Below are 72,089 nucleotides of genomic sequence, written 5' to 3'. Positions count from 1 at the left end.
CCCTGAGTCTCACTGATGTTTTAATCCTTTTAACCTTTGGTCACTCTCATGCTATAGGCATGACAGCGTCCAAAAACCCAGAGTCGCTCTCACACACCTATGTGCCAGCATCCCTAGATTCTTTTCAGTAAACCTGTGCCATTGTCCTTGAGATTTCAGCCACTTTTCTAGCCCAGAATCCCAGCCTCTACCTAGAACTTGTTACAACCTCTAGAATCCATCAAATCTATGATGACAATATAAACAAATCAAAATTCAACCTTAGGACTAGGCCTGAGCATCCCCAACCAAGATTGACATTCTTTCAAACACTTGACATCAATGCAACCTACAGGTCTAGGATACAAGACAAAGCATAAATGACTGAAATAACTTATGAAACATAGCCAGAAGGATCACCACCTTCTCCCTTGAATTTTTATAACATCAATTAGGCCTTACATCCATCCATTTAGAAATAACGAGTAAATAAATGAAATAACCATGACCTGAGCCAGTAATCTAACCATGCTTAGAACCATCATTAAACCATATAAATATCAAAGATATGACATCCATTAAATAGACATATAAACAAGTGCAAAAGTAAGAGAACTAAGCTTTTATTAATCATAGGAAAATCCGACTAGGTTTGAGACTTCCACATACCACCCAACCATAGACATGGCTGAACAAAATATCTCTTTCAGCCAGTCACCCCCATGCCATATTCCAAGCATGAGTGTGGGATCTCATAGAACAACCAATACAAGAACAACCAAGGGAATCTAGAGGTTAAACCACCGCCACCCTCATCAAATCGTGATCACACCAAACCGAGTGCTCTAATCACAACCAAACCGAACTTGGAATGCCTTATAGTATCCATCACTATCCTTGAGGAATTTTTTGTCTCCTTGTCACTTAGGCTTTACTTCAATCTAAACTCAGGTCACTAGGCCCTAAATCGAGACTGGTCTCTCAGGCTTCACCAAAATCCAAACCCAGATCACTAGGCCCTAAATCGATGCTAGTCTCTCAGGCTTTAACGCAATCCAAACTCGGATCACTAGGCCCTAAACTAAGACTTCTACCCCAGGCTTTACCATGTATCCTACCAAAATCATTCAAGGAATTCCTAAGCCTTTGGGAATGAAACTTAAGACCACCTCCACCCTAGATTCTGAAATCCATCTGGAAAACCAAAGCTCAAAAACCAAAGTAAATTTCCCAACACCATAACATCCAGAAAAATTGAAGGCTAGGTTGAAAATCATTGTCATACCCTGGCAAAACCATGCCACCGAAAACAAGAGAACCATACACAAACATGCAAATCCATGCATTTCCAAACCAGCTAGGAAATCACACATGAAAAAACTTACCTACAAGTATTCCTGCTAAAGTTGCTTGATCTTGCTTTTCCATCCTTGATCCTTGCTTTCCTTTCCTTTCCTTTCCTTCCTTGATCCAAAGCTAGCGTGCTCCAAGAAAAATCTAAGTGAGCAAGAGTGAGAGAGAGAGAGAGAGAATAATGAGAGAGCTCCAAACTTGAATGAACAAAAGGTTACCAACCAATCCTCAAAAGCCTTTTTATTAAGGAGGCCTCTATTTTCTTCATTTTCCATTATTTTCCTTCAATTTCCTCCTCACATGCAACCTGTGACATTTCACCTTACTTTTCTCTTAATTTCCTTTATTTTCATAAATAAATTTGCCAAAAATGTCTTTTTTCCTTTTATTGTCTTTGCCTTAGCCGACTTTGCCAATTTTACTTAGCCAAAACACACATCCAGTGATGCCCACTAGGATATATTTTCCCAACATTTAGCCTGGAATAAGTGTCCCTTAACCATGGTCTTATTTTTCCTTTATTAACTTTGTTTACATGAAATTTTCAACAACGTTGTTATAGCAACCCATCCCCATACACTTCATCCACATCTACCACCCTCTCAGACACCATACCCTCCAGGACACTGTTGAGCATGGAGACAGGCATGGAATTTGATTAAGTTATCTAGTCTATCATGACAGTCTCCAGCGAAGGAGTTGCCACTGCTTCCATGATGTTGTTATTATAGAGTCGGGTACACTACTGAATATAGGACCCATCATTACACAATCGCTCACCACCACTTTCGAGCCCATCCCACTACTAATTTGTCTATTTGCTCCTGTTGCATCACTCCCCATTCCCATCCATACGAATCCTCCATTTGTTGAACCATCACATCAAGCTACTTCGCCTCACGGACACTCAGACAAATATTTCACCAGTAGGCAGCCCTTGTAGATTTAGTTCCCCGATCCATCAACCATGCAATAGAATTATCTTTAGGGCTGGTACTTAACCCCACTATTCAATTTTCTTTAACAAGAAGCACAGAGGTCTGCAAAGTTTCATAATGACCTAATTGCTGACCGTGAACAACAACGACAACAAATTGTTGCACTCACAGTTGAACCTGATCAGCTCCGCTAGGAGAAGTAATAATTCTAGGAGCAACTCTAGTAGATCACCTCATGATTCTAAGTACTGTGGTGATCCATTTCTGATGTTACAGTTGATGCTCCATAAGATTTTTTAGCTTACACACTGGTCAAATGTTGCGACCATATCCAGACTACTACAATTATTTGATCACGACAAATCAAGAGCTCAGACAAACCCTTTCCGCTACAAGGAGTGCATTGCCAGACCTTGCCACAAAATATGCCAATGAGATTGAGCAAAAGATAACCACTGCAGCTACTCTCAAGGACTACATTATGTAGGCCATGAATGATGCCTACACCCTACTGTAGCAGGTTCATGACTGGATAGGAAGCCTGGAAAAGAAGAATGAGCAAGTCTACCCACTTTGAGACTGAGTTAACCAGCTCCTCATTGCTATCAAGAACATGAAAGAGAAAGAGCAAAGGAAGAAGTTTTGGATAGAAGTCACCAATGTGGAAGGCTGCATCAAACAGATCAAAGATGAGTTGCCTAGGAAAAAATAAATACTTCAAGATCTCCGATCAATAGTCCCCGATTCAAATACATGTTGAGACATTGCAGGAGCTAAGTGAGGACATCGAAGCACAGTGGACTTCCTTACTAACGACACGACCAACCCAACCAACGTCCAGCACAATGATTGGATTCCTCATGCAAGAAGACATGATCATAGAGAACTAGCAAGCAACACTCAATAACTATAATCATTTCTGCTAGGAGACTATTGTGGTTGTGCCTGAATTGAAGCCTTCATTTAAAGAAATTGGCCAAGAAGAAGCAGTGATAACACTAAAGGAAGCACTAGCACCAACACCAACAGAAGTGTCAACAGAACCGACGGTGCCAAAGAAAGATTGACTCGGGGATAGGTCAATGAACTGTGGTCGGGGCTTGTTGGGGCCTTCATTTTTGTGATGTTTTGAGGAGAAAGAAGCTAGTGACAAGTGGTGGAAACAACCGCTGGAAAGTTGCGGAACTAACAAATGAGGAAAGACAAGAGACTGGCGGAAGATTGGCAGTTGCAGAGGAGTGGCCGGAAGAAGCAGATTCAATCAAATGGAAAAAGAGGAGGATAAACCGAGGAATGAAGAGAGCCAAGGAGGGGAGAATGTACTGGTAGTTCAGGTTGGTGTGCAGGAAAAGAAATAAGAAGATAAAAAGCAGAAGGGAGAATCGAGAAGGTTTTGCTTATGGTTGATCTTGGTAATATTATTCTTTTTGTGTTGTAGAGCTATGAGAATAGCTTTGTGATTATCTGATCCAGGTGGATATTGGTGGCCACCCGCCTATTCCACATGGGCCCCCACCATTGTTTCTTTCATTTTTTCAGTTTCCTTAATTGTAGCATAGTTTACTATTTTTGGCAATTTTTAGGGTCCTGAACTTCCGGAGCCGTTTTGAGGCCCTAAACGATGTTTTTTTGGCAATATTCCTCTAGGTGATCTCATTGTAGTCTCATTTTCAGTTTTATTCCTCAAAGATACCTTTCTAATGAAGTATCATGCGCGTTAAACGGAGATAATATGACCAAGCTATGACCCTGGGAAGTTGGCTGCCCAACTAACCCCAACGGGGTCCATAAACTCTTGGTGTTACATCTCCTCGGGTTAGGGTTTTCGTTATTTAGGGTTTTATCTTATTGTTCAATAATAAAAGTTCCCTTGAGCCTCATTGTAACATAGTTCAAAGGCATGTAGCCACCACATCTCTTCTCAGAGATAAGCTACCATTGCCCGAGCTAGTCTCATTTCCATTTTGTTTGTAAGCATATTTCATTATTTGATATTAATGAGAGATAGTGTTATTTCTACTGCATCTTTGTATTTATGGTTATATATGTAATTTGTTGCATTCCTGTTTAAATTTGGATCAGTGGTATCAGAGCGATCTCTTGTTTCTATGTTTTTCTTTGCATGTCCCCAACGAGGTTAGGATATAATGAGTTAGGGCTCAAATTGGACGAACCTTTGCAAGACCAGCCTCAAAAATCTCGACGGCTCCCCATGGGGGAAGAAAAGAAAGATGAGGGATTAGGAAATCCTATCAAAATATTTCTTAAAGAGGCCCTCAAGAAGCAAAGGAATGCAATGATGGATAACTTTGCTCAGATCCTTCAACGGTTGCCCACTGGTGGCGCATCCACATCCAACAGTCACTTTGGAGGCTCCACACCTTTTAAGCTGCAAGTAAACTTTGACATTCCCATATTTGAGGGCCAAATAGATGCAAATGCGGTAAATAAATTGTTGAATCTACTAGAAGGATATTTTTCTGTTCATGATTTTTCCAGCCGAGAAAATATTACTTTTTCTCTTCTCAAAGGCGCCCCCCATATCAAGGACTAGTGGGAAACCTATTGTGAGAAGAAGGATGAAAGTATGACCTCACTATTTTCAGTCGATCCCACTTGGAATTCATTCTGGTGCACGATTAAGGAGCAGTACTACCCTATCAGGAGCTACGAGGAAAAATACATAAAGTGGACCACGCTGCGACAGGGAAGGGACCAAGATGTGCCAGATTTTACCAATGTTTTTCATACCCTTTGCACGAAGTTGGGTATCAAGGATTCTGAGAAACATTTTGTACTCAAGTACCGCGGCTGCCTACATAGATACATCCAGGATGAGATGGAGTTCCTGGACATCTCCTCGCTCAGCACGACATACCGATATGTCGTCAAGATCGAGCAGAACTTTAAATAGAAGAAGCGAGACTTTGGATCTATGAATCCAAAGCAAGGGAAAGGTGCCCCCAAACTGCAGAACAAAGGACAAAGCCAAGGCAAGACAACCAAGGACAAATCGCCAAGGCCAAAATCAAAGGACAACACTACGAAGCCAAAGAAGGACATGGGAAAGTGGTGTGAGTTCCATAAGAGCTCCACCCACAACACAAGTGAGTGTCGAGCCAAGCAGCCATTGGTGGCTGAACTAAAGGCTTTAGAATCATATCCATGTTCCAACTATGAGTCAGAACCTGGAAAGGGGAATGACAAAGGGAAGCAAATTATTGATGCAGAGCCCAACACCACCATCGCCACCACAAAGATCCCGAAGGAGGAACCCAAAGGTACAGAGGAGGAGTAGCGTCTCTTCCACTCCTAGATGTGGGTAAAGGGTTCCACGCTACAATTCATTGTTGAAAACGGGAGCCAAAAGAACCTCATTGCAGCAGAGGTCATGAAGCGACTAGACTTACTTACCACATCACACCCATAGTCGTACACCATTGGGTGGCTTCTCCAAGGATGAGATCTGCGTGTGAACCAACAATATCGCCTTCCATACAGCATCAAGCCCTTCACGAATGAGGTATTAGTGACATTTCTCCCCTTGATGTTTGTGATGTATTATTTGGCCAATCATACTTGTGGAAGCGACACGTTGTGTATGAGTAAAGTCCTCGCATTGTTATTGTTAAGTTGGAAAATAAGTTGTACAAGATACCGGAGGTGGCACTGCCTATTGCCATCTCTCTGGTTACTGCAAAACAATGGAGTAAGTTCATTTCAAAAACTGGGAAATTTATTTTCCTAATGATACACCCTCAAGGAAAGAAGAAGACAGTGACCAAAACCTCCAGACAGGGTCCCTCCACATGACAACAACAGATGGACAAGGTCATGGAGGAGTACGAGGACATCTTCACCTCCCTCACAGGGGTGCCTTTGCACTGTCAGGTCAAGCACTCCATCGATCTGACCCTAGGTGCGTCATTACCCAATGGACTAATCTATCGGTGCTCTTTTCTGGAGAATGATGAAATCAAGAGACAAATTCAGGAGTTGCTGCAGAAAGGTCACATTCGGCTGAGTTCATCGCCCTGTGGGAGCCCGATCGTGTTGGTACAGAAGAAGGATGGGACTTGGAGACTCTAAATTGACTATCGGGCGCTGAACAAGATCATTGTCTAGAATAGGTACTCGATCCCATGGATTGATGACCTTCTGGACCAACTCAAGGGGGAAAAGTATTTCAGTAAGATCGACTTGAAGTCCAGATATCACCAGGTACCAATTGAACCCTCTGACGTGTGGAAGATTTCCTTCAAAGCCAAGAAGGGCCTTTTCGAATGGTTGGATATGCCTTTCGGGTTGACGAATGCTCACGAAACCTTCATTAGGCTTATGGATGACATCCTGCTACCATTCACCAACTCATTTGTAGTGGTATACTTGGATGACATCCTAATATTCAACTAGAATTGGTAGGATCACCTCCACTACATCCGATAAGTTCTCCAAACACTGCGGCAACACAAGTTGTGTGCCGATTTGGAGAAATGCACTTTTGACATGACCCGGGTTTAGTATCTGGGATACATTATTGATGAATAGGGGGTGCATGTGGATCCAGCCAAGATCCAAGTCATTTGGGATTGGTCAGTCCCAACCACTCTAATGGAGCTTCGCAGCTTTCTCGGTCTTTCCAATTTCTACCACAGGTTCATGTTGGGGTTCTCTCATATCACTTGGCCCTTGAGTCAAGTCACCAAAGGAGGAGTGAAAGAAAAAATATTTTGGTCTGAATATTAACAGAAGGCATTCGCAGAGTTGAAACATCGTCTATTGTTCTACACCAGTGCTCACATTACCAGACTTACAACAACCATTTGAGATCGAGACATATTCCTCTGACTATCCTATTGGGGCAGTCCTTACTCAACAAGGACATCCAATGGCATATCACAGTGAGACACTTTCAAACACAATATGGAAGTATCCCACTTATGACAAAGAGATGTATTCCATTGTGCAGGCCTGCCGACAATGAAATTATTACATTTTAGGGAAGGAAACGGTCATCCACACAGACCACCAACCCTTGCAGTTCATACAGACACAAGGGAAGTTGTAGAATTATTGCCATCAGAAATGGTCCACATACCTGCAACAATTCCATTTGAATATCAAGTACAAGAAAGGCAACACGAATAATGTTGCAAACTGCCTTAGTCGACCACTGATCATGGTGTTAACCACTGTGCTCAACTCTTATGGGCACAAGACTTCTGATTGGCCACTTCTCTACAAAAATGACCAAGAATTCGGGCACACATACCATATGCTATTGGAGGGTCAGCAAGTTCCATATTTTCACCTCCAGGATGCTCTATTATGCCACCTGGGACACCTTTGTGCTCCTTTAAGCGAGCGTGCGAAGATGATTTGGGAAGCACAATACAGTCGGGCTGCTGGGCATTTTGGGGTCAAGAAAATGGTGGCAATACTACAAAAGTATTTCTATTGGCTGAATCTTCAACAAGATGTCAGTAAGTACATCAGATCCTGCACTGCCTGTGCCATTTCCAAATTGACCATCAAGAATCAAGGTCTCTATACTCCATTGCCTACCCCTATTCAACCTTGGGAGTCCATCTCCATGGATTACATGTCAGGCCTTTCTTCTATTAAGCATGGAAATGATTGTGTTTTTGTGGTCGTCGACAGATTCTCGAAGATGGCCATTATGGCGGCCTGCAAGAAGAGTATCACAACAGAAGCCAATACTAAACTCTTCTTTGAATGAGTGTGGGTACACTTTGGTATCCCAAAGTCTATCATCTCAAATCGGGATAGTAGGTTCCTCAGTACATTTTGTGTAGAAATTTTGAATAATATAACACTTATTCATAGAGATTATCCCAATTATACACTATTTGCAGAATGCATGCATAATACATAACCTCCTCTACGTTGATCATCAATTTTGCGGAATTAAAAACAATGAAACATAAATCGCATGCGCACATTAACATAGTATGTAACCGGGGAAAGCATACAGCTGAAAACCCCAACTATCTATATATTATAATGATAGAGAACATGTAACAATACATAGTACAATACTCCTCACAAGTACTCAGTACTATCTCCAAAACTAGCTCAGATCTGAATCAAGTCATAGGTTCAAATCTCCTCCACTGTTTTCCTGCCTCTACTGCGCAATCCTCATTGGCAATCTCAATCACTGATTGTGCAAATCTCATGCACAGCTATAGTCACAACTGATAGCAGTCTCACTCTTTCACCCACCTCTAACACTTGTCTCCACTGAACTGTCCATGCACTGAGTTAACTGATGTATTATTTAGTTAATTTATGAGTTAATAATTAGTGAATTAATTAATAATCAATTCAAATCACTCATCACTAGTGTATTTGGCAGTTAGACTAAATACAACTAGTTCAACTAAGTCAAACTGAACACAACTCCATCAACTCCCCAATCAACTCCACCAAACTCAATACTTGAGTTCTAACTGAAGTCCATCATGCAATAGCTCAACTAACCCATAAGAAAAACGTATTTCCTTCTGGCAATTGCATGTGCCGCATCCATAGCTCGAACTGAGGTGCTGCAATAGGATAAGATAATGTTTATAGTCCAAATATTATTAAGAGCTAATAATATTTGACTGTTCTATTTTTAGACTGGTAGTCTAAAAATAGACTCCGCCCATATGTCTAAAAATAGATGTCCATCTATTTTTACCAACATGACCAGTCATCCATAAATAGCATCTTGCAACTCATAGACCATGATCCATATGTCTAAAAATAGACATAGTCTAAAAATAGACTTTGCGCCAAAAATAGTCTGCAGGCTCACTTAGTGAAGGCGACTTCTTTTCACTAAGCTCCATCATCTTGTTGCATTTTCAACACTCCCTCTCAACAAGATATGGATTATCTGCAACCCCTATCCTGCAACTCTGGAATGTTCTGCATGCAACAGATTTGCCTGGTCCACTTTCTCCAACAACACTTGGAACAAAAACACTCCCAACTAACCACTCTGTTGGGCTAGGAACATACTCTGATGTTGAAGCTCTACCTGCTGCTAACAAGTGCTCCCTCTCTGACATCTGCGCTACTGCAACATCTCCATGCATCTCACACCATTACACACTTCTCTGTGCCATGTAGCACTGTGCAAAACACTTGTGCCTCTCACATTGCTGCAGCCTGCTAGCTATGCGTTGTCCTGGGATTCCCTACACTGTCACTCTCTTTGCAGCTCCACCCGCATCTATCTCTACCCAATCATTCAGTTCTTTCTACTCCACATCGGGGCTCCCATAGCAAGGTCCCATCCAAGAGGTTGGGTACCTCAATGATCCTACCCCTCCTCCTTGGGACGATCACTCTATATCGCCCCACCTCCTACCTGGAGGTATGGCTGCATGTGATCCCTCAGCCCACCTAGCTCGAAGTTCCCCCCTACTGGAGGTATTTACATGAGTAGATGTCTCTACTCGATCTCCTCTCAGCTTCCCTTGTTGTGGCTGCTCCACAACCTCCTGAAGCTGCTGCATCAATCGTGGCTCCTCCACAATTGTCTGAGACTTGTTTTGGCTCTGCATGTTGAGAGGTAATATATGATCCCTCTCAACCACCAAGTCTCCATCAGTTGCCTCATTTCTCAAGGCTTTGCATGCATCTTGAACCTCAAGAGCATACAGGTTCTTGACCCGTGAACCAATCTGCTTCACCTGTCTAGTGATGATGTGTCCAAGGAAAACCTTTCCCTTACTGAAGACTACATCATACCCTTTGTCTTCCAGCATCGTGATCGACACCAAGTTTCTCTTCATTCCTATTACATACTTGACATCGGTCAAGGTAAGGCGAGCTCCATGCTCCCTCTGAAAAATAACTGTGCCTACACTTGAGACACTATACTTCTCATCATTACCCATCGCTATGAGTATTTGGAGATCATTCTCCTCCAAAGTACTGAACAAACTCTTGTCACCGGTCATGTGGAAAGAAGCTCCACTGTCAAGAAACCAACCACTTCCCACCATGGATGAAACCATGCATGAAAAGAGTGTGAAATCCAACTCAAACTGTGAAGCAAGTGCCTCACCTTCAGATCCTTCCCCGGATCCCTTCTTGGATTTCCTCCGTGGACAATTTGAAGCATAATGGCCCACCTCATGACAAAGAAAGCATCGCACTTTCGATTTGTCAACTTTCTTCCCATCATTGGAAGAACTAGATTCAGAAAGAGAACCATTCTCCTTCCCCTTCTTTGCTTTGGCAGCCAAAGCGCAATTTTCTTCATCAAATGCCTTTGATGAAGGTCCATCCCTGGTATTCCGCCTAATATCCTCTTGCACAAGATCAGACCAGAGTGTCTCCCATCCTGGAAATTTCTCCTAACCATTGACAGAGTCCTGATAGGAATGTCAACTCTTCGGAAGACCAAGGAGAGCCAAGCTCACCAAGTCCTCATCATCGACAGTCACCCCCACACTTCCCAGCTCATCTCGGCATTGGGTGAACTTCGTGAGATACTTGGGCATACTGTCTCCATTCTCACACTTAATGTTTCTGAGTTTATCCTTGAGCGCCAACTTCCTCTGGTTGCTCTTGCTTTGGAATAAATCTGTCAACACTTTCCACATCAAGTATGGAGAAGCCTTTCCATGCAGGCTGGATACAATGTGATCGTTCACACCCTCCAATAGAATCCTTCGACACTTTGCTATCTTCTTTTGCCAAGCCTCAACGTGAGAAGCATCAATAGGCTTTGGGACCTCAGCCTCTATGAACTCCTTCAGCCCATTATCATCTAACACTGCCTCCATCCTGTCTTTCCATGCAATATAGTTCGAGTTGCCTTCAAGAGCATACTCCAATCATAATCCGTAGAAAGACATTTCAACTTTGACACCAAGAAAACACTGCTACAAATTCGAATTCCACCAGCTCAAAACTCAACCGCTTCTGATCTAAAATTCATGAGAACAAAGAATTTCTAGTACAGAGATTGACTGTATGGGGTTTTACCGGATATCTCACCTTCCAAAAGAAGGATGAATCTAGAGGCTACCTAGCCCGATTACAGACTCTGCCTAAAGAAATAAAATGTAATCACTTTATGAATAATAGATCTGATGATTAACTCTGCTCTGATACCATGTAGAAATTTTGAATAATATAACACTTATTCATAGGGATTATCCCAATTATACACTATTTGCGGAATGCATGCATAATACATAACCTCCTCTACATTGATCATCAATTTTGCAGAATTAAAAACAATGAAACATCAATCGCATGTGCACATTAATACAGTATGTAATCGGGGAAAGCATACAGCTGAAAACCCCCAACTATCTGTATATTATAATGATAGAGAACATGTAACAATACATAGTACAATACTCCTCACAAGTACTCAGTACTATCTCCACCTGCTACACACAAACTAGCTCAGGTCTGAATCAAGTCACAGGTTCAAATCTCCTCCACTGTTTGTCTGCCTCTACTGCGCAATCCAAGATGAGAATAGATCTTATCCAAGCTCGTTTTCCCCTTGGCTTGTATTGTGCAATCCTCATTGGCAATCTCATGCACAACTATAGTCACAATTGATAGCAGTCTCACTCTTTCACCCACCTCTAACACTTGTCTCCACTGAACTGTCCATGCACTGAGTTAATTGATGTATTCTTTAGTTGATTTATGAGTTAATAATTAGTGAATTAATTAATAATCAATTCACATCACTCATCACTAGTGTATTTGGCAGTTAGACTAAATACAACTAGTTCAACTAAGTCAAACTGAACACAACTCCATCAACTCCTCAATCAACTCCACCAAACTCAATCACTTGAGTTTTAACTGAAGTCCATCATGCAAGAGCTCAACTAACCCATAAGAAAAGCGTATTTCCTTCTGGCAATTGCATGTGCCACATCCGTAGCTTGAACTGAGGTGCTGCAAGAGGATAAGATAATGTTTATAGTCCAAATATTATTAAGAGCTAATAATATTCGACTGTTCTATTTTTAGACTGGCAGTCTAAAAATAGACTCTGCCCATATGTCTAAAAATAGATGTCCATCTATTTTTACCAACATGACCAATCATCCATAAATAACATCCTGCAACTCATAGACCATGATCCATATGTCTAAAAATAGACTTTGCGCAAAAAATAGCCTGCGGTCTCACTTAGTGAAGGCGACTTCTTTCACTAAGCTCCATCATCTTGTTGCATTTTCAACATTTTGGTCCAGTCTCTGGTCGATGTTAGACAATAAACTCACTAATTCCACAAATTTCCATCCCCAAACTGACGGTCAGATAGAGGTCGTCAATAGGATGATCGTACACATTGTGCACATGTATAACTCAAAGCATCCACACACATGGGATGAGAGCCTCCCCTATGTCCGGCACAGCTACAACCAGGATCTCCACAGCTCGACTGGACACAACCCTTTTCAGGTGGGCTTGGGATTCCAGCCACTATGCCCCATTGATGTGGCGATACTATTTGCAGCGACTCAGGAAAATTCGACTCATGTCAAATCTGAAGCCAACAAGGCAAATAGCTTCATTAAGCACATTCAACACATCTTCCAACACGTCCTTAACATATTGGACAAGTCCAATTCTAAGTACAAGTAGCCACATGATCAACGTCGAGTGCCACAAAAGTTCTAGGTGGGCGACAAAGTTTGGCTACATCTGCAGAAGGAGTGCCTTGTTGGGCCCCACCACAAGATTCATGCGCTTCGATATGGGCCATACACCATCACCAAGGTTGTGGGAGATAATTATTTTGATCTCAGCATTCCCCCATTCCTTGGCCTGCACCCAGTGTTCAATGTGGATCGCCTTCGGCCATACTTTCCACCATAACTGGACACATCTGACATTGCAGAACATCTCACACCAACAGTGTTAAATCTAGACTGCATGGAACAAGCTGCAACTGATCAGATCATGGACACACATATAAATAACACTCACAAGCAGAAGATCCAACTATATTGAGTTTTCAAAGCCGACTAACTCCTGCACCAAGAAAAATGGCTCACTAGGGACAAAGTTCAGCAGAAGTTTCCCCATCTCATGGAGGAACTCAATGCAATGGAGGCCATTGCTTCTTTCAGTTTTCTAGTTTCCTTAATTGTAGCACACTTTACTATTTTTGGCAGTTTTTTGGGTCCTTAACTTTCGAAGCCGTTTTGTGGCCCTAAACAACGTTTTTTTGGAAATATCACTTTGATTGATTTAATTGACATTGCATTTTCAGTTGTATTCCTCAAAGAGATATTTCTAACGAGGTATCATGTGCATCAAACAGAGATAATATGACCAAGCTACGACCCTGGAAAGTTCGCTGCCCAACTAACCCCAACGGGGTCCATAAACTCTTGGTGTTACATCTCCTCGAGTTAGGGTTTTGGTTGTTTATGGTTTTCTCCTATTTTTCAAAAATAAAAAGTCCCTTGAGCCTCATTGTAACACAGTTCAGAGGCATGTAGCTGCCACATCTCTTCTCAGAGATAAGCTACCATTGCCTAAGCTAGTCTCATTTCCATTTTGTTTGTAAGCATATTTCATTATTTGATATTAATGAGAGATAGTGTTATTTCTCTATATTTATGGTTATATCTGTAATTTTTTGCATTCTTGTTTAAATTCGGATCACTTTATTTATATGATTTTGTATCCCATTTTTAAGAATTTGGATGTTGAGGAACACGTAGTGAGCCTGATGTAATGTACCCACTTTGATAGTAATGAAGAATATTTTTATGGGATCAAAGTTTATTCGCTGTGTATTATTTTGGTTATTCAAAATTTTTAAGTATTCACATGTTTAGGTAGTATTTCTGTTACAGCATGTATAGATTATTGCGATTTGGTTGCTTTGAAGATTAATTTAATGTTCATTGCTATCTATCCTTTGATATGGTTTCCCTGATATCAGATTCCATCCCTCATCTAAATAAGGTTGCGGCGCGCCTTAGGTGAGACTCCTTACCCTTCCCGAGTAAGGTGAAAATGTCGACATTGTGCTAGACTACAACGGAGCCTTGTTGGCCCCTGTGCCCGAACCCAGTGTCTTAACCCTATTGCTATTTCTGTGCCAGCATATCCTTATCAGTAATAAACAAGGAAAATTTTGAAAAAAAAAACTAGTAGAGTATAAATTTTTGGCTACCTTCTTTGTTGAATTTATCTCCTCAATACTTAGGTATGTGGTTCTTCTTTTGATTCTTGTTCTTCTATAAAGTTTGATGCATCATCCTTCAATTCAAATTATATCATCTTCAACTCATTCTCCCTTGGTAGGACTTCCTCTTTGACAACATATTTGATTTCCCTAAATACCACATCTTGACTATACAAAAAATTCTTAGTTTCTAGGTTCTAAAGCTTATAACTTTTCAAACCATCTTTATATCCAATAAAGATACACTTTTCAACTTCATTATAGATTACTCTTATTCTCCTTTGGGACATGAACATAAGCATCACATCCAAACACCCTATCATGTTTAAAAGAGGGTTTATAAACAATAAATATGATCCAGGTGGATGTTGGTGGCCACCCAGCTATCTCATTTGGACACCCACAACTGTCTCTTTCAGTTTTTCAGTTTCTGTAATTGTAGCACAATTTACTATTTTTAGCAATTTTTCGGGTCCTGAACTTTCGGAGCCGTTTTGAGGCCCTAAACGACGTTTTTTTGGGAAATCTAGGAGGAACATGGGTCCATGGACTAATGTTTCTCTTCACAAAGTTGTATTTCTCGAATAGATCTTTCTAACAAGCTATTGTACACATCAAACGAAGATCGGGTGCCAAAGTTACGACCTCGGGAAGTTGATGTACCAACTTACCCAAAATAGGGCCCACAATTTGGTATTTCATCTTCTAGAGTTAGGTTTTGGGATGTTAAGGGTTTTCCATTGTTTCTAAAAAATAAATAGGCCTTCGAGCCTCATTGTAACACAGTTCAGAGGCATGTAGTTGCCACATCTCTTCTCAGAGATAAGCTACCATCGCCCTAGCTAGTTTATTTCCATTTGCTATTTGTAAGCATATTTCAGTATTTTACATTAATAAATGAAGTATTATTTCTGCTGCATCTCTATGTTTATGGTTATCTCTGTAATTTTTTGCGTTCCTATTTAAATCCGGATCAGTGGTATCAGAGTGGTCTACTTTTTCTCTGTTTTTCTTTGCATGTCCCCAATTAGGTTGAGATATAAGGAGTTAGGGCTTGAATTGTTCGAACCTTTGCAAGACCAGCCTCGCAAATCCCGATGGCCTCCCATGGCGGATGGAAAGAAAGATGAGGGGGCAAGAGATCCTATCAAAATCTTGCTCGAAGAAGCCCTCGAGCAGCAAAGGAACACGATGATGGACAACTTTGCGTAGATCCTTCAGCGGCTACCCAGAGGCGACACATCAGCTTCCAACAGCTACTCTGAAAATTCCACATCATTTAAGGAACAAGTTAATTTTGAAATCCGCATCTTTGAGGGTCAAATAGACGTAGATTCCGTACATAAATGGTTAAATATGCTAGATGGGTATTTTTCTGTTCATGAATTTTCGAGTCAGGAAAAGATTGTTTTCGCTCTTCTCAAAGCAGCCCCCCACATCAAGGACTAGTGGGAAACCTACCGCGAGCAGAAGAATGAAAGTATAGGCTCACTATTTCCGCACCCACGTGGGATTCATTCCGGGATGCTGTCAAGGAGCAGTACTACCCTGTCAAAAGCAATGAGGAAAAATACATCAAATGGACCACACTACGGCAGGGAAGGGACCAAGATGTGCCGAAGTTCACAAAAAAATTTTATACCCTTCACACACAATTGGGTATCAAGGACTTCAGTTGCATTTGGTACTTAAATACCACGGTTGCCTACACAGATACATCCAAGAAGAGATGGAGTTCCTGAACATCTCCTCGCTCGGCATGGCATACCGATACATTGGCAAAATTGAGAAAAAGTTCAAATAGAAGAAACGATACTTTGGATCTGCAAATCCAAAGACCAAAGGACAAAGCCAAGGCGGGGTGACCCAAGGCAACCCATCGAAGTCACAAGAAAAGAACAACACCAAGAAGTCGAGGAAGGACACAGGAAAGTGGTGTGAGTTCCACAAGAGTTCCACTCATAACACAAGTGAGTGTTGGAACAAGCAGTCGCTGGTGGCCGAGTTGAAGGCTTCAGAATCAGATGCATGTTCCTACCCTAAGTTAGAACCCAAAAAGGGGAATGGAAAAGAGAAGCAAATCATTGATGCGGAGCCCAATGTCACTGTTTCCACCGCCAAGATCCAGAAGAATGATCGAAGACCTAGAGGAGGGGAAGCGTCTTTTCCACTCACAGATGTGGGTGAAGGGTTCGCCATTGCAATTCATTGTCGACAGTGGCAGCCAAAAGAACCTCATTTCAGCAGAAGTCGTGAAGCATTTGGGCCTACTGACTACACCACACCCACAACCGTACAGTATTGGGTGGCTTCATGAAGGACGAGATCTCAAAGTTCGTCAGTAGTGTCGCCTTTCATACAGCATCAAGCCCTTCACAGTTGAGGTATTGTGTGATGTTACACCTTTGGATGTTTGTGATGTACTATTAAGCCAACCATATTTGTGGAGGCGACATGCTATGTATGAGTCAAGGCCTCGCGCTGTCATTATTTCTTTGAATAATTCATTATACAGGATACCGGAGGTAGCCCCACCTACTGCCACCTCGTTGATCACTATCAAGAAAGGTAGAAAGCTCATCTCCTAGACTAGGAAATTCATTTTCTGTTTGGTTCGCTCCAAAAGTAAGGGGAAGATCATCACCACATCCATGACCCCCGTGAAGGGTTCCCCCATGCAGCAGTAGCAATAAAGGGATATAGTCATGAAAGAACACAGGAACAACTTCTCCTCATTCACAGGGGTACCACACAAGCTTCATCTGGGCAACAAAGTTTGGTTGCATCTGCAGAAAAAACGCCTTACAAGAGCCCATCAAAATCTCTTACCACGCCGACATGGTCCTTACACCATTACCAAGGTTGTGGGAAACAATGCTTTGGAGCACAACATTCCTCTATTCCTTTTCTTGCACCAAGTGTTCAATGTGTACTGCCCTCGACCATGCTTTCCACCATTACTGGACACATCTGAGATTGCAGAACAGCTCACCCGTGAACAAGTTTAGCAAATGGAGGAACTCAACGCAATGGGGACCATTGCTTCCTAAGGGGGGAGGAATGATCCAGGTGGATGTTGGTGGCCACCCACCTATCCCATTTGGACCCCCACAACTCTCTCTTTCAGTTTTTCAGTTTCTGTAATTGTAGCACAATTTACTATTTTTAGCAGTTTTTCAGGTCTTGAACTTCCGGAGCCGTTTTGAGGCCTTAAACGATGTTTTTTGGGAAATATGGTAGCAACATGGGTCTGTGGACCAATGTTGCTCTTCCAAAAGTTGTATTGCTCGGATAGATCTTTCTAACAAGCTATTGTATGCGTCAAACGAAGATCGGGTGCCAAAGTTACAACCCCGGGAATTGATGTACCAACTTACCCAAAACGGGGCCCACAATGTGGCGTTTCATCTTCTAGGGTTAGGTTTTGGGATGTTAAGGGTTTTCCATTGTTTCTCAACAATAAATAGGCCTTCGAGCCTCATTGTGACACAATTCAAAGGCATGTAGCCGCCACATCTCTTCTCATAGATAAGTTACCATCGCCTTAGCTGGTTTATTTCCATTTGCTGTTTGTAAGCATATTTCAGTATTTTACATTAATGAAATGAAGTATTATTTTCACTGCATCTCTGCGTTTATGGTTATCTTTGTAATTTGTTGTGTTCCTGTTTAAATCCTAATTTGGAGTCTTATAATCCTATTCTAATTAGAATGATCTATTTACCAGGTAACATGAAGTATCCACTTCATCTGCCCAGAATTCCTATCCTAACATGGCACCACTAAGAATGCTCCTTACATTCTCCATTAGCATCCTATTCATCCATTTTTCAAATCCATTCGATTGAGGTGTGTATGGAGTATTCTTTTGCCTCACTATCCCACACTCCTTATAGAATTGTTTGAATTCATTCCTACATAATTTTTCACCATTAGCCATCCTCGACACCTTAATTTTCTTCTTTGTTTGATTTTCCACAAGAGCCTTAAACTGTTTGAATTTGTCAAATACTTTATATTTCTCCCTAGGGAAATAAATCAATGTATTCCTCGAGAATTCATCTGTATATGATACATAGTACATAGATTTACCCAATGATGGTTTTGACACAGGTCCAAACACATTGTTGTGCACCAAATGTAATATTCCCTCTATTATCATAACACCAAAGGAGAATCTTACTCAAGTATGCTTTCCATATAAACAATGTACATACCATATGATGTAGTACTCAAAGTCCCTTCTCTCTAATATGCCCCAACCTTTGATGACACAACATAGAATTTTCTCCAAATACTATAAGATTTTTTCCTTCTTCAACTCCATTCTCAGGAACAATGGAATGGTTGCACCCATCACTAAAAGTACTTCCCAGTAGCTTATAAAAACCTCTAATATGAACTCCCCTTGGAAATAACATTTCCCCTTGAACCATCCTATATGTATCCTATTCAAACATTGTTTTTCACCTTCATCACTCATCTTTCTTATAGAAACCAAATGTTTGGCCAATCCCAGGATGTGAAGAACACTAGGGAGTGTCCTAATCCTTCGAGCCATGAGCTTAAACTAGAATTTCCTCATCCTATGATTCTAGTTGTTGATAAATATCCTAAGAAAACATCACTACCATCATATATTTCACACTCTCAAAGCCACTCCCTACAAGGAGTCATATGAAAGCTTGCCCCTGAGTTGACTAACCATGCCTCATGATCTACTTGTGTACTTGAAGAAGCTAAGTACACATTCCCTCCTTGATAATAGGATTTTTTTTTTCTTTAGAAGGAGCATAATCATATCCCTTTCCTTTCTCAGCTATTTTGAATCTACATTATTTCTTGTAATGCCCTTCTTTTCCACATCTCAATAATATATTTATGAATTTTCCTAGAGATTTATATCTTCCTCTAGATTTAGATCTCCCACTTGAGGAATTATTTTTATTTCTATTCTGGGAGCATCCTTTTATAGATAAGGCATATGTGTTCTGACTTTCCATGCTTTTCCATTTCATATCCTCCGATAACAAGGATGAGACTATTTCATCAAAACTTAAAGTAGTTGCCTTCCCTCCTTAATATGAGTGTTTTTTTTGTTTCTTTAGAAGGAGCATCATTATATCCATTCCCTTTCTCAACAATTTTGAATCTACATTATTTCCTGTAATGCCCTTCTTTTCCACATTTCAATAATATATTTATGAGTTTTCCTGGAGATTTAGATCTTCTGCTAGATTTAGATCTCCCACTTGAGGAATTATTTATATTTATATTTTGGGAGCATCCTTTTGTAGATAAGGCATATGTGTTCTAACATTCCATGCTTTTCCATTTCATATCCTCTGATAACAAGGATGATACTATTTCATCGAAACTTAAAGTAGTTGCATTATTATCTACGTTAACAACCAGACTATCCCAAGAGTTAGGTAAAGATCACAACAAACAAATACAATTACGTTTTTCTAAAATCTTAATATCAAAATATAAAAACTGACTAAACACAATATTGAAGCAATTCATATGATTTTTCACTGAGTCTCCATCCTTCATCCTTATGTTATATATATTTTTCCATAAGAACAATTTCTTCACCAGGGACTTAGAATAATATATAGTCCCTAACTTATTCAACAATTCCTTCATTGTTGCCTTTTTTAAAACATTCAATAATGTTGAATTTGAGAGAAGCAATTGGATTGTGCCCTTTGCCTTTCGATCCAACTTGTTCTATTTTTTTTTCAATATCCTTGCTAGTGTAGTACCTAAATCCATAATGATCCATTGACCTTCCATTGACCTTTCATTTTGAGCTCCCATAGGTCGAAAATCTTCCCATTGAGTTTTTTTATCTCTATATTTGAACTACTTTCCATTTCCTTTCACTACAAGAACCGATTCTATAGATTTCCCATTCTAACGGGGTCTAACACGAGCCCGAGCCAAACCTCTAGGCCACAAAAACATCCCCTTGAAGCGATAACTGCTTTGATACTAAATCCAGGTTTTAAATCTATACAATTAATCACTGCAACAATATACTTAATAAAATAGAAAAGATGTAATGAAAAACACACACATTAACACATATATTTTACATTGGAAACCCAAACTGGGAAACCAAAAATAATTTTCAATATATTCTTCTTTACATATATATATATATATATATATATATATATATATATATATATATATATATATATATATATATATATCCCATGTCATCCATAAACCACCAATCCATTTACCTTATATTAGAATACAACCATATTTCCTTAACTGAAATTAAAAACCATGGGATAAACCACCATGCACCACAAAACCATTAAAATTGAAAATTGTGCAAAAAAACCACCAAAAATGGATGCAAAAAATTGCCGATAATTTTTTTTAGGGTGCTTCCCCTAACCCCTCTGTGAACCACCTTCCTCCTCTAAGGCTACAATCGATGCACATAAAATATATGGGAGTAGTTTTGTAAGTAATATAACACATATCCAAGAAAAAACATTTATGGGTGGTATTCTAAGAGCATAAAAAAGGAGGAGGATTTCATAATAGTCGTTTAGGCCACAGTTTCAAGAGGTAGCTCCGTCACGAGTACCCCTTTCTTTGTATGTGTATTTTCATAATTGAAGCAAGAGAAAAGCATAGGCTTCACCTTCTAGATAGGTCTTCTCCCATATTGGGTTTCCCAAGATAAATCTTGTGTTTATTAGCATGGATGGTGTGTATTTTATGCCTATTATTTCATTTTCATATTTTAGTTATTTCCTGAATTCAAGCCATAAGCTAGAGATAATTAATCTGAGATCTACAGAAATAAATTTACATAATCTAAGGCTTCAAAATATTATAATATATGTTATCACAAACTATTTCAATGAAATATCCATTGAAATTTATAGATCATAATGGTATCAAAGCATGTTTCTTTGGAGTATCTATGGTGAATTGTAAGATCAAGGAATTTGCTTAAGAAAAAAGTTGTAGAACCATAGCCTTCATAGATGAATATATTTGTAAAAACCCTCATAATCTAGCAAAATAAAGATTTATAAGGTTGGAAGAGAAATTAATTGATATCTATTGCAACATGTCACTCCTCAGGTGGCCTTAGCAAGGGAGCTAGAATTGTTCAAGGAACCTCCAGTCTCTAATTCAAATATTGGATCAAAGGAGAACCTAGGAGAAAATGAAGATCCGGAAAAGGAGTCAAGCAAAGAGCTCAAGAAAAAACAACCAAGTTTTGATGCCACTACCCCTTCATAGTTATTATTTTAAATAGAAGCAAAAGTAGATATCATGCCATACCAAGGTGAAATTAATGTGATAAAATATAATCATTGGTTGCAACGATTACATGTCTATTTTAGTGTCCATCATATAGAAGAAGAAAAAAATATTTCATTTTTATAAAGTGAAATTAAAAGGACATGCATTAAGCTGGTGGGAATTTTACATGGAGACACTTAGGTTGCAAGGCAATCCACTAGTAACTAATTGGAAAGACATCAAAACCCTTATTAAGTCATAGTTCTACCCGATTGGGTACATAGAGGACCAATGTATCCATTGGTGTTACTTTAGGCAAAGGTAGGGGAAACGTGTGTCATAGTACACCACTGAATTCAAGAAGATGCCTATCATGATGGGTATCTCTCCTGAGAACCCATATGTACTTATCAAGTATTTAGGGGCTATAAATATTCATTTGCAAAAAAAATGTGATGCTCTTCAAGCCCAAGACAATTTATGAGGAATGTGTGCAAGCATCGTATCTAGAACTTATAGGCCACAAAAAAAACAACGAAGTGGATCCAAATAGAAAAGCACTAAGACACTTCCAAGGAGGGAAAGAATAAGTGGAAATAAAAATAAAATATGATGAAAACCACTGCATATCAATACAAGCATTAAAGTAATCATTGCAACCACTGAAATATTGATGGTCAACATTGAGGAAAAGTGTTTGTAACTACATCTAAAGTTGAAATCTAATAATCGTAAGAAGGATGCCAAGATGAAAAACCTTCTAGTCATAGATTCAAGGAATTGGGTAAAGAGTAGTTCATATGTGGATAAGAATATTTCATGCACTTCAGTTCAAAAGGAGTTGAATCTAAGTAAGGCTTGATCTATAAAATTCTATACATATTCCATTAGATAGTTCATCGAAATATATCTAATAAAGATTTACTAAAATCCAAAAATCTTTACTATGACGGTTAATTTTCCTTCGAATTTCTAGATTTTTTAGATTATTGTTTCCTCTTATGCTTGTAATATATAAAATGCATAGAATAGAGAATAAATATAACAATCACCCAGAATACCACAAGAATCACTATATATGACATGGGAAACCCTTTTAGGAAAAAACCTAACCAGAAGGTGAGGTTTCTCTACTCTCTCTTTCTCTAAATAGAAATGGTACCAATACAAATAAATTATGTTATGAAACCAACTCACAAAAAGATAGAAAAGATAGATCAACGCCTTAGAATTTAGCCTCTTCGAGGGGGAATCCTCCTTTACATTACACATATGAATGATTCTTTGATGATTCAAATGACAAAACCTCCTTTCTATATATAGGAGTCTAAGGAGTCACAATATAACCAATTCGACCTAACAATAATAATATAAAGGCACAAAAATAACAATAGAGGGATTCTATGGGGCACAATAATAATAATATGGGGACAATAGGGCACAACAATATTAATAAGGGATATAACTACAATAGTAATGGGGTAATCACTAGTATTATAGGGACCTAACATGCCCATATCCTTCAAAAAAGTGTTGTCCTCAACACTTGAGTAGTTCTGGATGCTTTTGTATAAAATTCTCATCCTCCCATGTGGAATATTCAGCGGATAAGTTCTTCCATTTGATGAGATACTCCGAAATTGATCGATTTCGTAGCTATCGAGTTCTTATTTCTGTGACTGCTTCCGGTTCCAATATAATTTTTCCTTCCTCGTCAAGTTTTGGCAATATTGTTTTAACTGGGAGCTTTTTGCCTATAACCTTCTTTAAGCATGAAACATGGAAAACTAGGTGCATTCGAGAAGCTGTAGGAAGCTCCAATATTTTGCAACACCTTGTACGGACCGTAATACTTTGGTGATAATTTATTATCCTTCTTAGCTTGCTTGAGGGACAGTTGTTTATATGGTTGTAGCCATAGGAATACCCAATCACCTACATCAAAACTTCTTTCGCTGCGATGTTGATCTGCTTGTTGTTTCATTCTATTCTGGGCCAACACGAGTCTTTTGCAACACCTTGTACGGACCGTAATACTTTGGTGATAATTTATTATCCTTCTTAGCTTGCTTGAGGGATAGTTGTTTATATGGTTGTAGCTGTAGGAATACCCAATCACCTACATCAAAACTTCTTTCGCTGCGATGTTGATCTGCATGTTGTTTCATTCTATTCTGCGCCAACACGAGGTTATCCTTTAAGAGTTGGAGGACTTGTTGTTGATGCTCAATGTGATGTTCCACTGCTTGAACCTTAGAATTTTCTCTTAAATATGATGTGATGGATGGTGGCTGATATCCATAAAGTGCCATAAATGGGGTCATTTTTGTTGCTGTATGGAAGGAAGTGTTATACCACCATTCAGCCAGAGGCAACCATTTGACCCATCATGTTTGTCTATCAGATACAAAGCAACGAAGATATCCTTCCAAACATTTGTTTACTATCTCAATTTTCCCATCAGATTGAGGATGATAAGATGAGTTATGAGCTAACTGAGTACCGAGACAGGAAAATAATTCTATCCAAAAATTTCCAGTGAAAATGGGATCTCTGTCACTTACAATAATCTTTGGGTTTCCATGTAGCTTTTGAATTGTTTCCATAAATGCAGTAGAAACTGTACTGGCTTTAAATGGATGTGATAATGCACAAAAGTGTGCATACTTGGTAAGTCTGTCAACTACCACCATGATGACACTCTTTCCCTCAGACTTGGGTAAACCTGTGATAAAATCCATTGAAACCTCCTCCCAATGTTGGCTTGGAATGGATAAAGATTGTAATAGACCCGGGGTCTTAATTGTTTCAACTTTATTTTATTGGCAAACCAAACATTCTGCCACAAACTTTTGAATATCTGATTTAAGGCCATCCCAAAAAAATTCCTGCTTAACCCTATGGTAATTTTTTAAAAATCCTGAGTGCCCTTGTAAGGGAGAAGTGTGCAATTCCATAAGAATCTTTTGTTTGAGTTGGGAATTCTTACAGAGGTATAAGCAATCGTTGTACCATAATGAATCATTTTGCTAGCTAAATGTATCAGATGTACTGGAATCTTGTTGTAACTTTTGAATAAGCGCCCACAATTCTTCATCATTCTTCCATTCCTCCCTTGCTTCGTTTATCCAATCTGGTTGGATAATAGAAATGGCGCACAACAATGCTTCCACATCCTCATCCTTTCTTGAGAGTGCATCTACCACCACATTTTTCTTCCATTTTTTGTAGATGATTTCAAAGTCATAACCCAACATCTTTGTGACCCACTTTTGTTGCTCTTCAGAGGATAATCTTTGTTCTAAAAAGTATTTAAGGCTATCATGATCCGTTTTTACCTTGAAGTGTCTTCCCATTAGGTAGGGTCATCATTTCTTAAGTGCATGTAGTATTGCCAACTTTTCCTTCTCATAAATGGCATTGTGTAAAAACTTTCCCTTGATTGGACGATTTTCAAAAGAAATGGGTCTTTCATCTTTCATTAAAACAACAACAATTCCATTTCCGGAAGCATCACATTCAACATTAAAGGTTTTTGTGAAGTCCGGTGTAGCTAAGACTTGTGCTTGGCACATTGCCTCTTTAAGATGTTCGAAGGCCTTTGCTGCTTTGGGAGTCCATGAAAATGCATCTTTATTCAATAATGTTGCTAGAGGTGCTGCTATTCTCCCATAATTTTTAACAAACTTGTGATAATACCCTGTCAACCCGAGAAATCCTCACATATGCTTTATGGATGTGGGGATTTTCCATTCCTTAATGGATTTAATTTTGCTAGGGTCTACCTTAATTCCTTCATGAGATACAATATGACCCTGATATTCCACCTCTTGTACTCCAAAGAAACATTTGGATCTTTTTGTATATAATTGTTTCTCCTCCAATAGTTGTAGCACCCTGTCAACATGTTCAACATGATCCTTCCAAAACTTGCTGTAGATTAGTATATCATCAAAAAATACTAACACAAATTTTCTAAGGAAGGGTTTGAAAATGGAATTCATCAAACCTTGAAATGTAGAAGGTGCATTGGTAAGGCCAAAAGGCATGACCAAAATTCATAATGACCCTCATGAGTTCTAAATGTTGTTTTCGGAATGTCTTCAGTCTTCATTTTGATTTGATGATATCCTGAACGAAGATCCAACTTGGTGAAGTAAATTGATCCATTCAATTCATCCAATAATTCATCAATGACAAGAATGGGAAAATTATCTTTAATAGTGAGCTTGTTGAGCTCCCTATAATCCATACACATGCACCATGATCCATCCTTCTTATGCACCAATACTACTGGAGCAGAGAAAGAACTTTGACTAGGTTGAATTATACCAGCCTTGAGAATTTCTGCAACCATACGTTCAATTTCACTCATTTGGGCATAGCGATATCTGTACAGCTTGATGTTTGGAGCAACATTTCCTGGAATCAGATGAATAGTATGATCATGATCACGAATAGGTGGGAGACCTTTGGGAGTCTCAAATACCTTGGAATGATTATCCAAGACTTTTTGGAGATATGGAGAAATAGATGATTTCAATGTGGAAACATATAGAGAACATAATTGTGCAATTACACCTCTTTGTTCCATTTATAGAAGCTTTGTCATACCATTAGAGCTGATTATCTTTCCCGGTTTCCCTGAAATACCCCTTAATTCAACTTCCTTTTCTTCCGCAAAAAATTTCATGAAAAGTTCTTGAAAACTAAAAGCTATTGTGCTCGAGGATTGTAGCCATTGGACTCCTAGTACAACATCAGCACCTCCCATTGGAATGGAAAGCATTGGGATAGTCAATACATATTCTCCCATGGATAGCTTGATATTATGGCACTTTCCAGAGAAATTTATTGTTCCTCCATTTGCAACCATCACTTGAAACTATGGTGCTGGATATAGGAAGCAATTCAATTCTTTTGCTACCTTACAATGAATAAAATTGTGGGTACTTCCTGAATCAATCAACACTATTACCTTTGTCCTTCTATCTTGATGGTTTGAGGAGTGGTAATTCCCACCAATGCATTACAAGATATGGTCGGATTCATTTCTTCTTTATCTAGGCTTTGTTCCGGGAGTATATCCTCTTCTGTTGACCTTTCTTGCTCCTTTTCTTCTTCCTCTTCACAATCTATATAGAATAATTTCTTCTCAGCACACTTATGACCTTTAGTGTATTTGCTAGCACAACTGTAACAAAGCCATTTTGCTCTTTTTTCTTCCAATTGTTGTGGTGTCAACCTTATAGGTTGTGGAAGACTAGGGGCAACAACACTTCCATCTTTATAGTTGTGAGTGGTATGCTTCCTGGTTGCCATAATTTTTCTTTCCATTTTCTTGCTAACCTAAATGCCTTCTCTAATGAATCAGGTTCCCAAAGGCGAACATCATGTTGGATATTATCCTTTAAAGTCCCTATGAACACATCAATCCTATGATCCTCTGGAATATTTTTTACCCTTATGTTCAATTTTTGGAACTCTTCAATGTGCTCCATTATTGAACCCTTTTGTTTGGGACTTATCAATTGGCTAAAAAAAGTGTTGCTTTTTGTATCCTCATAATGTGCTGTCAATTCTTTCGTAAAAATTGCCCAAGTGATAATTTGTTTATGAGAGCAAATCCATTGATACCATACAAACTGATTTGGTTCCAAATATAAAGTTGCAATACGTACTTTTTGTGTGTTTTGCACAATATTGAGATCAAAAAATTAATCCATCTGTAATATCCATGTTGCGGGATCCTTGCCATCAAACTTCCTCATATCGATTTTTGGAATATGGTGGGTCTTCGATCCAACATTAGAGTCTATGAAATCATGATTAACATTTCTTTTGTTCGCATCATGAGTTTCCTTTACTACCCTTTCACCATTTGTAAGTATTTCTTGTAGAAAATTTGTCAAATCTGTCTTCAAATTTGCCATGTCTATCTTCAATTTTGTCTTCAAATCTACCATGTCTCTCTTCAAATCTATCTTCAAATTGTCCATATTAGATTCCACGCCCTTTATCTTAGCTTCTGTTAGCTTTTGTGAGAGTGACATTTGTTGCACTTGGTCTTGTAGTTTTGATATATCATGCAACATTTCTTCCTCTTATTCATGAGTCATGCTAGAGCTTTTAGGTTGCTTACTAGATGTTTGAATTTTCTTTCCTCTGGGCATAAATTACCGATAATAATGCTCTACTATTCCCTTTGAATTCCTTAAAAATAATTTTTCAAACCAAGTTTAAGCAAAAGTTTTAAGAGAAACTACAGACCTTTTTTCACTTTGTAGGAGCTCGATATTGCCTCTGATGTATCTCTGTAATTTCGGATCATCCAGTTCTAAAATTGCGATCTACAGTAGCCCTTTGTGTCCTCTTTCCAATGCCATCAGTTTTATCCAAATTGGATTCTCCAAGGAAGAGTTATGCTAAATCACCCACAGTGACCTAATTATAGACTAGTTCAATAGAGCGAACTTGTATGACATGCCATGTGTCCCTATTTTGACCTTTGGCTCTGAAAAATATATACAAGAAACTACAGCCCATTCTCTTTTTGTACCTTCTTACAAAACTTCAATCTGATGCTCAGAGAGAAAGTTATGATGATTTTCCCCAGGTCACCTGTTTGGAATGTAATTCAGGAGTCTGCAAAAAGACCAACTTCCTCAGATCATATCTCTGCAAATATGGTGCGAAAAGCTCTGAAATTCGGACCCAAGGTTCAGTGTGATTTCGTCTCAAATGGGGTTTTTTTTGCTTCTGAAACATCGCAAAAAAAACGTTATAGTCAAAATTCCACGATGACCTATTTGGAGTAGCGAAACCCTAGAATCCAAAGCTCTGATACCAAATGTTATGAAACCAGCTCACAAAAAGATAGAAAAGATAGATCAATACCTTAGATTTTAGCCTCTTCGAGGGGGAAACCTCCTTTACATTAGACAAATGAATGATTCTTTGATGATTCAAATGACAAAACCTCCTTTCTATATATAGGAGTCTAAGGAGTCACAATATAACTCAGCCGACCTAACAATAATAATATAAAGGCACAAAAATAACAATAGAGGGATTCTATGGGGCACAGTAATAATAATATGGGGACAATAGGGGCACAACAATATTAATAAGGGATATAACTACAATCGTAATGGGGTAATCACTAGTATTATAGGGACCTAACAAATTATACCTATGGATCATGGGATACTACAAAACACAAACCCTCTCTATTCCTCCCTCTATCTATCCACTCTCAGCTAGTCTTCTCAATTATGGAAAAAAATACACTAGAATAGAATTATTTTTCCTCCCAATGGCTTGGTTATAACATAACCCCACAACCATTTTGAACGATTCAAAAGTAAATATAAGTTACAAGTTGACTCTCCTATAGTCATATTCATTGTGTTCAAATGGCTAGCCATTTTCCATGAGTAATGGGGTTGACGTGGCATCCTCTCTAATCATGGTGGACAAAATAGGAAGGTCAACTTCTAGGTGGCATAAATTTCACATATAAACTTTGTTTGAGGTTTTTCTTGCATCGTTACAAAGGTATATGAGTGTCCATAGATCCAGGGGGTCTTGCATAAGAAATAACTTTTGGACTATAAAAAGAAATCATTAAATGACTTAAATTGTCTCCAAAAGGTTTTAAACCCCAATTCACCAAACTGAAACTGACTCGTAAAAATGGTCCTGTGAATCGATTCCTTCAATATTTCCACTCTAAAATCATTAATATGTATGAAAAATAATATAATTATCCAATACAAATCATACCTCCCCATTTGGCGGGGATTTTGGTCCCCGAAAGCTTTTATTGATTGAGGTGAGGAATTTAGCCTTTCTTGAAAGTTGTCCTTTCAATCCAATCTATAAAAGGTCATGATGCCCTTATATTTTACTTATGGAACTCTTCTACAAAATTGTATCATCTATCAACTCTACCTAAGCATTTGGTGCCAAATGCTATATAAAAGGTAGGACTTGTTCCTCTTCCTGATCTAGCATGGAAATCTCATAGAGTTTCAGATTTTTCACATTCATTTTTGAGTAAATGTGCATTTATGGTGGTATACTATGTCTATAGGTGTCATCTCCCACCTTTTTTAGTAACTCAAAGAGACCATATAGTAGATCCTTGATTTTCTTTCCAAGACCTCATAGCCTCTCCTTACTCAACTATAAACATACTTTGTCTCCCACTTTGAATGACTTATCTATTCTGTGTTAATCATGTCTAGCCTTGTGCTTTTCTTGTGACTTATGCAATGTCTCCTTTACCTATAGATGAATCTACCTCATATTCTCAACAATTATTTCTACCTTTAAAGCATCCCCTATATTATCCTTCCTCATTGTTCCTTGCTAGCCATATGCAATATCTAAAAGGTGAAGGAGGAAAATATCCAAAATAATTTTCAAGTGGGGACTTACCAATATAGATCCATCTTAACCATGGATCTAGGAAGAGTTGAGACAGATCAAATCTCTTGAGGCTCAAACCGTTTTTATACTGTAAAACTTTAAAAAAATTGTGCCTCCAAAGATTGCATCCCTTTGGGGGGATGATGGTTACAATGAATCTCTCTCTCTCTCTCTCTCACTATATATATATATATCTATATATATATATATATATATATATATATATATATATATATATATATATATATATATATATATATATATATATATATATATATATATATATATATTCATTTTTTAATGCATAAATGGATTCATCCCTTTGAAAATCTCTTAAATATATGGAATAAAATAGCTTAAACATGCAATTCCAACAAATATTTGTTCCATTTGGAATTACTCCTTAATAAAAGGAGCATAATGTAAAATAATGATCCTTGAAATGCTATAACAATAATAATTTAATTTTTCAATTAATTTATAGGATATATAGACATTTTATTATTATTATCATCATTATTATTATTATTATTTTAAACCATATATAATGTAAATGGTTTATATTCAAATAATTTAGTTAACATGAACATTGACATATTTTTTTTTTTATAGATTACATTGTCCACATTAAAGTTTTTTTTATTAATATATTTTTAAATATTTCAATTTTATTTAATTTTACATATTGAAATATTTTATTTATAAGTGAGAGTGAAATATTTTTTGCCACATCTCCTTTGTATTGAGTTGTGATATCAACAACTAATAGCCCGACCACACTTAGGGTGGGACTACGTTTTATAATTTAATTAAAACTAATGAAATGTGTATATTTGTTTTTCATTTTGATGAAGTATCTCTTACTAATATTTTTTGCACTACATTTCCTAAGAATACAACAATAATTTCATCTTTGACTTCCTTATGAGAGCATAACAAGGCTCATGTACAGAAAGTACCTATTTTCATTCGTCAAAGATCGCATAATATATTATAACCTTTGGCTTTTGCTCCCTTAGACTTACAATTCCAATTCTCACTGATCATATAAACCATTTCCAATACTTCCAATCTTGTAATGGAAGTTAGTTTTTTGGAATTTTTTATGAAATGAACGATCTATTAAAAAAACACTTTATCATTGATTACAAACTTTTCAATTCTCGATTGGAGACATATATATTTATTTTTCCCTCAAGAACACACAGTTATAATCCATAAATTAGATTATGATGAAATTAATTCATTGTCAATATTTGTGTGGCTTCTTGAATATATTTATCTAATAATGCATTGTATTAACTATTCAAAGGCCTTTGATCGTTCCTGTCATGGAAATGAACATTTCCTTTTTGATTTTTTTTACATTAACTAATGAAATTTTTTATGTTTGATGTTCATGCTCAAAGGGCATAAATATATGTGGGATGCAAACACCTCCAGCTGAGAACAATCGTTTCTAGGCACTCCACAAAAATAGTTCTCATATCTACCCTTGGAATATGTTCATGACAACAGTGAATTCTATTTCACGATAAATCTTGGTTTGTAGGAATTTGATACAACAACCCCAACAAAACTCTTGACCTCAAAAAATTTGTATGAATTAGCCATTTCATGATGGCATCATCTTGGCAGGCTCTATATTCAACTCTCAACTAATCACATATCCTAAATACACCAAATACTATTGTGCATATTCGCATTTCTTCATATTTTCTAGTATTTGATGCTTCTTTAATGTCTCTAGCACCCACATCAAATATGGGATGTGCTCCTCTTAGGTAGAATTGTATACTAGTATATTACCCAAATAAATAGTAACAAATGAATCTAGTACAATATGTCATCCATTAACCTCATGAATGTAGCTAGTGCATTGCATAAATCAAACAACATGACCAAACACTCATACAACCTTTTCTATTTTTTAAGGCGATTTTAAAGGTATCTCCTTCACTGGTTCAAACTTGGTGATACCCTAATTTTAAGTCTAAATTAGTGAATTGTTTTTCTTACTACATCTAGCCCAACAGATCATCTATCCTTGGCAAGTGGTACATGTTCTTGAGTGTTATTTTTCCAACGCCCTATAATTAATGCACATTCACCAAGTCTCATTGTTTTTGGGCATAATTATGATGGGTGACCCAGATGGTAATGTACTTAGTTGAATGACACCATGCTCAAGAAATTGTTGTAACTACTTCTTTACCTTGTTTGCTTCTATTAAAAATTGCATGTACAACCCAATTTTTGGCATTAGAGAGTCAAGAAATAATTGGATATCACACTCCACTTCCCTCTTAGGTGGTAGTCCTCTGTGCTCCTAGTACAGTCCCTTGTATGCCTATACAAACTCTTCCAATTGTTTTCTTTGTTCCATAGTACACCCCTCCATGGATGACTTTTCTCTCACTAACTCTTTTACAAATTAATTTTCTCTTAAAAATAACAAAACATACTTCTTGCTATAAATGATCAATTTCTTAACTTGGTTGGTACTTACGAGTGAAATTTTAGACTTTCCCTTGTGCACATTAATGGTGAATAATTTTTTGTCCTTGATGAGGTGATACTAGTTAAATCTCCACATGAATATTACATTCTGCATGTACATATAGGGACTCCCATACACAACTCCACGTATCTCAAGTGGAACCATATCCAACTCTGCTTCATCAATAAAATCAACACTAATAGCAAATTTTCTTTTACACTATTTTGTTTTCCCTTTATTTTACATCATTACTTACTCATCCTAATGGATACATGGGCTAGGATGACCTTGAACCTCCAATCCTAATTTGTTGACCAGCTTTGCTGCAATGATATTTAGTTTTGATCCTAAGTAAAACAAAGCATCAATTTGAACTTCTTTATTTGTATCTTTATAAGGAAGAGTTTAGTTATCTACTTCTTTTCTTGTGGTTGAAGGCTACTCAAATTCACCCCCTTTTCATTGATATACAAATGATTTTCTCATCCTACACGTTTGAGCTTCTTTCCACCTGATTTCTCGAATCTATGACTGATATATTTTCTTCTTCACATTTCTTTAGGTTCTTTAGGTTGAGTTTTGGATGTAATTTCCAACACCTCTCCTCTGTATGAACATCTATATTACAATGGTTGTTGGGATATTTACACTGGTTTGTTGTGGTTGTTGTCATTTTGTCCTTCCCCACTTTCCATTTCTTCTTCCCTTTTTTGGAAGCTTCCTGGTGTTCCTTCTACTTTGAACCACTTGCATATGATTTATAAGTACTATTCATGTACACAAGCCTTGCCCATCATTTTGGGTTTGAGAAGCATCACTTTCTTTCACATATGGTTGTCTAGTCGCCCTAAATTCTTGAGAAATATGTCTCGATTATTGGGATAGATATACAACATCATTGTGATCTTCCTTAATGTTGTGGTGTAATATTGTACACTTTGTCTTTATCTTTGCTTCAAGTAATTCCATTGGATCCACTAGTCCTCTACATACCTAATAGGGTAGAATTGGGGCTTTATGGGAGTTTTGAAATCCTACAAGTTAATTACTAGAGGATCTCCCTCCATCCTTGTAGAAAATCCTTGAAACCTTGCACCTACTAATTGTTGGAAACACTGAGAGGGGGGTGAATCAGTATTTCTTTTCAATTATTACTTTTACTAGTTAAATCAATTATATTTAGAACACAAAATGATCAATACAAATAAATTATTTTATTAATGTAATCTTTATAATGAATCAAGTGCAATATATATAGGCCTCCAACCCTTGATGAAGACACCGATCTTCAATATCCCAGGCTCCAACCTATTGCCAAGCACCAACTTGGTCTCTTGTGAGGATCCAACCTTTAGGGCACCAACCATATCTTGTCAAGGCACCAACCTTGTGTTTAGAGCCTCCAACCCCTAGGGATCCAACGCTTATTTGGTACAAGCTTCGACCTAGTTTCTTGAGGACACTGATCCTCTAGGGCTCCAACCCTATCCTTCAAGGCACCTACCTTATTTGTTTGAGGCTCCAACCTTCAGGGCACCTACCCTTTGAGCTCCAACCCATTGTTATACTTTGTTTAAATATGTTTGGTAGTAACTCACGGCTCCCTATGTCTTCTTCAACGACCCTTGTCAATCTTCAACAATGTCTTCACTTAGTCTCCACATTAATTTATCAATAACAACCTTGTATTACCATGAAAGTGTCACCATTTTTCTTCATATTTACCCAACCACTTTCTCCAAGGTCACTTCATGATGACTAATGCATCATGGTCTACAATATTAACTCTAACGATAGCTAGGCTTCTCAACAATTTGTCTTCAATAAGCTGCACTAAGCCTCAAAAATCTGCACCAAAGAATTCTCTGTTTCGAGCCTCTATTCTCACTATTGATGTAACTACTTGAGAGGAATGATTTTCGTGGCTTTATATTGTGCGTTCAATTAAAAAAACCATGTTCATACTCAGATAATCTTTTGAAATGTCATCTGAATCATTGTTAAACACATGTTTGGGATGTATGAATGATCCTATGCACAATCAGTCTCGGCTTTCTTCATTTTTCAACTCTTTAATGCTCATGTATATTTCTCCTTCGATTGACCTTTAGCTTCCTTTTTTCCTTCAATTTCACAAGTTGTGAATGTTTTATTATTCTCTAAGATCCTTCTTCGAAGTGAAGCGTTTTAACTCATTTTTATATGAGTTTCACCAATGACTGAAAGACACGTTCATTGGGAGGAGAGGCTAACTTAAGAGGTGGCACACAACAAAATATATTAGAGGGGCATTTTGTTAATATTCATTCAATAGACTTGTTATTTACAGATATCACATAGGAGAGGCTATGCCAACATGGAGGTCCCACATGCCATGTCGTCACCTTTAATCCCGCAATCGCAACTTCAATATAATTGGAGGTCCACTCATAATATTGTCGATTCCCCTACTTCTGATGGAGTGGATGCCATATTCAATAAAATTGTTTTTTATAAGCCAATCAGGTCCACAATATTATCATCCGTAGTCTGTGGTACACTATTCCATCGCAATCGATGGTCCACAATACCATCGCAATCAACATTTTACCGTTACATCTCGTTAAGACTTGTGATATGAAAGTTTCGATACGCGGATGCGATATTACATTAGGGTGTTTTATAATGAAGCAATCGGGTCTACACCTTATATCGCAATTGCAGTTTTTAATGTGACATCCCTTTATGACTTGCGATATGAAATTTCATACAACGGATGTGATATTTTATTAAGGTGTATTGTAATGGAACCATCGGGTCTGCAATACATATCGCAATCAAAGGATTTGAATGTAACAAGACTTCAAGACTTGCAACACAGCAGATGTGATATTGCATTGTGAACGTTGGTTACAAGATGTTTTCCATGGTTTATTACTCTGATTGGGTTCTTTTGCTGGATATTTTTTCGATATTACTATTGTGTTCTTAGCTCCTTCGATATCACCATTTTCTTCCTTCCAACCCTTACTGTTCGGTTCTCACTCCTGTGGCTTCTCTTCACTCGTATGAATTCCGATAGCACTATTGGGTTCTTAGCTCCTGTGACTTATCTTCACTCTTCCGCTCTTCCGATAGCTCTTCTTCCGACAATGTGTTCCTCTTTGACCACTCCTATTCTTGACTTACAATGTCTTTCCATTGGCTTCCATGATGGCTTTCCTCCTTGGGTCTACTACTTCTATTATGTCTGTAAATCCATATATTGTATTCAATTCGTGGGTCCTCCATGGGAAACATTATGATCAATGGGAAACATCACGTATCACAAGAATTTTCCATCACAAACAGTGCCATATTGACATCAATGACAACATAGATTAACATTAATGAGAGAAAATTGATCACAGAAGAACACAATATTTCTCTAACCAAACTATGTGGAAAGAAAACAATGAATAGAAATACAATCAAACATAGAACACACAATATATTTTGGGAACCCAACTAGGAAAAAACCCTACTTGCTTTTATTGAATCAACTAAGTAATATGATCTATTACATAGAATCTGATTCAAGCTTGAAAATCTCTACAATATTGATAAACTCTCTACAAGACTTGCCCACACTTAGTCCAATAAGGTTTTCTAGGAAGCTCCTATTTCCTAGTGCAAATTTGCCCTTAAAAAATAGGAATTTCTCCTATTTCCTTGTGCAATTCCCAAGAGAATTAGATCTTATCAATCCTCAATTCTCACACACAAAAACTGTGTATAATAAATAAATATATGTGTGCCTTAATTCAATCTCAATAGGCAATTCAAATTGCATGACCTACTAGGGCTAAATTTAATAGTTGTTGTAGTTAACTGAGAGTAATTTGAGTTAACAGAAAGTCAACTACTCAACTAAACTCATGTCTATTTCTATTATAGAACTAGATACCAGTTATTTGATAGAAACTATATTTAACTCCACTAGATAGCTAATTTTAGCCATCAACTAGTCCACAACTCATTGTGTGTCATCTAACTCGAATTAACCAACAATAACTTACACATGTCAACTAACAACTAACTCAAGTAACTATGAGACTGAATTGGAATTATCATTTTGACTAATGCACAAGTTAAAGAAGCCATTCCTTGCTACATTTTCAACACTCCCTCTTAGAAAGGAAGATATTCTTGGAAAACCTTGTCCACCTAAAACTGTCTTCAACTCTACTAAGTTCTTTGCTGCTACAACTGCTCCCTCTGAACTAGAAGACTTCTCTGCTTCCTTTTTTGGAACCTACTTTGAAGACCCATTATTTCTCACCATGCTCGGTGAGTTCACCACTTTAGTCATAAGTGCCATGTACCCTGTGTACCTAGGTGTCTACTTCTTGATGCTGGGAGACTCAAATCTCTTTTGAGCTCCCTTAACCAAATCCTATGCCAACTTGACTCAAACTCTCCCTATATTGGAAGTTTGTGACTGAGTGGTTTCCTCCACCTTGACTGGGGTATGCTCCTCATCATCCTTTTAGTCAGCCCAATTTCCAACTAGATTAGACTGAAACTAAGATATTAGTTGAGGCTCGATCTTGAGAACTCTATCTTGCTCTCGCTAAACCACCACATATCTACTCTGAGAACTCTGCCTTGCTGCTCAAGTCTACACATGCATCAAACTCCAATTTGTAGAGGTTCTTGATCCTAATGCCAATCTTCTTGACTTTTTCTAAAGCGGAATGATTTGGGTAGGCCTTCCCTTTGTTGAATACTACATCATACCCTTTGTCTTCAAGGATTGTTACTAAGACAAGGTTCTACAATCCTAGGACATACATCACATTATCGAGATGGATAAGGGGACTAGACTCCCTCTTAAAGCTCATTGTACCAACTCCTTTGGCCATTCATCTTCCATCATCTCCAAGCTCGATATGGAATTTCATGTCTTTCTCCTCCAAAAATACTGAAGAAATATTTATTTCCTATCATGTGGAATGAAGCCCCTAAATAAATTTACCACACACTACCTCGAACTGAGCTTGTCATGCAAGCGATCAAAGATAAATCTAATTTTAACTGTGAAGAGAGTGCTTCTCCTCCTACTATTGTTGCATCATGCTTATTGGATTTCTTGTTTGGACATTTTGTAGCATAATGTCCAAAATCATGACAATGAAAACAATTGATATTTCTAAGATCCTTCTTTTCCTTACCTCCATTATGACTAGACTCACTTTTATCTTGGGCCTTTCTTTCCCTTGGATATCTTCCCTTTGTTAGCTAAAGAAAAGTTCTCCTCATCTTCTATCACAGATGAGACTCCATCCCTTGTGTTCCTCATTAATGCTTCCTGTACAAGATTTGGCCACAGTCTCTCCCAATCAGGGAGCTTATATTTGCCATTCACTGCATCATGAAAACTATGCCAAGATTTGTGAATCCCAAAAAGAGCAAGGCTCACAATATCTGCTAGTGGAACTGTCTCTCCAACACCTCTAATTTCATCCCTCACTTGAGAAAACTTGGACATATATGTAACAATGGGCTCATTCTTTCCCATTCAAATGTTCCTCAATTTGTCCTTCAAGGAAAATTTCAAGCATCACTACAGGTTTCAAATATATCAGTAAGGGCCTTCCACATTTGGAATTATGTCTCCTTCCCATGAAAATTTGGAAAAATATGGTATCTAACTCCTTCTAGAATCATTTTCCTAGATTTGGCAATGTCCTTCCTCCATTGAGTCAATTGTTGTGCATCTGATGTAGGAGGTTTAAGAATATCAATCTTGATGCATTCCAAAACCCCATTATCATCTAACACAACCTCCATTTTTTCCTTTCATTCACAAACGTTTGAAGTCCCTTCTAGGGCATGCTCTATCTTCAAACCATAGGGTGACATGATTTCTACACTTGTATAATTGTTGCAGTAACTGATCTTCTCTCCAATGTCCTTTGAATCCGAACAAGGAACTCGGTATATATCTTGTTTTAAGCTCTGATACCATGCATAAAATCCTTAAGACCTCGCAATTGCTAATGAGAGAAAATTGATCACAAAAGACACAAGATTAATCCACCAAAATTTTGCGGAAAGGAAATAATGAATAGAAACGCAATCACACATAGAACACACAATATATCTGGGGAACCCAACTGGAAAAAACCCTTATTTCTTGTATTGATCCAACTAATAAATTTGATCTATTAGATAGAATCTTCTTCAATCCTAAATCTCCCTAAAATACTTATCAACTCTCTACAAGACTTGCCCAAAACTTAGGAAAATAAGACCTACTAGGAAGCTCCTATTTCCTAGAGAAAATATGTCCCTAAAAATATGAATTTATTTGATCTCCTTATGCACTTCCTAAGAGAATTAGCTCTACTCAAGCCTTGCACACAAAAACCTGTGTATAATAAATAAATACGTATGTTCCTTTATTCAATATCAATAGGTAATTTGAATTGCATGACCTACTAGGGCTAAATTTAGCAGGTGTTGCAGTTTACCGAGAGTAAGTTGAGTTAACAAAAATTCAACTACTCAACTAAACTCATGTCTATCTCTATTCTAGAACTATAGATATGTTAATTGAAAGGGATTAGAGTTAACTCCACTAGATAGTTAATTTTAGTCATCAACTAGTCCACAACTCATTGTATGCCATTTAACTCGAATTAACTGACAATAACTCAAGATAGGCCCCATCACACATGTTAACTAACAACTAACTCAAGTGACTATGAGACTGGATTTGAATTAGCATCTTTAACTAAGGTACAAGTCAAAGAAGCCATTTCTTACTACAATTTCAATAATCCTTAGGGTTTCTATGTGGCTTTCCCACTATGTTAGGGCATGGCCCTCTAGTTTCAAATAGGAAAATGATTTATGTTTCTCCTCTATGTGATGTACATTGCAATCAATCTTTAATTGTTGCAACTAGTGATTTAATTCAAAGCATCAATCTCACCTTGATACATCTTGATGTCCACCTTCGCTTCCATCTTAAACAAGGATTGTGAATGGTTCATGGAATTCAAACTAGGTTTTCCTTTTTCAAGTTCTCTCTTACAATCCTTCTCTGGTTATTCTCAATCCCTTGATTTTCCCTCTAATCTAACTTCTGAGTTGGAACCTATATCTTCTCTGATTCCAATCTTATTTGCTATACCCACCATCATAAGGTTTATATTGTGACAAATATCTATGACCTGCACTTCTAGCCTTGTGAATCTCTCCTCTTCCATATCTTGAGATATAGGGTTTTTATGAGTTTTTCCTTACCAATTTGGATCCCTTATAATTCCCCATAATATACCCAAAGAAACTTTATCTAATACCAATATGATTTGTAAATGACTATGGATATTCCACTAGATGTTGCATCACAACAAATATGATAAAGATTACTGAAATCCGAAAATCTATATTATGAGGGTTAATTTTATTTATACTTTTTGGATTTTTAAAATTACAATTTCTTCTTATGCATGCAACATATAAAAAGTGAAAAATAGAGGAACAAGTATAAAAATCACCACAACAACACAAGATATTACCTTGGAAATATTTTCAAGAGAAAACTAGCTCGGAGGTGAGGTTGCTTTGCCCTCTCTTTATCTAGATAAAAATGGAACAAATATAAAGGAGTGAGACTTGTGGCATGTGGGATGCTACCAAACATGAAAACTATATGTTATTCCCTTTCCATATCCACTCTCAGATACTCTACTTAACTATGGAACAAAAATGCACTAGAATAGAATCCCTTTTCCTCCTATTGGCTCGATTATAACACAACTTTATAGCTAATTGGGGGTTTAAATTTGAAACATTCAACACTAAATATGAGTTACAATTCAAACCTTCTAGATTCGTATTCATCATGGTCACATGGATAGCCATTTTGCATGAGTGATGGGATTGACGCAACATCCTCTCAGATCATGATGGGAAAAATAGGAAGGTCAACTTTTGGGTGGAATATTTTTTGCATACAAACTCCTTTTAGTATTTTTCTTGCGTTTTTGGAAAGGTATATGGTTGTATAATAGTGTCATGGATTATAGTACAAGTGAGATAATTTGGATCCCAAAGAACTTCCTTAAATGCCTCAAACCATCTATGGAAAACCCTAATTCACCAAACTAGGAGCTACTGGTAAAAATGGTCCTTTGAGTTGATTCCTCCAAATTTTCCCCTTTAAAAGAATCAATATGGATAAGAAATAATATAATTATCTAATCCAAATCAATCATTCATCTTTGAGAAGAGATGGAAATGACAAAAGTGTCCAAGTTAAGAAGACCAAAGTAGATGCCCTTTTCATTTCTAGTTTGTAGGAGAATCTCATATTAATTAATGGGTTAGGGGTTCATGATAATCCAAGCCACTACCTATTAGGATTGGTCAACAAGGATGGAAAAATCAAGTTCAAAACATGGTGTAAGATTAAATTTGTTATAAGTGTAGAGTTTATTCATGACACAGAGTTAGACATACTACCCTTTGATGTGTGTAACATAGTCTTTGGAAGGACCCACATGTATATGAGGTATGCAATATTCATGCAAAGAGCTAAAAAAATACTACTTGATAAATAATGGGGAGTCCAACATTGTGACTCCCCTGGTATGCTTCTCCCCTATCTCTTATAATAGAATGACACTTTGAATTATAAATGAATATATTATTATGTAATTGCCTAAAGAGTGGGACCACAAATCCATGATCTAAGAGGGAAGAGGATAGATAAACACAGGTAGGGTTAGTTCACACCTGTTGTAGTGGCTGTAACCACCCTCCAAAATTTTGGCCTACACCTAATTTCGGAGCCTCCCTTGGGAGTTTCTCTAGATGACTGCACACCCTTAGGTTCACTCCGTGAGGCCGTGGGAGTCTTTGCATCTGCATTGCTTGTTCATTCCACCCAAGTTTCTACATGTTGGTGTCTAAGTCATTCTTGCAACCATGTTCTGGTTATCCTCAAGGTCTTCGTTGTGTGTACTTGTTGTGTTCATTATGAAAGTATCTGTCTCACTCACACACTAAGTCACATTCACTATCGTACAAGCGTCATCACGTTTGATCAACGATCAATCACGAGTGTCGTGCTTGTCGCTTGCATCGTTGGTCATTCATGTTGAACATGTGTGTCTGGATGTTTTGATTCGTTTCGTCATCAAGTCATGTGATTGTGTGTTGCATGATCACCTATGCATCTTTCAATTGTTCACATACTTAGTCATTTTGTTGAATTTCTGACGACTGGACTCCCCTCTAACAGCCAGACCATCACCCCACCATAGACTTGATCGAATGTCACCCAGAACAACACAAAAGCACCAAGAAATTCTTTCCAAGCTGCGTTGATCGCAAGAAATCCAATCAGCTTTCATGTTGACCACCCAGACAGTCAAACCCGACAGCCACCCCAGGACTAACTCCCCTCAAAGAATTGCATAGAGGCTACTGACCTTGCCTGCTCTACTGACTAAGGAAATTGTGAAGACAGGTCGGACAGACACCAAGTGCCTGTCCCTGTCTCCCTCAAAAAATTGCACAGTTTTCCCAGTCAGTCCTCTTAACAGTCGACCGGCTGCTCATCCAAGAAATTGTGCATTTTTCATGAGCAGGACTTCTGTTGGACAACAGTCCACTCAACTTGGAAAATGCACTAATATGATTAGCAAGCTAGTCTGTCAGCCTTAGTGCAATTTTCCTCGCCAGCAACTCCTAACAGTAAACTTCCAGTTCCCTCCAGGAATTGTACAGTTTGTGTTTCCAAGCTCCTAGTAGTTGACTACCTGTTCCCCTTGGGAATTGTGTAGTTTTCTACTGCCAGTGACCCAGTAGCCAACTGCTAATTCCATCTGGGAATTGTGCAGTTTTGACTGCCAGGCTCCCGGTTAGTTCCTCCTAAAAACTATGCAATTTATGCTTGTTGATCCTCCTTGTACCTCGGCCTGTTACTCCAGAAAATTGCACAAATTTTTCTTTCTTACCCCTACTTCCCGCTCATTCTAGAAACTGCGCAGGTTCTGCCTACCTTTCCTTCTTGCAGCCCAGACCGTCCCTCCCAAAATTTGTGCAAATTTTCCTTCTAGACCTCGCAGACAGTAACTATCAACTTGGATTGCCCATCTTCATCACTCAGTGACTCTTGCGCATTTTTCATCAGCAGTGCCCAGAGCCATCATCCCGCTTCACAACCTTGCTGCCTCTCCCTGTCACCTACATCTAAAATGATCATGTGTCATGGTAGACTAGGAGGTTTTTGGATTTGATGTCGTTTCATCATGAGTGATTGCAGGCGCAGGTAAACTAACAAACATGACATGACAATGAAAGGGATGAATGAAGGGAGCACATGTAGAAGGACAGGTTCTCCAATGGACAAAGGAACGATGCATGTGAAGAGATGTGCTCATGAATGGATAATCATGGAATGATGTGTTCGTGGATGGACATACAAGCAAACATACAATATGTGCTCATGGATGGACGAACGGACGAACATGCACCTTTCACAAACAAATGAGACTATCAAGTCTTCCAACATGTAAGAAAGTAACAACGTGCCAAAGCATCATCGAGTGAACCAAAGACCATCGAAGACTCCACACACTTTTCCATGTAGAGGTGAAGCTATGCTACTCCATGAAGACATCCATCACCTAGTAGCATTATAGCTCTACAAGTACTCCAACAGCAACACAAATGTACCAGCACTATCATGTCGAGTGATGTCATGAGTCATGTCGCCCACATCTCTACTATGGGCTATGTTTTCAATCAATGTAATGTAACATGGAAGTCCAAGAGACCCATTTGTTGTACAAAGAGTCATGCAAAGTCGAAAAGTCATGGAAGTCAAACAATCATGAGGGTAGTCGAACAACCACAAGGGTCAGTTTCACCCTTGGCTATAAATACCCCTCTCATTTGTACATGAAAGGACTTTTCACCTCAACTCCTCCCACATAGCCAAGAGAGTCTGTAATATTTTCTTTGAGGAGTAAGTAGTGGCTCCAACGCCTCGCTCACAGGGTTAGTGATGTATGGTGTAACGATGTGTCTTAGAACTTTCTCTTAATTCAGAAGCTTGCTAACAGGCCAGCACATTTTCACACATGTATTATAATTGTTGTGAGACTAATCTTGAACACTTGTAATGCATGTTGCTTTAACTTGCGTTGAACACTTGAACTATTTCACTTGTTGTAATACATAATCTATTAATGGAAATGTGTCGTATATGATGTTAACGTTGTCTTGCCATGGTGGCTATCTCCCCGGACATCAGATAGACCTTTCACATAAAGCTTGTTGTAACAATCATTGCACTCATTCAGACTCATCTGTTGAGTGTTGTACATGTTATCTTACCTTGTGTGTTGTGACTTCTACAACTGTGTGGACTACTCCTCCGGAAGTTGTGCACGTCCTGTTGTGTTGTGTGTTCCTAGTCGAGTTGGGACTTCATCCCAACCAACTTGGGACTCCATCCCAACCAACTTGGGACTCACTCTCACCCTCTCCCCTTACAGTGAAAGAACCATTGACACAAGTACACTAGCATTCACCAAGCACATGAACCTCACTTATCGAAGGCAAAGTAGACCACTCTACTATACTGACAAGTAAGAGTTGAGGCAAATCCTTAAGATAATGGCAACCGGGCCATCATATCGAATGGGACTCCCACACCAAATAGTGTGAGGTCTAGTTGGGACTTCATACTAGGGTGATCCCCTGAATGTTGGCGGGTCCAGCACCATCAACGACACCTTTAATTAATTTTATGGAGAAAATAATAAGAAAAAGAATGGGAAGATCCCAAGGGGAACATGAAGAGGCACCCTTAATAAATTATAAAAGGGCATATTCATGTCAATTTTGGGGTTGGATTTTCTTCTTGATAAATCCTATCAAAGCGCTAGAAATACATGCAAAGTGGATGGAATGAAATTCCCTGGGAAGCTAAATTTTGGCCTAGAGGAGCTCAATAAATTATGAGGAAAATAGGGATTAAGTTCTTTCCACGAGTTGGATGAGAAATCACTCAGGGTGCTTACTGAAGAGCTGACAAACCAGCTAATTTTATAAGTGATTCTTGTTGTCTTTGAGTTGAGCATGACTCGAGCATGACTCCTGCTGACTATTGAAGAAATTTCCCATTAGATCATGGATCTGGCTTAGGGGTGACTACTGCAAGTGATATTAGCTGCAATGATTCTAAGGTTGGGTGGAAAATTGAAGTCTCACCTTCAGTTTGGCCATTTTTTTTATTTTAAATGAATGCATTAGTTGAGAGTTGTAAAATTAAATATTTCCCTTGCGGTTTTCAATGTGTAGCTCTGTCAAAGGTTACTTGGTCATAGGATGTTGGTGCATGAGGTTTATTGACTAAAATTCTTGAATTTTTAGTAGTTTTTATTATAAATTTTGTCATGCATTTGTAAATTAAATCCTTGAAGTTTCTTTATAATGCATGTGGATATACTGTATGTCTTTAATGTACTAATATTTTTTTAATATTTATAGCAAGGGATGTCATTCTCTTGTGTGAAAATAAGAGGTTGATTCTTTGATTATTTTTCTTAGGAATGGGGTCATTCTTGTGTTTTCTTTGAGCCTACAAATTTGTATAAATACCTATGTATAAAAAGAAATATATTCTTTGTTAAAAAGGATATTGAATGCCTACATTAAAACAAGTTGGCCATCAGGCCTTATTTTATGAATCTGCGATCTCAGGAAAGATAGCTTTGTCCTTTCTTGTTTATGTAATTTTGTAAATATATTTTTGCAGGCTGCAAGACGAGATGGAACGAGGTAGTGTAAAATGTCAAGAGGGATAGTGTAGGGCCAATATATGTGTGTGTGTGTGAAAATGCTCAGGTGTAAGCCCTTTTTCATAACGAATTAAGTTTAGGTTGAGTCCATCTAAAGCTCAAAAGGGATAGCTGATAAAGCCACAAACATATTCACATATATTGTGACTTTAGAGGCCAAGTGAGGGATTTGCTGTATATGATTTTAAAGGCTTTGATTTTGTTTAACGTGTGGAGTTTGAAAAACCTAAGCCTCGAAGGAAATTGGCCTTGATCCTTGTACACCCATGTGGTCGAGCGCCATGACTAAAGTTGAGAGTGATTTTTTATCAAGGCCATTGATTTTAACATGTTCCTTACCATTGAATAGACCCACAACCCATTATAACATGAATTTTTAACTTTACCATGCAGTGGAGAGCTTGGTGGGTCCCATGGTGGGCAACCATTAGGGGAATTTTGAGGTCTAAAATGAGCCTCCAAAGGAAAATGTACAACCAAAATAAAATTTATAAGAACCAATAGGATTAAATATGATGATGTCAACCATGGGGGATGATTCACCATGTTGACACCTAATCCTTGTGATTGGGTGAATTTATGTAAATAAATAAATTAGAAATATGAACAATCATCGGGAGATGAACTAAACATTCTCTCCCTCATGTGTATAATAAAGACCTACCTGATGGAATAATATAGTCGAATCATTTTTGCCTTATGGAGTTACTGCCTGGCCTGACATGGTATCAGAGCCAGCTCCCAAAATAGTTGTAACTCCCACTGCCCAGTGCTCTCTGTCCACTGCCAACTACTCTCTGTCCCCTCACAGTTCTTTGTTGTACGCTGCTGCCAAAATTCTTTTGAACCATACGCTGCCTGTTTATAAATGTTGGTAGCCTGCACCTGACATTCACCTGAACGATGCATGATGAATTGTTGCTCCACGTATTCTATGTTGAAACGTTCCTCTGCCATATTCTCTGCTGAAACATTCCCAGCCATATCAACATTTGGACAGACCCTGTATTGAATGAGTTGTTACGCTGGCTACTCTCTGGTGTCAAAGCGCTGCATATTGCGCTGCTCCTCCATCCTCAAATTAGGTATAGCATGACATTCTGCAAGTACAACCCATCCTGGTTTTCTCACATGTCCTTAGCCAGCTTGATGCCTTCCACATTAATTACATTTCCAGCATATTCCACTATCTCTACCAGCGGCCGAGCATGTCAATCACTTAGTTGTCAAATATAAAAGAGATGAGCATATGAATAAGGAAAAAAATGTGAGAACCACCATGAATTTTTTGCAGAACTGTGTAAAGACTAGCAATGATGATAATAACATAAAGGTCCAATCTGCGACCATACTCTTTACCTAACTTACTTTCTCTTTTTGGGGCGTGAAATTTCAGGTGATAACGCTTACAATTTCGTGGCAACAACATTAGCATGGTAGTACATCACAACAGTTGAACTAAAGTAGCACAGGTTGCTTATTTCTTGGGCTCGTTTGCGCCTCCCGGGGCGTTTGTTTGGCTGGAGTATGTGTTGTTAGGAGTCGTTTGTGTAGCTGGCCTATTGTTAAAGATTACAATCATGCTTAACATTAAGTCTTCATCTTACTGGTAGTTTCATCTCAATGGCAGATGCGCTGATACATTTTGAATGATTGAGTTGTGACACAATATCTGATAATTGCAAATTGGCATCCTTGGTTTTATATGAAAGAGAACAGTATTATGAATGGAATTGAGAGTGAAAATATGACTGTTCTACGTTCTTTGGCCTTTTTTTAGTGGACGCAGTGCTTTATGCTATTGAGGATATTTTTTTTGGACTTAATAGATGAATATGAATTGACATTTGAGTTTGCTGTCCAGTCACATCAAAAGTATATTTTTTTTCCATTGAGAGTAAAAGTTTTGCAGCAGAAGTTTTTTTTTTTTTTTTTGCTACAGTATGCATTCAATCATATCCATGGTGGGAATAGTTCTCACTAGCAAGTAGAACTATCCTGAATGGCCCCGAATGATAAAACACACCCTCATTTTCAATGAGTTGTGGAAAGGAGTGTGTGTCGGAGACAAAGAAAATGAACCAGCACAGCCTACCTCAGACAAAGAGCTCGTCATTTGGGAAAAAAAGAACAGCAAAGCCTATGCATTAATCGCAACATCTATAAATGAAGAGGTGAGTCACCATATTTCGTCATATTCAACTACCTTTGAAGCCTTACAAAAGCTAAAATAACTCTATGACTCACATTCTACACTTGAAGTTGTTCAACTCATGATTAAACTCTTCACTCTTGAACTACAAAATAATGATCCTCTTGCTCTTGCATCTGAAGTAAAGTCTATAATGCATGATATCAAATCCACTAAGGTTGAATTGGATATTCCTCTTATCACTTTTCTCAAGGCAATTTATCCTACTTACTCCAATTATCTTGAGTCATTGCAAGCAAATGGAAATCTCAAAGATATAACCTTTGACTCTCTTGTGAAAAAGTTTGCTGAAAGAGGGAAAGCTTTTGGAAAGAAGACAGCCCCTGAATCTTCTGAAGAGATTGTGTGCCTTGCTCATAAAGAAAAGCATCCTACTCAAGATTCTATAAGAGGAAGAGGTGGACGAAGAGGAAGAGGAAGATAATTTAGAGGCAGGGGGGGTAGACATTCTCAAGAAGAAAAGGCATATTTGCACTGTATTCGCTGCAAAAGAAATGGATCACATGTGTTGGAAATAATACTGAGAGGGGGGGTGAATCAGTATTATTAGATCAATAAAACCTTTTCAAATTTCATGCTCAGAAACATATACGCTACTTCAGTTAAGTGAACCAGCGTGTACACGCTTCTGTGTCTAAAGCAACTAGCGTATATCCAGAAATCTTATGATTCAGTTAGCTTATCTTCAGTAAATGCATCAGAACATTATTAACCACATTGACAGTAAACAAGTGCAGTATAACAAAACAGATCATCACATAAAAGCCACACACATGAACACCATGATATAAGGTGGAAACCCAATGTGGGTGAAAACCACCTGCTGCAAGTCGTCTCTTTCTTTCTTTAATAAGAAACTTCAGTTTACAATCTTTTGTACTGGTGCAGCCTTATACCAGTACGCAGGCTACAACCTGCAGAGGGCTACAACCCTCTCTCGTTTTCCAACTACTTCTGGAAGGGAGCTACAACCCCCTCAGCTCTTGTACTAGCTGATCCATTTACCAGTACGTAGGTGCTGATCCTACAGAAGGCTACAACCTTCTTTCCTACAGGGACCATTTTTCAGACTGGATCCATGAGTATAAAACAAACACTGCTGCAATACAATCATCAACTTATACTTGCATCACAATTCTCTAGATCACCTAATACTGAATCACTGAAACCCTGTCATCAAGAACACAGAACACAAACCAGAGCCCAGAACTCTGCAAAAACCACCAGAATCAACAGCAACCTGAAATATAAAATCTTATTATGCATACGCTACTTTGATATACCAAAACCGCGTGTATACACACTTTCTCCAAAGGCAACCCGCGTGCAGATCTAGAAATAATTACTTATACCTTCGTTGTCAGATCCGACCCTTGCCAAGCATCCCGAACAGATAACCAGCAATACTAGATCTTCTCACTTCATCAGACACACATTGCTTACATTCTTTGCCTAATGATCTTCTCCTTATATAGCCTTAGGCACTTCACAATACCATGGACCAAAACCATAGTAACACAATACCATCAACTTCAAAACTAGGGATCGACACGCCCGTCGAGACACCATGGTCCAAAACCATAGGCACAACTTCCAAGGACTAACCGCCACGGACCAAAGGTACTTTTCACATGTACGCGCTTTTCCTGAAGCCAACCTGCGTGTACACGCTGGTTTTCCTTAATGAACCTGCGTATATCTCTTTCTTGTCCTGTTGTACTGAGATCTGTCCTCTGATCAAGTTGCCATCACTTGTACCTGTCTCTGAGTGAGTTGCCATCAAGGACAACACTTGTATCATAATGCCAACAACATGATGCCTCTACATGCAAGCTACCATGGGACAAAATTGAGCAGAAAAGAAACCAACAGAAAGGTAAAACTGATGATATAGACAAAGGTAAAGCACCTGAATCCGCTCACTATGTTGTGGCACAATGTAACATTGGAGTAAATGAAGATTTATTTAATGCTTCACTTGCTTCTTGGAAAAATGATTGGTTGCTTGATTCAGGAGCAACCTGCCACATGACTCATAGAAAATATTTTTTTGAAGATTTCACTGACAATGTTGATGGAGCAGTATACTTTGCAGATCAATCAAAAATCAAGCCATCAAGGCTTGGCACAATCAGGCTTAAACTGCCTGGTCTTCCAGACTTTCTTCTGCATCATGTTCTATATCTCCCACAACTCAAAAGAAACTTGCTGTCCTTGGTCACTCCATTCATATGTTTGATGGCAAGCTTGAGGTAAGAAAAGCATTTGACCACTCACTTGTCATGAGGGGAATAGAAGAAGAAAGGCTTATCAAGCTGCAAGGAACCTCTACTCATGCAAAACATTTCTCATACAATTCTCATCATGAAGAAGGCACACTTCCATCAAGTTTATTATGGCATGCTAGATTTGGACATTTGAACTATGACAGTCTCCGCTTGTTGAAAAAAAATGGTGTTGTTGGTTTGCCTACAATTCCTAGGAAACTTAAGCAATGTGATGCTTGCATTCTAGGAAAGCATAGCAAACAGTCTTTTCATGATTCACATTCAAGAGCACATAGAAAACTTGAACTCATTCATTCAAATTTATGTGGTCCAATGCCTGTTCCTTTTGCAAATGGAAATAAATATATCATGACATTTATTGATGACTACACCAGAATGTGTTGGGTTTATTTATTGAATAACAAATCCAATGCTTTTCAAACATTCAAGAATTTTTATAAATGGATTGAAAATGATGAACAATCTCATATTGGGTCTATTCGCATTGATAATGGAAAAGAATGCACATCAAATGAATTTGAAAACTATCATCACCAAAATGGGATCAAACATCAAACAACTGTGCCTTATAATCCCCAACAGAAGGGTGTAGCTGAAAGAATGAATAGGACAATCTTAAATATGATACGATCTATGCTCTTCTTCAAGAATGTAAAGATAATGTTTTGGGCTGATGTTTTTCTATGTGTTGCATATATAAAGAATAGATGTCCATCTAATGCTATTAGAAACAAGACTCCTTATGAAATGTGGTATGGACATGTTCCTTCGGTAAAGCATCTCAGGGTCTTTAGTTCCATATGTTATGCCTTGATACCAAAGGTACATAGAAACAAACTTGGTGCTAGAAGTCATAAGTGTATATTTCTAGGATATTCAAACACCTCCAAAGCATACCGCCTCTATGATGAAGTAAATAAGAAGTTTGTTGTATCTAGAGATGTAATTTTTCTTGAATCATCCAAAATTGACAATGTTGTTGATCAGCAACTTGATCGCTTGGATAGATTCGCAAAAGCAAAATCATTTCAAGAATTTGATAATCAAATTCCACATCTTGAAGGGGGGATTCCTATATTAGATCAACATGTGGAATCTTCTTCTATAGAACACTCTCCCCCGCATGAAACTCCAACAACAGATGATGCTTTAAGTGATGTAATTGATAGAATTGGGAGACTCAATCTTGATTCAGTACCAACTCAATCAACGGAGCAGCCTGGACCATCTAAAAAATGTCCCCCAAAGTGGGTGACAAAGACACTTGAAAGTGTTCATCCTGATGAAGTTGGAAAGAAAGGAACCAGAAATTCAAACCGGCAAAATGGAGGTGATGTAGATGACTCTAATTCACCTGTTGATATGGATGTTTCTTATGATTGTGAATTGAACTTGTCTACAGATTTTGAACCAACTTCCTTCAAGGAAGCTGCTTCTCATGATGAATGGAAAGAAGCGATGCAAAAGGAGTATGATGCCCTCATAAAGAAAGACACTTGGAAGCTGGTTGATCCTCCATTAGGAACCAAACCAATTGGCTGCAAGTGGGTCTACAAGAACAAGTATAAAGCTGATGGCTCACTTGACAAGCACAAATCTAGGCTTGTGGCAAAAGGTTTTGCATAGAAGGAAGGGGTCGATTATGAGGAGACTTTTTTCCCCCACAACAAAATGGGCTACCATCTGGACACTCTTTGCACTAGCAGCTCAGAACAGTTGGCAAGTCCATCAAATGGATGTAAAAACTACTTTCTTGAATGGAGATCTAAAAGAGAATGTTTTTATGTCCCACCCTGAAGGATTTGCTGTGAAAGGACATGAACATAAAGTATGCAAACTTGTGAAGTCCTTGTATGGCCTCAAACAAGCACTGCGAGCCTGGTATGAAAAACCAACGGAGCATCTTCTCAAACTCAATTTCAAACATTTTGATCTTGATGATGAAACTTTATTTGTCAAGAAAGTTGGCAAAACAGTTGTATCAACTTCATGATATTCTATGAGTCTTGGATCAGGAGCTGTCTCCTGGAGATCACACAAATAATCAGTTCTAGTAGATTCCACAACAGAAGCAGAATACGTGGCAGCGACTGAAGCAACAAAAGAAATTGTGTGGCTTAGGAAAATTCTTGAAGATTTGCAGGTAAAACAAGTACAATCAACTCCACTCATGATTGACAATACCTTTGCAATAAAGTTGGCCAAAAACCCAAAGTTCCATGATCGAACGAAGCACATCAATACTAAATATCATTTGATTTGACATCATGTTGAGGCCAAAACAATCCATCTCCGTCATTGTTCCACAAATGAGAAAATTGCAGACATCTTCACCAAAGCACTTGGAAGAGAAAAGCTTGAACGATTCAGAATGATGCTTGGACTCACTAAAATCCCTTCAGATTAAGGGGGGGAATGTTGACACCTAATCCTTGTGATTGGGTGAATTTATGTAAATAAATAAATTAGAAATATGAACAGTCATCGGGAGATGAACTGAATAGTCTCTCCCTCATGTATATAATAAAGACCTACCTGATGGAAAAATACAGTCGAATCATTTTTGCCTTATGGAGTTACTACCTGGCCTGACACACCATTTTTGGAGTAAAAAAGTAGAAAGATTAAAAAATAATAAAATAATAAAATAACTTTTTCAACTCTTTTTTTCAACTTATATCCCTAAGGTTTTTACTCAAATTTCAAGCATGAATACTCATTGGATGAAAAATGTAATTCTTCATCCAAGGAGTACCCATGTTGCATACTTTCAATGGACCTTGCTACATGAAAAATGAGAAATACATGAAAAACATGATTGCAATCACGTTTTTCATGTATTTCTCATTTTTCTTGTAGCAGGGTCCATCGAAAGTATGCAACATGGGTACTCCTTGGATTAGGAATCAAATTCTGCATCCAACGAGTGTTTCCGATCGAAATTTTAGTAAACCCATAGGGAGATAAGTTGAAAATACGAGTTGAAAAAATAGTTTTTTTTCTTTTTTCCCTCTAAAATTTGATGGTGTAATCTAATCTTATTTTATTATTTCCACTATTATTTTATAATTTCCTTAGGAGGTCCATTTTACACCACAAAATTCTCTTAATTGTGGCCTTTGAATGATGTGGTGACCAACGAGACAGGACACGTATTAGATGGATTTGGGGTTTTTATGGGGCTGAGTGGCTTGAAAATGAGAAACCCCGCAGGAGATCCACTTGGAGGGTGTGACATCACCCTAACGATAAAATTCATTGACGTCGCCCTGGTGCCTTGACCCTATAAATTTCCTGTGGTGTTGGGTACAATCTTGCTAAGATTTTGTTCCCCATGTGAGGTGGAAATGGCGGAGCCCACGTGGATAGAGGTAAAGGGGACCTGACCCCAAGCAATTGGTTGAGACACAACTGAAATATTGAGGTTGCAGAATAGTCAGGTGGAGTTCCACATCACCTCGGTGGATTTGAAAAATGGGCACATAGAATGGTTGGGTCAATGTGGCAAGGGTGCATGTAGTTGCAAAGAATTACATTAGGACGCATGAAGGATGGGTCCACCAGGGGTCCACTTAACCCCAAAAGTTTCATCCCAACAATATCAACAAGGCATTATAAAGGAACCCACCGAGATTTTATCCCTAGGGTGAGGTGGCATAAGGGAGCATGCATGTTGTTTTGATGGCATTGAAGGGGGTTTTCACCCTTAATCTGTATATATATATATATATATATATATATATATATATATATATATATATATGCACACACCATGGGAAAAAGATATAATAAGTGACACCATCATGAACGAGTTGACAACTTTCATGTGGGAAATGACTTGGATGCCCACGAGAGTGCCACGTAGGTGCCACATGTAAAGTCAATATGACTTGGCATGATTTAAAAGGCCAAATATTTAAATGGATATATTTTTTTATCCAGGAGTCAAATCGAGACAAATTCTATATTGTTGGAAAGGTCTCAATAAGATGAACACAACGATGCTATAAATTTCAAGTTTTGAGGAAGTTTGAAAGAATAAAAAATTTATACACAATTTCCATAACTGGAACCTTGGAGGTTAGTTCAGCTTAGTAACTACCTTCTTTCAACCTTAGTAGGACAATGGGTGGTAAGGGGGTGTGTTACAATGTGGTATTAGATCTTAAAGGTTCAACATTTGGACTAGATGGGCTCTTTCGCAAATGGAATGAAGAGAAAAGGTTCAATTCTAGACCATTGTGAATAAATGAATGGCTTGTTGCAGAATTAACAAAGCAATAGGTCCAATGCTCGGATATTTGGAGCTAGGGTGGAACTCTAACCTTGAGTGTTATAGTTGAATGTGGATATGATGCATGTTATTCATAGTATTTAATTGTGATTATATGTTGGTTGCAAGTATGTTTTGGTATGATTTATTTTATTGTAAAATGAAATGGTATTTGCCATGTTTTTTATTAGGCATTTTAAAGGTCTAGATAGTTTATTGCTTTGAATGTGGATGCTTGTTAGTTCTTTAGTTTTTGTGGAACTGCCTGCATGGATGTTGTTCATGATTGGTTGTAGTATACCAGCATTATTGGTTAAATGGTGTATTCTTACACTCTTGGAATAGGTGAGCATGTGAATGTTTATGTGATATGAGGGATTGAGGAAATCCCTGTGTTACTTATATTGCATAGCCTAGTTGTTTATGATTGAAATGTATATATGAAAATTTGAATCTTGAAACCAAGCTCATGTATATGTTAAATTATGTTCTAGTTTGAGACATGTGCTTGATGAGAATTTTGAGATGTGTGAATAGTTTCATGGTAATGTGCTTGGTTTATCATGGCAAGATTAAAGATGGTATATTTGTTTATATTTCATTTAGGCACTAATAGTTGAGTCTATGTGGCAGCACATAGGAAGACTCAATGGCAGGGAAAGGGAAAACGTGACCATTGGAACTTGGCATGAACCAAAGAAGGGAAGTTCCCTTGGAAGAAAAAGAACCTTTAGTAATTTGGAGGTTCAGATTAAGGACTAGAAGGCTGAGCTTGGGGACTCGGAAGTTGAGCTAAAGATATGCAAAGTGAAAATTAGGAAGCTCACTAGAAAACAAAAATAATTGGACAAATGAAACTTTGAACTGCAAAAACATCTACAGGAATTGACCTATCAAAATAAATCCTCAAAAGGGGAAAATGATATTGGCAAGAAGAGGCTCTGTGAGGATGAAAAGGAAAAGAATCCCATCTCATGTTGGTTCTGTGGGGAGGGACATTTGAGAAGGGATTGTTCCCACAAGAAGAAAAAGGAGGATAACCCCTACAAGCCACAAGGACATGAATCAGTTATCTAAGGTGTCAAAAAGGAGGAGGGGGCATCCCCCCAAGATCTGTAATATCTGCATACATATATTGGAAAGAAATTCCCTTGTGAGTTACTTGAGGAGAATTGAGACTTTAAGGTATATATATATATATATATATATATATAGCTATAGGACACACTGAACTCTAAAACTCATGGGAATCGAGTCAGTTTTTGGGACTTCTTTATTTTAATGCTTATGTGTTGTGTTTTTAATTTGCTGGCCTCATGGATTGTTTATTTCCTTGATTGTTGAATTGTGCATGACCATGCTGCGATGTTGGAATTTTTATAATTGTTGTTGTGACTTCCTTCTTTTGTCGATTTCCCTTTGTTTATTTTGAATTTTCCATTTGATTTCCATTCTTAGGGCCTTGGGAAAAATTCATTAAGTTTGGCAAAGAAACCACATAGCTTCATTTGTCGATGTGTTTCAAACCAGCAAGTTTGGTTCATTTTCAGGACAAGATGAAGAATCATATCATGGTAGCAAGTTAAATAGAGAGACCAATCCATTCAAATGGCTAGAAAAATGGCCAAAATCCGGAATGACAGAGGAATCTCTACATCTCTTAAGGAATGCTAGATCTGACTCCATCTTAGAAACTTGCAACTGTGCCCATTCAAATTGATGAACCTTAGTTGCAGTGGCCCTTCCATGCAGGGATTTAATTATTGAATTAAGGCTTCATCTTGTCCTAAAAACTTGTCTCAAAAACTTGATATGGATCACAGAAGCCTTAATCCAATAATTATATCCCTGCATGGAAGGGCCACTACAACTAAGGTTCATCAGTTTGAACGGGCACGCTTGCAGGTTTCTAAGATGAATTTAGATCTGGCGTTCCTTAAGAGATGTAGAGATTCCTCTGTCATTCTAGCTTTTAGCCGTTTGAATGGATTGGCCTCTTTATTTAACTTTCTACCATGATCTGATTCTTCATCTTGTCCTGACGATGAACTACACTTGTTGGTTCAAAACACGTCGACAAATGAATTTTGATGTGATTATTGCCGAAAACTTGTCTCAAAAACTTGATATGGATCACAGAAGCCTTAATTCAATAATAAACCACATAGCTCTGGTAAGAGATCTGAGGAGCCCCTACACATAAATAAATATCATAAAACACACACACACACACAAAATGAGAAAGGTTGAGATTGAGCGATGGTTCGGGATGGACCATTGTTGATGTATGTTGAGCATCGCTCCTAAATATGATAGCAAGCAGGAACGAAATTATGTATAGGTTAGAAAAACAAAAACTATTTGTGTGAAACAATATCAATACAGGGAGTTATCTAAAAATGTGGTTTTATTTCACATATGTTAACATATAATATGTCCATGACTAAGTGGACAACAGTATGACAACAAAGAATACTGGTTGAACCATGGGAAATAATGGACAGTGAAATGGCAGCCATCAAAATGGCACAACAGGGGTTTTCTAAACCTTAACCTTACTTGATATATGTGTGTGTGTGTGTGTTTGTGTGTGTTATATTCATGAACATGATTGATTACCAAAGGTATGTTAAGCCATTGTGACTGACACGTTCTTTTCAGGGATCATTCTTATGGGAGAATAATGGTATAGATGGCATGAAAATGTTCCTGATTATGTGAGTAATCAATTGGGCAAGAGGTATCCATAACTAATTTCTAATTTTGATATGATGTGATTATAATTTCCATGTTTATGCTCGTGTTTATATTCTGAATATGGAATGTTGAATGATGTATCAGAAAAATGAAAGCAGTGTGATATGTGGTTTGTTGGGACAATCATGTATAATTGAAGAAACCGTAGACCTGGGATTTGGGTTGGGGATGCACGTGGTAAGGCATGGGAAAGAAACTAGAGATAGTGTTGCATGATGAATGTGGATAGAGATAGTGTGGTCTCTAGATGGTCAATGTTATTGTGTACATTTTGTATTTTGTCATGTGTATATGTGTATGTATTATTTTGCAGATTGTGTATACATGCATGTGTTTTGTAATTTTTTGGGATATGAAGGTATGGGATTGTTTGGGCCCATATGAAGTGTTGGGACAAGTAGGTATGGGATTGTCTGGGCCCATTAATTGGACAAACAAGTATGGAATGTTCTGGGCTAGTTTTAGGATAGGAAGGTCACCCGAGATTGGGGATTGCCTAGGTCAGTGAAGGTGTGATATACACTTATATTCTTGTCTACAAAAGACTAATGGGATTTGCAACACCCATTTTCGTGGGGTAGAGAATGGGTGTATTTATCCATATGTTCCATATACATCCACCATTGGATTCTTCCTAAATTGGGGCAACTGATCCAAAGTGTGGGAAGATGAAGAGAAGATAAGGCACTAGGTTCTTTCCAGAGTTGCGCATTCAAACCCGTGTGAGTATGAATTTGAACAGAAGAGAAGGCACTAGGTTCTTTCTAGAGTTGGGAAACTAAACCTGTCTGAGCACAAGGTCAAAGAGAGGAAAGAATACCACTTAGTACTTGTTGGGTTTGGAAACCAACCTAGTAAATAACAGTCTAAAGACAATTATCAGTACTTCGATGATTTTTACGAATTTCCAAATTATGAACATGAATTGATATTATGATTTATGATAGTTGGTTTATGAGTTAATTTGGCTTGCTATGGTAGGAAGAAGAAGGAAATTTCAAGGTTCACATCATGAATAAGATATTAGGTAGGTTTTATTTAAATTATTGCAATTTCCTTATGATGAAATTCATGGAGATTTGTGTTATTAAGTAGGAAGCATGGAATTTCCTATTATGGGTGGATGGACTTGACTACAAGGTGAATGTTATGAAACCAGCTCAAGAAAAGATAGAAAAGATAGATCAACGCCTTAGAATTCAGCCTCTTCGAGGGGGCAACCTCCTTTACATTACATAAATGAACAATTCTTGGATGATACAAATGACAAAACCTCCTTTCTATATATAGGAGTCTAAGGAGTCACAATATAATCCAGCCGACCTAACAATAATAATATAAAGCCACAAAAATAACAATAGAGGGATTCTATGGGGCACAGAAATAACAATATGGGGGTAATAGGGGCACAACAATATAAATAAGGGGTATAACTACAATAGTAATGGGGTAATCACTAGTATTATAGGGACCCAACATGCCCCTCTCCTTCAAAAAAGTGTTGTCCTCAACGCTTGAGTAGTTCTGGATACTTCTGCATAAAATTCTCATCCTCCCATGTGGAATCTTCAGCGGATAAGTTCTTCCACTTGATAAGATACTCTGAAATTGATCGATTTCGTAGCTGTCGAGTTCTTGTTTCTGTGACTGCTTCCGGTTCCAATATAATTTTTCCTTCCTCGTCAAGTTCTGGCAATATTGTTTGAACTGGGAGCTTGTCGCCTATAACCTTCTTTAAACATGAAACATGGAAAACTGGGTGCAATCGAGAAGCTGCAGGAAGCTCCAATTTGTATGCCATAGTACCAATCTTTTCCAACACCATACTTTGGTGATAATTTATTATCCTTCTTAGCTTGCTTTAGGGACATTTGCTTATATGGTTGTAGCCGTAGGAATACCCAATCACCTACATCAAAACTTCTTTCACTGCGATGTTGATCTGCCTGTTGTTTCATTCTATTTTGTGCCAACACGAGGTTATCCTTTAAGAGTTGGAGGACTTGTTGTTGATGTTCGATGTGATGTTCCACTGCTTGAACCTTAGAATTTTCTCTTAAATATGATGTGATGATGGTGGTTGGTACCCATAAAGTGCCATAAATGGGGTCATTTTTGTTGCTGTATGGAAGGAAGTGTTATACCACCATTCAGCCAGAGGCAACCATTTGACCCATTGTGTCTGTTTATCAGATACAAAGCAACGAAGATATCCTTCCAAACATTTGTTTACTATCTCAGTTTGCCCATCAGATTGAGGATGATAAGATGAGCTATGAGCTAACTGAGTACCAAGACAAGAAAATAATTCTGTCCAAAAATTTCCAGTGAAAATGGGATCTCTGTCACTTACAATAATCTTTGGGTTTCCATGTAGCTTTTGAACTGTTTCCATAAATGCAGTAGAAACTGTACTGGCTTTAAATGGATGTGATAATGCACAAAAGTGTGCATACTTGGTAAGTCTGTCAACTACCACCATGATGACACTCTTTCCCTCAGACTTGGGTAAACCTGTGATAAAATCCATTGAAACCTCCTCCCAACGTTGGCTTGGAATGGATAAAGGTTGTAATAGACCCGGTGTCTTAATTGTTTCAACTTTATTTTGTTGGCAAACCAAACATTCCGCCACAAACTTTTGAATATCTGATTTAAGGCCATCCCAAAAAAATTCCTTCTTAACCCTGTGGTAAGTTTTTAAAAATCCTGAGTGCCCTCCTAAGGGAGAAGTGTGCAATTCCATAAGAATCTTTTGTTTTAGCTGGGAATTCTTACAGAGGTATAAGCGATCTTTGTACCATAACGAATCATTTTGCCAGCTAAATGTATCAGAAGTACTGGAATCTTGTTGTAGCTTTCGAATAAGTGCCCACACTTCTTCGTCATTCTTCCATTCCTCCTTTGCTTCGTTTATCCAATCTGGTTGGATAATAGAAATGGCACACAACAATGCTTCCACATCCTCATCCTTTCTTGAGAGTGCATCTGCCACCACATTTTGCTTCCCTTTTTTGTAGATGATTTCAAAGTCATAACCCAACATCTTTGTGACCCACTTTTGTTGCTCTTCAGAGGATAATCTTTGTTCTAAAAAGTATTTAAGGCTATCATGATCCGTTTTTACCTTGAAGTGTCTTCCCATTAGGTAGGGTCGCCATTTCTTAAGTGCATGGAGTATTGCCAACATTTCCTTCTCATAAATAGCTTTGCTTAAAAACTTTCCCTTGATTGGACGACTTTCAAAAGCAATGGGTCTTTCATCTTGCATTAGAACAACACCAATTCCATTTCCTGAAGCATCACATTCCACAATAAAGGTTTTTGTGAAGTCCGGTGTAGCTAAGACCGGTGCTTGGCACATTGCCTCTTTAAGATGTTTAAAGGCCTTTGTTGCTTCCGGAGTCCATGAAAATGAATCTTTCTTCAATAATGTTGTTAGAGGTGCTGCTATTCTCCCATAATTCTTAACAAACTTGCGATAATACCCTGTCAACCCAAGAAATCCTCGCAGATGCTTTATGGATGTGGGGATTTTCCATTCCTTAATGGCTTTAATTTTGCTAGGGTCTACCTTAACTCCTTCATGAGATACAATATGACCCAAATATTCCACCTCCTGGACTCCAAAGAAACATTTGGATCTTTTTGCATATAATTGTTTCTCCTCCAATAGTTGTAGCACCTTGTCAACATGTTCAACATGATCCTTCCAAGACTTGCTGTAGATTAGTATATCATCAAAAAATACTAACACAAATTTTCTAAGGAATGGTTTGAAAATTGAATTCATCAAACCTTGAAATGTTGAAGGTGCATTGGTAAGGCCAAAAGGCATGACCAAAAATTCATAATGACCCTCATGAGTTCTAAATGCCGTTTTCGGAATGTCTTCAATCTTCATTCTGATTTGATGATATCCCGAACGAAGATCCAACTTGGTGAAGTAAATTGATCCATGCAATTCATCCAGTAATTCATCAATGACAGGAATGGGGAACTTATCTTTAATAGTGAGCTTGTTGAGCTCCCTATAATCTGGACACATGCGCCATGATCCATCCTTCTTGTGCACCAATACTACTGGAGCTGAGAAAGAACTTTGACTTGGTTGAATTATACCAGCCTCTAGCATTTCTGCAACCATACGTTCAATTTCACTTTTTTGGACATATGGATATCTGTACGGCCTGATGTTTGGAGGAACACTTCCTGGAATCAGATGAATAGCATGATCATGATCACGCATAGGTGGGAGACCTTTGGGAGTCTCAAATACCTTGGAATGATTGTCCAGGACTTTTTGGAGATCTGGAGAAATAGATGATTCCAATGTGGAAACATCTAGCGAACATAATTGTGCAATTACACCTCTTTGCTCCTTTTTTAGAAGCTTTGTCATACCATTAGAGCTGATTATCTTTCCTGGTTTCCCTGCAATACCCCTTAATTCAACTTCCTTTCCTTCCACAGAAAATTTCATGAAAAGTTCTTGAAAATTAAAAGCTATTGTACCCAAGGATTGTAGCCATTGGACTCCTAGTACAACATCAGCACCTCCCATTGGAATGGAAAGCATTGGGCTAGTCAATACATATTCTCCCATGGATAGCTTGATATTATGGCACTTTCCAGAACAATTTATTGTTCCTCCATTTGCAATCATCACTTGACACTCTGGTGCTGGATATAGGAAGCAATTCAATTCTTTTGCTACCCTACAATGAATAAAATTGTGGGTGCTTCCTGAATCAATCAACACTATTACCTTTTTCTTCTTGATTTGTCCTTCTATCTTGATGGTTTGAGGAGTGGTAATTCCCGCCAATGCATTACAAGATATGGTCGGATTTATTTGTTCTTCATCTAGGCTTTGTTCCTGGAATATATTCTCTTCTTTTGACCTTTCTTGCTCCTTTTCTTCTTCCTCTTCACAATCTATGTAGAATAATTTCTTCTCAGCACACTTATGACCTTTTGTGTATTTGCTATCACAATTGTAACAAAGCCCTTTTGCTCTTTTTTCTTCCAATTGTTGTGGTGTCAACCTTGTAGGTTGTGGAAGACTATGGGCAACAACACTTCCGTCTTTATAGTTGTGAATGGTATGCTTCCTAGTTGCCATAATTTTGCTTTCCATTTTTCTTGCTAACCTGAATGCCTTCTCTAATGAATCAGGTTCCCAAAGGCGCACATCATGTTGGATATTATCCTTTAAAGACCCTATGAACACATCAATCCTATGCTCCTCTGGAATATCTTTTACCCTTATGTTCAATTTTTGGAACTCCTCAATGTGCTCCATTATTGAACCCTTTTGTTTGAGACTTATCAATTGGCTAAAAAAAGTGTTGCTTTTTGTATCCTCATAATGTGCTATCAATTCTTCCGTAAAAATTGCCCAAGTGATAAATTGTTTACGAGAACAAAGCCATTGATACCATACAAACTGATTTGGTTCCAAATATAAAGTTGCCATACGTACCTTTTGTGTGTTTTGCACATTATTGAGATCGAAGAATTGCTCCATCTGTAATATCCATGTGGCGGGATCCTTGCCATCAAACTTCCTCATATCGATTTTTGGAATGTGGTGATTCTTCGATCCAACATTAGCATCTATGGAATCATGATTAACATTTCTTTTGTTCTCATCATGAGTTTCCTTTACTACCTTTTCACCATTAGTAAGTATTTCTTGTAGAAAATTAGTCAAATCTGTCTTCAAATTTTCCATGCCTGTCTTCAAATTGTCCATCTTAGCTTCCATTCCATTCATCTTAGCTTCCACGCCATTTATCTTAGCATCTGTTAACTTTTGTGAGCGTGACATTTGTTGCACTTGTTCTTGTAATTTTGATATATCATGTAGCATTTCTTCCTCTTCTTCATGAGTCATGCTAGAGCTTTCAGGTTCCTTACTAGGTGTTTGCATTTTCTTTCCTCGGGGCATCAGTTACCGATAATAATGCTCTACTATGCCCTTTGAATTCCTTCAAAATAAATTTTCAAACCAAGCTTAAGCAAAAATTTAAAAAATCTACACACCTTTTTTCACTTTGTAGGAGCTCGATATTGCCTCTGATGTATCTCTGTACTTTCAGTAATCTAGTTTTGAACTTGTGACCTGTAATAGCTCTTTGTGTCCTCTTTCCAATGCCACAAGTCTGACCCAAATTGGATTCTCCAAGGAAGAGTTATGCGAAATCTCCCACAGTGACTTGATTATAGACTAGTTCAGTAGAGCTAACTTGTACGACGTGCCGCGAGTCATTGTTTCGACCTTTGGATCTAAAAAACACCCACAAGAAACTAAAGTCCGTCCTCTTTCTGTACCTTTTTACGAAATTTCAATCCGATCCTCAGAGATAAAGTTATGACAATTTTCCCCAGGTCACCTGTTTTGAATGTAATTCAGGAGTCTGCAAAAAGACCAACTTCCTCAGATCATATCTCCGAAAATATCGCGCGAAAAGCTCTGAAATTCGGACCCAAGGTTCAGCGCCAATTCTTCTCAAATGGGTTTTTTTTGCGACTTCTGAAACGTCACAGAAAAAAAGTTATAGCGAAAATGCCACGATGACCTGTTTGGAGCAGCGAAACCCTAGAATCCAAAGCTCTGATACCAAATGTTATGAAACCAGCTCAAGAAAAGATAGAAAAGATAGATCAACGCCTTAGAATTCAGCCTCTTCGAGGGGGAAACCTCCTTTACATTACATAAATGAACAATTCTTGGATGATACAAATGACAAAACCTCCTTTCTATATATAGGAGTCTAAGGAGTCACAATATAATCCAGCCGACCTAACAATAATAATATAAAGCCACAAAAATAACAATAGAGGGATTCTATGGGGCACAGAAATAATAATATGGGGGTAATAGGGGCACAACAATATAAATAAGGGGTATAACTACAATAGTAATGGGGTAATCACTAGTATTATAGGGACCCAACAGTGAATAGTAGCAGCTTGAAGCTATCATAATGTGGAACAGAATGTTGATTAATGATTTCAAGAATAGGGCCATTGTGGGACACTAACACCTAATAGTGTCCATTGATTTCCATGAAGCATACCATGATTGTTATAAAAGTGTGAAAGAGGGGAGTTGCCTCAGTTATGAGTCTCTTCTGATGCGAAGAAACCTTTCCAAGGAATGGATCACCTGAGGGACATGAAGCAAAGAAAGGGATGCCTAAAATTGGAAGGTGAGTAATTGCACGGAAGGGGGATTGGATCACCTAAGGGAATTGGAAGCAAAGAATGGGATGTCAAAAAATGATAGTGGTTTTAAAAGGGTCATGAGCATGGTGATTAGAATCAGAAGAGCATTTGGGTGTTCTGGGAAACAATGCATTGGAAACTATTCGTTGAAGGAACAAGGAGCATAAAGGATAACAACACTAGATATTAGAGGTAGGTAGCACTCTAGAGAAAAGGAATGGATCCAAGTTGAATTAGGTGCATTTGAAGCACAAAAATACCACCAAAGGGTCATTAGGAAATGGATGACCAGATGCGGGTAGTACATCCTTTTTTTTGTTTGCTAAATAATAAGATCTAAGAGCAGTGTGTGAAGCTAAGATTTATTTTTTCTTTACTTATAAGAACACAGAGGATGGTGTTCCTTTTAAGGGGGTGGGGTTTGTGACACCCCTGGTATTATTTTCCCCTGACTTTCTTAATGTAATGATACTTTGGATTATAAATAAGTATATTTTTATGTACTTTGCGGGATGCAAAATGTTCTTGGTGGGAATCATTGTTTTTTGTACGTTCTTCAGTTTTGCGGGTTTGTGAGTTATTCGGACATGAAATCCTTATAGATTGGTACATTTTTTCCTCTTCGGGTCCGATTCTTTATTCTCATTAGCCGACTTCAACATTGTTTTTCTTTTAAGAGTTTAGAGGTTTGGTTTGTAGGGGTCGGGGCTTTTGCCTTTGGCCCGTTAACAGATTGAGATTGGGTTTTTCCTTGGTCCACAGCTCTTCGTGGTAAGTTGTAATTTATGTATTTTATTTACTGATTAATGAAATAGAAGGTCCGACTCTTGCTTTAGCAAAAAAAAGAGTATATTTTTATGTAATAGCCTAAAGAGTGGAACCAAAGATCCATGATCTAAGAGGGAAGAAGAAAGATAAACCTAGGTAGGGTTAGTTGGCACCTTTAATTGATTTTATGGAGAAAATAACAAGAAAAAGAAGAGGAAGATCCCAAGGGGGACATGAAGAGGCACCCTTGAGAAATTATAAAAAGGAATTTTCACAACAAATATGGGGTTGGATTTTCCTCTTAAGGAAACCCATGAGAAGTGTTGGAAAAACTTGCAAAGTGGAGGGAATGAAATTCTCTAGGAAGCTAAATTGTGGCCTCGAGGAGCTCAAGTAATTATGAGGAAAATAAGGATTGAGTGCATGCCAAGAGTTGGCTAAGAAAATTACTCAGGGTGCTTATAGAAGAGCTAACAAACCACCTGATTTTATAAGAGATTATTGTCCTCTTTGAGTTGAGTATGGCCTCCTGCTAAAAATATTGAATAAATTTACCCTTAGATCATGGATTTGGCTCGAGGTGAACACTGCAAGTGATTTTGGTTGCAGTGAGTCTAAGTTTGGGTGGAAAATTGAAGTCCAACCTTTAGTTTAGAAATTTATGTTATTGTAAATGAATGAATTAGTTGAGAGTTGTGAAATTAAAGCTTTCCCTTGTGGTTTTCAATGTGTAGCTCTTTGAAAGGTTACATGTTTCTAGGATGTTCATGCATGAGGTTTATTGAGTGAAAAGCTTGAATTTAATATAGATTTTCTTATAAATTCTATCATGCATTTGTAAGTTAAATCCCTAAAGTTTCTTTATAATGCATGTGGATATCTTGTTTGTGTTTAATGTACTGATAATTTTCTTAGATTTATAGCGAGGGATGTCATTCTCTTGTGTGAAAATGAGAGGTTGATTCTTTGATTATTTTTCTAAGGAATGGGTTCAATCATGTGTTTACTTTGATCTTGCAAGTTTGTCTAAATACCTGTGTATAAAAAGTGACACAATCTTTGTTAAAAATGAATGCCTATATTAAAAGAAATTGGCCATCAGGCCTTATGTTATGAATCTGTAAGCTGAAGAAATATAGCTTTGTCCTTTCTCATTTATGTAAATTCGTAAATATCTTTTTTTTCAGGCTATAGGTTGATGCAGTGTAAAAGCTCAAGAGGGATATTGTAGGGCACATATATATGTGTGTTTATGTGTGTGTGTGTGTGCATAGACGGTCAGGTGTAAGCCCTTTTTCACAATGAATGAAGTTCAGGCTGAGTCTATCTAAAGCTCAGAAGGGATAGCTCGACAAAGCTGCACACATATTCACATATGTTATGAATTTATAGGTCAAGAAAGGGCTCTTTTGTATATTATTTTAAAGTGTTTGATTTTGTTTAATGCGCAAAGGTTGAAAACCCTAAGCCCCAGGGGAAATTGGTCTTGAGCCTCATAGACCCATGTGATCGAGCACCATGACCACGGGTGAGAGTGATGTGCTATCAGGGTTGTTGATCTCCTCATTGATTTTGTGACATTAGATAACCCCGAAGGTTCTTCCTCGGAGGTTCAAAGGGAGGCTCTCCTTAGAAATTTCAGGATTTTATTATTGAGATTGCGTAGCAACGTGGGGCGTCTTGGTGGGGAAACCTTCCATTAAATTTGAACTATTTATTGTAATGGGTTACTTACCATTAGATTAACCTTGAAACCATTATAATGTGATTTTTTAACTTTATCACATAGTGGAGGGCTTGGTGGTTCCCATGGCTAGCGTGGCAAGTGACGTGGCCTCTAAGTCACATCGCAACTGGGGAGAGAGGAAATGTCTCAAATGGATTTAGGTATTTTGTCAGGCTAAGTGGCCTAAAAATGAGTGACATGTGGCACCCGTGGAGAAGAGCCATGTGGAAGGTGTGACATCACCTCGATGATAAAAGTTGCTAACATCACCCCAATGCCTTGACCCAGGAAATTTCCTATGGTGTTGGGTATACTATTACTAGGATTTTGTTCCCAAAGTGAGGTGGCAATGGTGGAGCCCACCTGTACAAAGGTGAGGGGGACCTGACCCCAAGTGGTTTTCTGAGATGCAACGTCGAAAATTGAGGTAGTGGAATAGTCAGGTGGACTTCGACATCACCATGTCATACTTGAACAATGTGCATAGTAGAAGGGTTGGGATGATGTGGAAGGGGTGGAGCCAAGCAATGTGGCTGCAACAACTAATGTTAGGACGTGTGAAATATGGGTCCACCGGGGGTCCATGTAACCCTATAAGTTTCATCCCGGTAGTATCGACAAGGGACTAAAAAGGAACCCTCCATGATTTTATCCCTGAAGCGAGGTGGCATAAGGGTGCCCACACAATGTTTGGAAGCATGGAAGGGGATTTTCACCCTTATACTATATTATGTATATAGATATGTGCACACCGTGGGAAAATGGTATAATATGTGACACCATTATGAATGGGTCAACAGTTGTCATGTGTGAAATGACTTGGATGCCCAAGTGGAAGCCATGTAGAAATTCTGACTATAGATTAACCTGATAATGCAATATAACTAAAGAAAAATTCTTTAATCTAATTCTACAATCAATTTAGCGGAAGCTTAAAACATTTGAGTAAGATCAAGCTGAACACATATAACCAGAAGAAGAATCAAAGCACATGAAACACAGAAGAATACTCAGGGGAAAGCCTCAGCTAGAAACCCCACTATATGTATTGTCATACAAGTGGAAATATATGAAGATTACACAAAGCCTTAGCTCTCATAGCTAGCCAGCTCTCAGTACAATCCTCCTGGATGCTCACAGGCAAACAAAGCTTCTCACAAGCCTTCTCCTCTGCCCTCCAAGCTCCTATTTCCTTGCGCAGTTTCTCTTGGGTGATCCTCCTGTTACCAAGTGGAAGACTGATCTCTCACACTGATCCTACACCCTGTCAGAACTGCGCAATACTCAAGGAACCTTACCTTGACTGCATCCATGAGCTTCCTTTATAGGAAAACAAATGAAACTGATACTACACTTTCCTTGACATTTAGCTCAAATGGGTCATTCTCAAAATAGGCATGCATGAGTTTCTGATGAGGGAATCTTCATTTATCTTGAGTACACTGGTTGAGTGCATGCATGCATCAACTGACTGATAACTCACGATTAGTTCCTCAAATAGTTTGGAACTAATTTAACTGGACTTAACTCAGTAAACTGAGCTAACTAATTACAACTCAAATATAACTCAATCTTATCTCCTTAATTTAAGGGATAACTATTGCGTGACTTCAGAAAGACTTCTAACTTGAATTTCTCAAACTAATTAATCCATAATGAATTAATTAATTATTTCCAAGCAGCTAGTGAGACTAAATTCGAATTTTAATTCACAATTTTAATTCAAGGAAAAATTAAAATTGGAATTTTTGGATTCTATTTTTATCATTTCTTGTTGTTATTTTCAACACTCCCTCTCAACAAGAAAAGAATTCAACCCGATCCTAATCCTGAACCTTTGGAATGTTCTGCATGCAACACTTCTGTCAAGTGTTGTTTCTCTAACAAATTCAGAAACAAAAAAAAAAAAACATCCACCTGAATCAATATGATGCATCTGTCATCAAAGTCTTTGACTGCTATTGCCTTTGTCAACTGAAAAACTCTGCACTTATGTTGACTCAGCCTTTCTGCATTGTTGTCAATCCTTCTCTGCGCTCTTTAGTATTTGATTACTCTAGCCTCTGTCACTTTGATATATGACTGCATCAATCCCACTTATTCCTCCCGCTACTATGTACTTTGGGCTCTCGTAGCAAGGTACGATCCATGAGATAAAACCTCTCAATGGACCCTGCCCAATTTCAACCTTCATGGGACTATCACTTCACATCGCCCCACCCCACACCTGGAGGTGTGGCTGCATGTGATCCCTCTTCCCACTTCTCCAATTGTGGCTCCTCCATAATTTTCTGAGACTTCTTTTGGGGCTGCATGTTGAGAGGTAATTTACTCTCCCTCTCAACCACCAAGTCTCTAACATTTTCCTTGCTCCTCAAGGCTTTGCATGCATCTTGAACCTCAAGAGCATACAGGTTCTTAACTTGTGAACCAATCTGTTTCACCTATCTCGTGGTGATGTGTCTAAGGAAAATATTCCCCTTACTAAAAAACACATCGTAGCCACAGTCTTCCAATACCGCGATCGATACCAAGTTCTTCTTCAATCTAGGCACATATTTCACATTTGTCAAGGTGATAGGAGCTCCATGCTCCCTCTGAAAAGCAACCGTGCCCAGTCCTAAAACACTATACCTTTCCTCGTCACCCATCTCTATATGCATCTTGAGGTCTTTCTCCTCCAAGGTACTGAATAAACTTTTATTGCCGGTCATGTGGAATGAGGCTCCACTGTCAAGATACCAAACACAACCCATCATCAATGACACCATGCATGCAATGAGAGTAAAGTCCATTTCGAACTAAGAGGCTAATGCCTCACCTTCCAATCCTTCCAAGGATCCCTTCTTAGACTTCTTCGATGGGAAATTAGTCACATAATGTCCCATCTTGTGACAATTAAAGCATCTCACTTTAGACTTGTCACCCTTCTTCCCTCCATGAGAAGAATTCGATCCAGAATAGGATGCCTTCCCCTTCCCTTTCCTTTCCTTACTTGCTAATGCCAGATTTTCTTCATCATCATCCTTGGATGAAGAACCATCTCATGTGCTCCTCCTGATCTCCTCCTGCATGATATCCGACCACAGTTGTTCCCAATCCAATAGTTTTTCCCTTCCATTCACAGAGTTCTGGTAGCTATTCCAACTCTTTGGAAGGTCGAGGAGAGCAAGCTCACCATATCATCATTGACAGTAGTTATTCCACACTACCAAGCTCATCTCTGCAAGTGGTGAGATTGTTCAAATATGTGGAAATAGTATCGCCCTTCTCCATCTTGATTTTCTGAAGCTTATCCTTGACTGCCAATTTCCTCTAGTCGCTATTGTTCTAGTAGAGGTCTTTCAATGTCTTCCACATTGAAAATGGAGTATCCTTCCCATGGAGACTCGAGATAATATGGTCTCGAACTCCCTCCAATATGATCCATCTTGCCTTCGCCACACACTTCTTCCACTCAGCCAACTCTTGTGCATTAGCCGCAGCTGGATTTGGGATTTCTTGATCAATGAAATCCTTCAAGCCATTGTCTTCTAATACAACTTCCATTCTCTCTTTCCATGCTATGTAATTCGAGCTGCCTTCCAAGGCATACTCGAGTCTCAAGCCGTAGAATGCCATTGACCAACCTAAAGTGTTATATGAATTCGATTTGCACCTGCAACCCAAAACTTCAAACTTCGAATTCTCTTCTCAGTATGATGTTCACATCTCCGGTAACCTTTGCTCTAATACCATGTAGAAATTATGTCTGTAGATTAACCTGATAATGTAATATAACTAAAGAAAAATACTTTAATCTACTTCTACAGTGAATTTAGCGAAGCTTAAAATATTTGAGCAAGGTCAAGATGAACACATATAACCATAAGAAGAATCAATGCACATGAAACACAAAAGAATACTCAGGGGAAAGCCTCAGCTAAAAACCCCTCTATCTGTATTATCATACAAGTGGAAATATATTAGGATTACACAAAGCCTTAGCTCTCACAGCTAGCCAACTCTCAGTGCAATCCTCCTGGATGCTCACAGGCAAACAAAGCTTCTCACAAGCCTTCTCCTCTACCCTCCAAGCTCCTATTTCCTTGCGTAGTTTCTCCTGGGTGATCCTCCTGTTACCAAGTGGAAGACTAATCTCTCACACTGATCCTACACCCTGTCAGAACTGCACAATCCTCAAGGAACCTTACCTTGACTGCATGCAAGAGTTTCCTTTATAGGAAAACACATGCAACTGATACTACACTGTCCTTGACATTTAGCTCAATTGGGTCTTTCTCAGAATAGACATGCATGAGTTTCTGATGAGGGAATCTTTAGTTATCTGGAGCACACTGGTTGAGTGCATGCATGCATCAACTGATTGATAACTCACAATTAGTTCCTCAAATAGTTTGGAACTAATTTAACTAGACATAACTCAATAAACTGAGCTAACTAATTACAACTCAAATATAACTCAATCTTATTTCCTTAATTTAAGGGATAACTATTGCATGACTTCAGAAAGACTTCTAACTTGAATTTCTCCAACTAATTAATCCATAATGAATTAATTGATTATTTCCAAGCACCTGGTGAGACTAAATTCGAATTTTAATTCACAATCTTAATTCAAGGACAAATTAAAATTGGAATTTCTGGATTCTGTTTTTATCATTTCTTGTTGCTATTTTCAACAAGCCACATGGTAGGTCAGTATAATGGCAAAAGTTAATAGGCCAAATATTTAAATGGCTATATATTTTGATCCAGGAGTCAGATCGAGGCAAATTATATATCATTGGAAAGATCTCAATGAGACGAATGGAATGATGTTATCCATTTTAAGTTTTCAGGAAGTTGGAAAGAATCAAAATTTTAAACCCCATTTCCAAATTGGAACCTTGGAGGTTGGGTCAGCTTAGTAATTACCCTCTTCCAACCTTGGTAGGCCAATGGGTGGTAAGGGGTGTTAATTTTCACACTATTATATTTTTTTTTACTACTGTAGCCCAATTCAATTCATTAATTACCAAAATTTTCAATAACAATTAATATTTTCAATCAGTAATAGTAACTGAAGATAGAATAGTAAATACAATGAAAAAGGAGACAATCAACACGTCAACAAGAGACATCAAATTTGGTTAAAGACCATGGAAAATCCCTGCAAGGGGGAAAACCCTTTGAAAATTATTCTTCAATTAAATTATCATAAAATGTTCAACAAACAGTACAATGAGCCCAATACAAAATCATCTAGTAAAATTATCCCAACAATATTTATAAAATATGTTCCCAATAGCAATATAGATA

The sequence above is a fragment of the Pinus tabuliformis genome, chromosome J (assembly GCF_031772625.1).
Source record: "Pinus tabuliformis cultivar Carrire ecotype Pingquan chromosome J, CPIR1, whole genome shotgun sequence".
Lineage (NCBI taxonomy): Eukaryota > Viridiplantae > Streptophyta > Pinopsida > Pinales > Pinaceae > Pinus > Pinus tabuliformis.
Note: the sequence above shows the minus strand (reverse complement) of the source record.